This window comes from Amblyomma maculatum, chromosome 1 (assembly GCF_055883805.1).
Source record: "Amblyomma maculatum isolate TAMU_Amacu chromosome 1, ASM5588380v1, whole genome shotgun sequence".
NCBI lineage: Eukaryota > Metazoa > Arthropoda > Arachnida > Ixodida > Ixodidae > Amblyomma > Amblyomma maculatum.
In genome coordinates, this window is record NC_139344.1 from 32853021 (window position 1) to 32925109 (window position 72089).

The following is a 72089-nucleotide window of genomic DNA, read 5'->3' on the forward strand; positions in this document are numbered from 1 at the left end:
GATGTATAAAACTCAGGGCCGGTTTTGAAAACTGTCTCTACTGAGCCCTTCATGCTGGCCCTACTTATTAAAATGTTGCAGATGAAACTTTTTCTCTATATTATCCAGAACTACTTCTCTATTTCTGCAAAAATTGGAAGCTCTAGATATGTTTGTCCTTTCTCCATATTATTTTGAATTCGGCCAAAATTCAAAATTAAAAAAAAATATATTGCCCCGCCGGGGTGATGCAGTGGTAAGACGCCCGACTACTGTGCCGGAGGACCCGGGTTCGAACCCGACCTTGGCGGCTGCGTTTCGATGGAGGCGAAACGGAGAGGCGTCCGTGTGCTGTGCGGTGTCAGCGCACGTTAAAAATACCCATGTGGTCGAAACTACTCAGTAGCCCTCCTACGGCTCCTGTTTCCTCTTTAACTCCCACCTTCCTCCCTTTCCTTACGGTGCGGTTCAGGTGTCCACAGAAGCAAGTGTGACAGATACTGGCCTTTCCTTTCCTACGAACCAATAAAAAAAAAATGACAACCTTGACTTCAATTGAAAAACTACCGCATTTTCGATATTTATCGAATTCTCTCAAAACCAATCCCAAGTACTTTATAAACACCAGGTACTAAAATGCATTGCACCATGTAAACTGATCATATAAACATAAATATAAATCTGAACGCACGTTGTCATTATATAGAAGTGCTTATGGTTTCCCCTTAAGGAGTAGGAGTCAAAAGTTCGATTTAGTGTTTGCTGAATTCAATTACATTTTACCTTTTGCAATATCCAAACCTTTCTCAGTGCTTGTAAAGCCGTTTTCTGCTTGCTGGCAGTGTTGGCATTTGAAAACTTTATAAGCAATGAGAAGGCTTTGGATATTTGCATAAGTTAAAATCTAACTAATTTCAGAAAATTGTTGGGATTGTTTTTGAGAGAATTCGATAAATATCGAAAATGAGGCAGTGTTTTAATTTGAATCAAAGTTGTGCGGTTTCTTTTTTTGTTTTGTTTTTTATAATTTTGAATTTTGGCCGATTTCAAAATAATATGGAGAAAGAACAAACAAATCTAGAGCTTCAATATTTCGCAGAAATAGAGAAGTAGTCCTAGGTGACATAGAGGAAAAGTTTTAGCGGCATTTTATTAAATGGTACCAGCATGAAGGGCTGAATATCGACAATTTTCAAAACCAGCTCTTAGTTTTATACATCATTTTATAATTTTAAACAATATTGTCAGGCACGTCCCGTGGTCCTGTATTGGAGGAAGATGAGATGTTGCAGGAGAAACTGAAGAGGAAGCTGTTTTGGTTCGCTCTGGGTGGGCTAACGTCCAGCGCATCTAACACCCGCCGTGTAAATAAACCACGTAACAATATAATGCAGCACTTCTTCAGGCCGTAATATTTATGAGATAATAAGCATCCTTGAGAGTGACTTTGATAAAAATTGACTATGGCGGTTTTTATTTTCGTTTTTTTTTTTTTTTTTTGTTAATTGGAATCAAAGTTTCTTTTTTTTTTTTTTTTTGCTATTTTCAAATTTCGGGCGGATTTGGTGCATTGTGGAGAGCACACCTCTCAGTCTAGAGCTACCAATAATGCCTGAAATCATAATCGAAAAAGACTTAATGCTAAAAACATAACGCATCATGCCCGTATTTAAGGTTGAAAATGTACTTTTTCGTAGCGCGTTGCTTCTGGAGCAATGTTTGCGATCTTTTACTAAATCCACTACAACAAAATACTATGTTTTTAATAACTCCTATGAAAGCAAAAGTTGCATAGAATTAGTGGTTAAAAGAGAATAGATGACAAGGTTTTATTACGCCAGAAGCAGGTCTCCAAACTTACAACATTTTGAAATGGCAAAAATGGCGTTTTCTCCTTGTAGTGATATAATTTTCTTTTTTCCCGAGAAAACTACGCCGTATCTTTCAAAACTGAAGCCCATTTCTTTGTGTTTTTGTAGAGACGTTTGAACACCTCACATAAAAATTTAATTGAAAAAAATTAATTTGGTCATGGGAACTTGATTACCGTTCTTTTCTGAACACAGTCAAATAGGTGTCAAGCTAACTTGGACAATATATATATATTTTTTTAAATACGGTTTGCCCTAGCAGAGTGAAACAAATTCAGAGATGTTCAAAGTCGCCTATGCTAGCCTCCAGTATTTTTTCGTTCACTACAGCTGATTAATGAGTAAAGACTAATTAGCTATTTTTAATCATTGGCTGGAGAGAAAACGTGTCAATGCAAAAGTTGTGATATTCTTGAAAAACAGCTAGCTACTTCCATTACGCTACGACTTACGCCGCCCATTATATAGGCGTTCAAAAAATGCTGCCACGTGACCAGCTGTGATTTTAAACCATTCGCCAAGTGCGTCCAACCAGCTTCATCGTAGACAGCACGGCCCAGAAAAGCGAGTTTTGTTATCTAGGACGCGTCTCGAGGCTTTAATGTCACGCTGCAGTCACGAGAAAGTCCTTCTTTTTTTTTTTTTTTTTTTGAGCCAGGCGTCGTTTTCGGCTCCTAAAAATATCACTTTACCTAAACGCTTGTTTGATGGAAACAACGTAGCTAGCAGTTTTTCGAGAATGGCTCCCACCCCACCCCCTTCCTTACTATTTCTTTCACGGCCATCTCACCCATTCCTCCCACCCCATTCTGCTGCATACGACTTTGTCCACGGAAGCACAGACTTCCAGAGGCTTGCCGCGGCCATCGAGTCCCATTTCACCGCGAAGGCGTGCTTAGCTTTGTTAACAATGCTGCTTTTTTGTAAGTGGAGAAACTGACAGCCTCCTGCTACAATCTGATGGCTCCCGCGACGTAAGGACGTAAGCAAGCAGTGTTGAAAGTTGCCTCGGAGTGTCAGTGTAAAACAGCGCTTATCGACTGCACAAACCTGCGCAGCATGTTCGATGCGCCGCATTGGAAACTTCCGAAGTTATTGCTGTGAATGCGACTAAATCAAAGAGACACAGCGCAAATGTAGCCCGCTATCATGGCAAAACTTCGGCACCCATGTCTCTTATTACGCTCACGTAGGCTTTCAGTTGCATAAGCGCCCAGAGAGGCTGCATGTATACATCGAGTGCCTCTCCATCCTTGGCCCCGTACCAAGAGAAGTCCACTCGCTGAGGGCCCATGGAAGAACATCAGCATAGAGATCCTGCTCCTTTGTCGCATAAAATTACCAGCAATACGAGCGTGTTGAGACGCGTAGAAAATATATTTCCTAAGTTTCTTGCTTTGCTCGTTGGCATTAAATCTCTCGTCGCTTCCCTCTCTGAAGGGCCCGTTAAGATCCAGCCTGGTGACGTTCACAGTATACCTACCTGTTTCCTTACCAGCTGACCGAGTGAAGTCGTGTGGAAAACTCGAGACGCTGAAGGAGTGCGACGCAAATATATAATTTATTTTGACTCCATTTTGCACATGCACTTTGAACTCGCACACAACATGAAATGAATGATGCTGGCACTTGAGTCAGGCACGAACGTCCACAGGCATCTTTTGAGCTACAAACAATGCACACACAGTCACTAGATGTCGATACATGAAGCAACGCCACTCTCCCCGTGAACGGAACGATTGGACGCATGCAAGCAACCGCTCCGCGCGATTCGCCATTTGATCTGCGGCTGTGACATTCGCCACGCCGAATGGGGTGGATCACCGATTATTTTGAGACTGTCACCCTCCCTGCGAGTAGAATTTTGCTTGAGATTATTAACTCATCACCTAAGCCTGAAAGCTCGGCTCTAGATGCAGCCGTGAACTGCGTCTTCCTCTGATCCTCACATCTCGCGGATACGCGGTGGTACAGTGCAGCGCGTGATGACTTTTGATTGATGGCAAGAATCCATTCATTATCGAAAATAAATGGGACTCATTTTATGCCATCGACGAGCAAACAAAGAATAAAATAAAACCTTGGCTGTCCTCGGCCGTCAGTCATCTAAGCGACATTAATTTGATGAGAAACTCTGCCCGCGTAAAGTAAGGCATGGTGTGTGTCGATGTCTATACCGCAGAGCACCAGGCAATTTCTTCTAGTCGACTGAATGGAAAGACATGAAAGCGTTGGAAAGACTGTGCAGGCTCTCCCAACTTCGCGTGAACGGCTAGTGATAATGCCGGTTGGTCCGCGCAATCAAACGATACTTTAACCAGGGCCACTTTTGGTTGAACGCACGCCGTTACACTGTCAAATAAGAGTCACGCCACATTAATGAAAGCCATTTGTAAGGTGAAGTGATCTGTTTGTTTGAAACTCAATCTTTCCACTAGCTAAAACTGACTTAACTCTTTTGTGTTCGCATTTTCCGCCGCAGCGAGGACCTGGTAAGGACATAAGACATTCATGGAACTGGAGGCAACCTCGGCCTCTAGAGTAGAAGACAACATTTAAATGATAAATGGAGTACTAATGCCCTTCGCAGGACTGTTCATCGCAATTTTGCACCCAACGCAGAATCAAATGTGTAAGATAAAGCACTGAACGGTGTTCTTTTGTTTAGATAACGTATATTTCCTTTCTGTTTCTTCGGCGGTCACATAATGTAAATCTATAAAAGTGTTCCACAAGCAAGCAGACTCAGATTGCATCATCATCCGCAATAGATGAAACCCAGTGAGCAGCTGCGGATCCTGTTTTACAAGCCCAAGCATCTGCCAAGAGTGTGTGGCAGGTTGTACTGCCGGCAAAACTGCGACGACAATTGGATTTTCAGCCTAGAATCTCTTTTAGACTGTGTACACGTGGTCTTAATTGCACTTAGGCTCACAAAGCGGCGCCTTCTACTGCTGCGAAGCGTGTTTGTAAATATCATTCCGCGTAAACGTAGCCACTGTGCTCCTGCGCAGGAAAAGCAGAGGAAGTACACTCAACAGCTACATTCGTTGTCCTATATATTCACCAAAACTGCCAGCTGACGCGAACTCGTAATAAGCAGCTACGCTTATTTACCATAACTCATAATGAAAAAGGTGAGCGACATGAGGAAATAGCTACGAACACCATACGTTTCATCCAGCAAATTTGAGTCGATGACAGTGACTGCCGTGGTTAATGTAGACACAATGGTTCGAGCAAGTTATGCATGACGAATGACTGGTTTGGTTTATAGGGTTCAGCGTCCAAAGTGATGGCAACCTAGACTATGAGAGCCGTCGTAGCCGCGGACTGCGGATATTCCGACCATCAGGGGTTCTTTGATGTGCGTCACACAGCACGCTGACGTCTCGATTTTCGCCTCCACCGAAACGGACCAACAATATCCTCTGCATTCTTTATTTGGTGCGAAGGTAGTTCAATTTTCCACCCGACTCCAGCAATCATGTCTCGGCCCATTATTTATTTCCGACGAACCATTTCTACCTTTTATGATTGGTCTGCGGTTGCGCCTACGCTGGAGCTCGAAGAGAAGGAACAATAAATCTAATTAGTTCGCGAACAGCGAGCACGAGGATGGAGTGTAGCGTTTCCTGAAACATTCTAGCACCAACATCTGGCTACGGATTACAGACACGCAAGCTCACAGCGCTTCAACGTCGCTTCCCGCAAGTTCTGAATGCGGCAGTGACGTCCCAGCTACTTCACACTTATTGTAGGAGCTAGTTCCAAGGAAATTCATTTTTGCCTTACCGGCATTGAACCAGCAATCCGGTAACCGCATGCTGACAGCGAGAGCTGCAATAGCTCGCGACACTAGCAAGCGTAAGTGCTTAAACGCGTGAGACGGATGACAAGTTTGCGGCCGATGTGCTTCATGCTCGATAAAATGATGCCTTCGTTGCTGACGGTTTGTTGTAGTGACTGTTCATGTAGTGACCTCGGCTTTGTCAGAGAGGCCGCACTAGAAATATTCCCAACGTGCATGGCGGCGGCACCGCTCCGCGGGTGCCCACGTTGGCCACTTTGACAAGAAGCACCAGTCGAAGGAACGGCAGCGTCCTTCCAAAGTACCGAAGGACCCTGACAACGCTAAAGTCATAGTTTTCGGCCGGCGAATTGGCATCACGAAAACAGAAAACAAACAAGCAAACAACAACAATGGAAGAAGAAAAAAAAGCAACCGCGTACCACGAGAATCACCAACGAAATTCTAAAATTAACCAGTTCATATGCCTCCTTTCGGCGAAGAGGAATTCATAAATTAATCAGTTCTTATTCATCCTTTCGGCGACGAGGTGGTTATCACACGAGGGCAGAGGTCGGCAAGCAGCTCGCACCCCATGTGCGAGAGTCTCGTAGCGACGGAGCTGGGAAGCCACGCACCAAGGACACAGCGACTCGGGCGTACACGGCGACAACTGCCGAAGAAAGCTCGCTTGGTCGTGGGCTAGACGCAGTCGGCGGCGCTCACGGCGGAGACGAAGAGTGACTGGTCGCCGCCGCGCTGCGCTCCTCCTTGTGTCAGCTGGACAGCTCCAGGGAGTCCTGCGTAAGAAAATAACAACGCGTGTTCATGTCGTTGTTGTGCTTTCGCGTTACGCGCGTTGGATTCTATTGGACACGCACCCCAGATTCTACGGTAAGAGGCTAAGTTTCACGTTTACGAAGCACTTAGCACAAGGGCGAAAAACAAAGGGAAATGGTAACAAAACCCGCGCGTGCTTTACAACCCAAATGATTATATTCAACGATGATTTTGACAATTCTGTTCCAGAGTTCTCTACATGACTTTCGCCGTTTGCACATTGTCCCCCTCTATCGATCCTATGCCGAATACTGTTCAGAAAAAAAAAAAAAAAAGAGTACAGTGCACACGCAAGCGCACTCGACTGGTTCAGAAACTGGTCGTAGTCGTTCAATCTTGGCGGTAAGCCTGCAACAACTGCTTCAAGTTGCTTACATCAGTTTGCGTGACTAAACTCAGATACTGAAATTTTCGACCATTTTACGTCGCAAAATATCGTCCACTAGCGCATTGTTACTATCTGCAAGGCCAGTAAACCAACATCACTGGGTTCCAAATGAGTTCAGACCATGGTAGCTTAATACACGGTGAGGACCAGTTGCGAAGCGTGTTGACAACTGACGAGCGCTTTGTTTTTTCTTTTTCTTTTTGGAAATTTTGCATACAAAGTGACCGCGAGGCTGTACTCCTTGGCTCGTACGTTTTCGCCTGGCGCAGATTCAGCGCTATCGTGAACAAACAGCGTTTCCGGAGATTTAACGAGGTCCGAAACAGCCTTCGGCTCCAAGTATTCCATGCGAGGCGAAAATAGCGGACGAGCACTGCGCAGGCAGCACGATGGAGGGTCCTGGTGGTCGGCGCATTACAAACGCGGGCATATTGTACAGCGACAGCTGGAAGCACAAAGGCGGCTCACTGTGCTCGGGCGAGCGCAGAACCCCGGCCGAGGAGGGTGAGGGGAGGCGGAGTGCTAAGAGAAGAGCTCCGGGGGTAGGGAGGCGTATCTCGAAACGGCAATCAGTGCAGCACTCGGCCCAAGGCGCCGGCCGAAAAGGCGAAAATAAAAGGAAGCCCACCAGAACGGCAGCAATAAAAACAAGCCGACCAGAGCACAGCAAGCGATACTCGTCCATTTCAACGAGCTGCTGCAGCAAGTCGGGGCCACGCTGCTAGTCATTTCGTTCATTTCTGCCTCTTTTAGTGCATGCGCGCCATTCATTCTTTCGTGTTTTTGTTTTCCCCCGCCCTTCTTTCTCAGTTCCGTCTTCCGCAGCCTCTGGCGCATTCTCCGCCGTAGTGGGAGGGTGGGGGGCTCGCTCAGCTCGACCGCCGCGGGAAGAAGAGTCGCCGGAACAGGTGTGCGTGCGCTGCTCGGCAAGTGCACGCCGCGCCCTCCCCCTCCGTCCCGGCCCGATGCCTCCTCGCCGTCACGGCTCGCGACGCGGCTCTGGTCGTCGTCGGGCGTTCGCTTTGAACAGCTGGCTCGTTTGCACTCCGCCAACTGCGGACCGCGCACCGCCTCGATGCGAGGCCCGCCATCGCACCGACGCCAGGCATCTCATTGCACGGACCGAGCGGGCTCCTGTTTTTATTTTCTTGCTTTTGTTCGTCCCGCTTTCCGCCGTCACGCTCTCTTCTCCCTGTGATGCTCTTGCCGCCGATACCGCACGCAGAGCGCCATCGCGATACGGTTACGTTACGGCGCACATGTTTACTTCCAGGTTACCAGCCCTCAGTTAGCCGATTCCGTTCGTCGCGCTACGTTCTTTGTTAGTTTACGTCGGTTATTCTAACTCGTGAAAGAAAGGAAAAGCTGCAGGCCAACACGCCGAGTGGATCGAGTTCGCTTGCGATGACACTGTTCAGCAGCCGCGCTCCCACAAAGATCCGCGCGCCATATTTTATTCTTACGCCCGAGAAAGCTGTCATGCTGGAAAAACATACAGCCGCTGGCGCTTTCCTGGGCAGCGCTATTTACGGTGACTACGTTGGGCTGAAGATAAAGTGTGGCAAGTGCGCGCCAGTTGCAAGAAGTCATTTACAGAGCGTACGTATCCTGCCATCTTTTTCCTGCTGTTGTTTACTCACAAGAAAACACAAAAATAGGAAGAACGATGGAAGAAATTGATCTTTCTGATCGCAATCCCTCTGAATTGATTCACTCAGGGCATATGCCCGTCGCCAGCGCTGTGCGCCTTTCGAATCAGCAATTAGCGAGGGACAAAGCAGTGTAGCACGCGCACGCACACGCACACACACACACACACACACACACACACACACACACACACACACACACACACACACACACACACACACACACACACACACACACACACACACAGAGAAAGCTCACCCTAGCTAGTAGTATAAGTCCTAACCTGAAACTTTTTACTAATCAATAAGCGTAAACGTCAAAGCTCACGAAACGGCGCAAAAAAAAGTAAAAACGATGGCTAAACGGCGACGCCAGACGTCTGAAACTGTATTGCCTTAGCTGTGTCGTGTTCAGTAGCAGCTTACTCGAAAAAAAAATAATAAAAACTGGAGCAGATATAACTTGTGGAAATAAAGACGAAAATAGGTAATAATGAAAAAGGAGACTTTTTTAAATAAAAAGAAATTGCTCGCACGTGGCGTGATCTCGTCGTTTTTTCCCGTGCAGACGATGAGTCTACACTTAAGATATGATGAGGAGTTGTGAGCAACTTTCAGTGCCCTGATATTCACGCAGCACGGACTAGCTTTAAGGAACTGTGCACATCTGCATGCGAGCATATATCCCTGTGCGGTTTGGTGATGCTTGGCTGGGTTATATATCTGTGTTTTTCAATAAACTTCAGTTGTGAGTTCAGCGCCCGTCCTGTTTGTTCTTCACCTCCGTCCACGCCTGTTGCGCTGTTTTTCTATCATATCACCATACCAACTCACCCAGATGTCTCTTTTATTACATATATCCCTACTGGAAGAATTAAACTGCCGTCTGGGAACTTACTGTCTCAAAGATAGGCAGCTACCGGAAATTGTACAGAGACGCGCGGTCAGTTTTATTTTTAATAAGTATAGAAGCCCGAAGAAAAATAGCAAAAGAAATACTTTTTGTTTTTAATTTACATTATCCCATTTAGATTGTTGATAGTTTATTATAGTCTGTGCGGTTCAGCATCCCATAGTGACACATGCTATGGGAGATGGCGTAGTGGAGAGCTCGGGAAACTTCGCACGGGCGCCTTGCTTTCCGCGTCCATCGAAAGGCGGCTGCCGCGATTGAACCCGTACCTTTGGTTTCACCAGCCGAGCGCCTTACCACAGAGGCATCACCACGGCGGGGCCGACCTCATTTAGACTAAACCCTCAAATATGCACGCACTAAATCACTTCTACCTCGCTATACCACAAACCGTCGCACTCACAACTTTCTCATTTAACTGGTATCAATCGCGCACATGCCTTTATTAAACATTCATATTTTCCACGAACTATCACAGAATTAAGGCATTGCCTACTGCGCCTTTTACAGTTGAACCTGCAAAAAAAACATCGAAAAAGCATTACAAACACTTTAATTAACCATATGTCATAACATATCGGCTTACGAAGAATAATGTGCGATTTCTTTGTGTTTTTCTCGTCACAGTTTGAGCGGTTTTATTTGTTTGCTTGTTTGTTTATCTCCTTCAAGCTTGTGCTTCAGCTTGGCCTGGTTAATGGCATGTTAATGGCATGGTGTTAATGGCATGGTCATCCTTATTATCATCATCAGCAGCTTGACTATACCCACTGAAGGGCGAAGGCCTCTCCCATATTTCTCCAATTAACACGGTTCTGTGCTAGCTGCATCCACGTGACCCCTGCGAACTTCTTAACCTCATCCCCCCACCTAACTTTCTGCCGCCCCCTGCTACGCTTTCCTTCCCTTGGAATCCAGTTTGTTACCCTCAGCGACCATCGGTTATCCTCTCTTCGCACTACATGTCCTGCCCATGCCCATTTCTTCTTCTTAATTTCCACTAGAATGTCGATAACTTGAGTTATTTCACTGGCCCACTCTGCACGCTTCCTATCTCTTAATGTTACCCCCACCATTTTTCTTTGCATAGCCATCTGGGTTGTCCTCAACTTAAGTAGAGCTCTCTTGGTTAGCCTCCATGTTTCAGCCCCATAGGTGAGTACAGGTAAGATGCCTCTGTTGTATGCTCTCCTCTTCAGCGACACCGGTGAGCTGATAGTCATAATCAGCGAGTGCTTACCAAATGCACTCCATCCAAATCTTATTCTCCTTGTTATTTCCCTTTCATGGCCCGGATCTGCGTTTACTGCTTGTCCTAAGTAGACATATGCGTCTATTACTTCCAGTGCTTCATTACCTGACGTAAACTGCTGTTCCTTACCGAGGCTGTTGAACATAACCTTAGTATTCTGCATATTGATTTTCAAGCCTACCTTTCTACTTTTCCTGTCTAGGTCACCAATCATTATTTGCAGTTCATCTCCTGAGTTAGTTAGCAAGGCAATGTCATCACCAAATCGCAGATTACTGAGGTATTCTCCATCTACCCTTATCCCTAACTGCTCCCATTCCAAGTCTCTGAATACTTCCTCTAAGTAAGCTGTGAATAGTACTGGGGAGATCGTGTCTCCTTGCCTAACACCTTTCTTTACGGGAAGTTTGTTACTTTCTTTATGCAGAACTATGGTTGCTGTGCAGCCACTATATCTTCCAGCACTTGCACGTACAGCTCGTCTATCCCCTGATCCTCGTTAATTGCTTTGCAATACACTTCTTGTCTTATACTCTGCATTTGCCCACTTGTTTGTTCTCTCAACGCAGCAGTGTGGTTCTAAATAAAATCAAAATAAATCTAGAGGTTGGACCACCGCATCTTGCAAGACGTGCCCAGTAACTGCTGCCGACTTCCGTGTAACTGAACGGCAGCTTAAAATTGCCCGTTTTTAGGCCGTGCTCGCTCGGAACGGCACCGACGGCAAGACAATCCCTGTGTCGCGCCCATTTGCCGGACATCTCAAGCAATAAGCTTCCAGAGCAGCGGTGTCAGCGAGTTCCTCGCGCCTGATGTCGCTGCTTCGATCGAGCGGCCTCGTCGGCCCTGTGGATGCGGGCCACTGCGCGGAGCGCATCCTTCCGAATGGCGCTCGTGTTCATTAAGCGCCGAGACGTTCCACTCCGTTAACGCCGGCGCGCGCGTCCAGCGGCGCGTGCGTGCGTGCGCCTGCGCCACGGTCGCTCCGCTTCAGGGCGCTGCCGTGCGCTGGCGGCGGCACGCGCTTCCCAGCTGCCGCTGCCTTCGCGCCTCGCGAAGAAGCCCCGCGGCGTCGCACGTGACACCTGTGCGCGAAGAAGGCGCAGGTGAGCGCCCCTGACCACGGTGGTGGGCACTTTCGTTGTTGCGCCTTTCACCGGGGGCAGACCCTCCCCCCGTTCTCCCGAAGCCGCCCCGGGTACACAAGCGCGCGCTTGAGAAGTTGACGCCCCCGATCGCGAAGCTTTGGGTCTCGACTGTGGACACGCTTAGCGAAAAAAGAAAGAAAAAGAACGGTAAGGAAGAAAAATGAAAACAGGGCGCAGCGCAGACATTCTTTCCACGAGAACTTGCGCAGCGGGCCGAAGCGGCAGACTCCCCTTTTAAGAGATTTATTTCCATGTGTTTAACTTGAGGAAATTTCAAAAGCTGACATTAGCTACTGAGAGTGAGAATGACAAAAGGCGCCTTTTGCGTAAGTCATGCTTGACCGAAACGCAGAATGCGATCATGTTACGGGACCTGCTCGATCCCTGCTAGGGGCCGGTCATCGCCGCGAAATGCTAAAAAAAGCCAGCCAGCCAACGAGCCTCAGTCGCAGGTGCTTGCGGCACCTGAGGAGGCAATGGTCCCGTTCCCAGTAACGTTCCGGTCGTCCCCACACCTGGTCAGCCATTTTGCAGAGTATGCCCTGCAAAGTGGCGAACAAGTTCGCTGTGTGCGCGTTCCTTCGCGAATAGCGGTTTCTCGACCAAAGAAGTGGCGGACTGGGGAGCAACAACTAGACTCAATACCAGCATCTGTCAGAGCAGATCCGCACTTAGTCCCTGCATGGGCCGGTCCTAAGAGACGATGTTGCAAACCGCCTTTTATTCAGGGATTAAGCTCATTAAGGGAACTTACTGCGCGACAGGCATTCCTACAGATTGGTCACGTAGAATTCCTCTCGCTAGAGGTAGCCAGCTCAGCTCTGAAGCTAATTCCGAAAATTAGCCCAAGCGGCTATTGTGGATGCATTTACAATGGCCACTCCCTGTATCAGATCATTTTTCTCAAGGAAAATCTGTATTGGCGACCACTAGAGAGGAGTGCTATCGTAGCAGGGTCCATTATCTCAGTTCCAGGCAAAATCACTGCGCTTATTAGGATACAACGACCACCCTCCACACACTGAGCACTTCTGCCCCACCTTTCGCCCGGCTTAGTTCCCTGTCTCCTGTATGAAGGATGCAGGTTTCTTGGACAGCACTTTTAGTTCCAAGGTAATTGGGAAACATATTCAGATACTGCTATGGACATATTGACTGGAAAGGTCTAATCTTAGATGCGTAGTAAAAAAGAAAAATATCTCTCACTGAGAAGTTAGGTCTGTCCCATCTGCAGTGTGTTTTTCGCAATAATTTCGAAGTAGCTCCGGAATATTACGAGCATATTGATGGGAATTGTCTAATTTTACGATGCTTCACAAGAAATCTTGCGTTTGAAATCATTTCTGCGCTCGCGCCTAGAAGTTAGATCGCCTTAGCCAATAATGTGTCTTTGGCAATAAACAGCAGAAGACTACAGATGCCCTGAGGAGGCATTTTCGGATGTATTCGTTGCTATGGTGCGTCCTTGCCATACGGGAAAAAGAAAAAATGTGTTCATAAAATACTTCCCGCGGGGAGTTCGTCCAGAATTTCCGGGTGTGTTATCTTCGCGCAGTTCCTCAATAAAGCGCATTAAACCGCCGAACTATTGTCAACAATGCCAGTCTTCCCACAAAACCTTGCTGCCTCTTTTACAGTAGCACATTTTCTCCCATACACGCGCTGTTTGTTTTCTTTTTCCAAAATGTATTTCTGCGCCCCCTCTCTTTTTGTAGCGCTGCTACTGCTTGCACACAGTAAAGTGCGGCAGCTTTTTCGGGCAGTTAGACAATTCTGCAAATGTTTAACCAGGAGCCGAGCCCCCATCCCCCCATTCCCCCACACACACATTCTGGCGCCCGGCTTCGGCTCGTAGTTCTGCATGCTATTTTGGGAGAGGTTTGGTTAAACTAGGTAGCCTAACAAATGTGACAACGCTGAGCGTGCATGATGGGTCTGCAGACACGCCTTTTCATTGCCACTTCATTGACAAACCTCCACTTCTAATCGCTCCATCCCCTATATCCAAGGGTGCTTGGCAACTAGTCCGCGTAGCCTCACTTGAGATCTGCATGATTAAACCATATGTGCATTTGCGTGTGCTTGGAAGGCGTTAGCACTGCAACTTTCGTTTCTTTTTCCTTTTTTTTTTATATGCATAGGCATTGTATGGCTGTGTAGGCGGGTTTCGCATGGGCGTATCTTGTCGGAGCTGTAAAAGAGAAACTAGTTGGTATATCGAAAAAAGAATAGTACCATCAGATAGACAGTCAAGGAAAGGAGTGCAAGCGCAAAATGGTTGCTGTGGGTTAATTACGTTAATAATTAGAGTCAATTAAGTGTGTAATTGGCAGCCGAGATGGCTGCCAGCAAACGTTCAGTTTCTGTTCTCAGCAGCCGGTCAGGTGTCTCAGAGGAGAAATGAGAAAGCCTGAGAGTTGCTGCTGCACACGGTACATCGCGCGCCCCTTGTCGAACACAGTTCCGTTGAACGCATAAAAGTTCACCGACGTTCTCTAATAGGTTTACAGGAAAGGAAAGGTGCTGGCGCTCGGTCAGGCCATTCGTCTGAAGGTGGTAAGAAGTTGCGGTGCAGTGGACGATGCGGCATTCTTTCAGTAGGGCCTCAAGAGCTTCGGACAAGAAAACGCGTCCGCGGTCACTGAGCAGTTCCTTCAGAGTCCCGTGGCGAATAATCAAGTTGTTGAGAATGAACAATGCAACGCTAGCCCGAGCCCCTGCGATGCATGGAAGTGGCTAAGAAGACGAAGATTACCACACTACATATATATATATATATATATATATATATATATATATATATATATATATATATATATATATATATATATATATATATATATATATATATATATATATATATATATATATCACTCGCGGAATCCCGTTCACAAACCTCGCGGACGACACAGCAACGCTTAGGCTTACGCGTTTCTCCAATGCAGATTCTGTAGTACTCTCGGAAAATTTCGGTTGCCAATCTTTGACAGACATTGCAACAATACAGAAAACATGGTAATGTCTTAGCTCTGCAACTGATTATTGTCCCACAGACCGTCGCGTCATTGATTGAGAGAACACTTTTCGCGGCTTGCTAATGACGAGGATGATGTACGCGTGCGCGGAATGCTACTGAAGAAACGTCCAGAAGTGTGCAGGTGTAGGACAATTACGTGGTATCCTGATGACAAAGGGCACAACATTCATCAATTCGCATTGGAGTTCAATACTGCAAGTGAAGAGAGGCACGTTTTGTGAAAACGTACAACTTTTGTGAAGCCGTGCGCCTCTCAAAAGCTATAACTTAGTTGCGCACGCACGCACACGCACACACACACGGGCGCGCGCGCGAGCGAGCGCAACTAAAAAAAAAAAAAAACTGCGCCACAGTTGAAGGTGACAGAAGTTTCTAACAGAAGCACAACATTCAGAGGAACATGGGACTCAGGTTTTGAGGGCGGCGAGGAATAACGCGCCGCCTTCAAACCCTGTCAGCAACCATGCGGGCTATTTTCAAGCTGGCATGCCAGCAGTGCTGATGATGCTGTGCGCGATACGTAACTAGGACAAAATTTATTCGCATTTCCAAGCCGGTCTCGTTGGTCACCGGGACAAAAGCAGCACAAAACCGTAAAAGCCTTCGTCCCCGACCACCCTGCAAGAGCTTTTCGCGGAAGAATCTGTTAACTCCTTTTCTCGCGACGCGGCCCAGCCGGAGAGTACCATCACTGTCGTGATGGGCGACACGCACGTCGCTTGTGCATTCGGCCCAGCTGCGACGAAGGCCGGCCACAGCAGCCTGTCTCTTTGCGCTGCTCGCGGGTGGCAGAACTGCTTCGAACGGCGGCCGGACCCCGCTTGTGCGGAAGGCGAGGGGAGCCGCTGTAGCAGCAGGTGGCTGTGATCCCCGAGTTCGCCGAAGGGGCAGCTTCGGAGAACTGGGGGCTCGGCCCTGCACGTGCGCTCCGCCTGCGATGACCCCCTGTGCCTCCTTCCGGCCTGATCGATGCCGCTGCACCAGCACCCCTCGCCTCCCCCCCCCCCCCCCCCCCCCCCCGGGCGGCCGCTAACCACCTCGCTGTGCACTGGTGGGGGACCTCCCGTTTGTCTTGCGGGCTTTGCGTAGGGTGCCATCCTCCTGCTTCCCATTAGTGATCCACAGACGTCGATTCGCACCGCGAGTCAGTGATGAAAGCAAGACGCATGGAGTATGCAGTCTCTACGAAGTCGCCAAGGCTTTGAATTTGAGCCACGAGAGGCAGAGGTGACAAAATCGGACGAAGCAGGCGTTGCGGCATTCCAGACATGGCGCGGCCTCAGTTGCACAGTGTTTCAATTTTTTTTGTTTATTCTTCGACAATTCTGCAGAAGCAGCAGTACACTGCCTCCGGGATAGCCAGAAGTTACTAATAACGAAAGTAAGCGGGACTGAAATTCCAACCCATGCACATTGCTTGCTGAGAATTCAAACAAAGTAAAGCTCAGCAAATGGTTAGGCATCCACAGAGCGAAAGGCTTCTTAACACGTTGGGCATGAAGAAAAAAAGAAAACAACAACAACTTAATTTTCAAGGACTGAAGAGAATGAGGGAAAATATATTCAGGGAATACGCCATTAGCTAGACAGCGAAGAAAAACGTTAACGTTCTACATCGTGCCGGTGGACCGCGGTTGCAATATGTGACACGTTATTTAGTCAGTGATGAGTGGACATTTGGTGTGCCTAGTGATTGTGCATACGTTGGCCATGTGTTCGCATTGCCCCTCTGGAATCAGAATGCAAAAGAAGATCAATTAAAAGAAAAAACAGTAACAATGCTTCCAGCTTTCTCGTCATACGCACACTACGTGATACCGTATGAACTCTAGGCCTAAACCACCAACGAGGATAACTGATCACAACAGGCGACACAGCACCCGGGGCGCTCCAGAGCTTGAAGAAGCAAGGAAGCCGTGCCCAGTAAGACTGAGGATGCTATCCCGCACGGGTCAGCTGGGAATCCGAGGTCACGACTGGGCAGGCGCGGTTCCTTTTGCCCCGCCGAGGAAGAGCTCGGTGAGCCCCATTTGCCGGCCGATAGCGTAAGCGGTGAGTAAGTGCCTGGGCGCAATTGAATTGGTCGTGCAGCGGCCGTTCAATCACCGTTCTGTTCCGGCGCCTGGACGGCGGCACTCTCTCCTGCATGACGGGCACGGCTTCTCCCCCCAGCTCTACCCTCCCTAGCCGGCCGGGGCTTGTCGCGGTTGCCCGGGCTGCAGGTTCTGCCGCAGCGGCGGTTGTTGGCCCGGGGGGCAGCGCAGTGTCCGGTTCATGTGGATGGCCGGCGGCGGAGAGGGCAAGGACGCCAAGGCCGGCCAGGGCCCCCCCTCTGCGCCCCCAGATTCCCTCCGAGACCGTTGACGCACGGCCGCACCTTATTCGCCCCGACTGCTTCACCGCCCCCAGGCCAAAGGCTCACGCGAAGGGCTTTTCGGCGCGCACAGGTGCACCTCCGCTCTACTCACGAGGCGCCGTTAGCATGCGCACGTTAGACTAGGGCTCAAGTCACGGTGTCGCATACTCCCGATCGCTTCGAGCTAGCGAGACGGAATTCGAAGAATCGCGAGCGGTACAATTTAGAGCGTGATGGCTCCTGGCTTTGAAGGGCTTGCTCGCGAGTCGCGACACCGCTCAACTTTCGGTTGTAACATTCCTGACGAGCTTTTGGATCTGCCAGCAGCCCTCGGTGCCCCACGCGGCGAGCGAGCGGAAGCACTGAACCGGCTTCGAAGACTGCCTCCGGGCTATATATAGGACTCGAGCGCGAGCCTCGAGTTCGCTCACGCGCGCCCGGCTGCCACTCTGATCCGTTCACCGGCGGCGCTCCGACACCTTCACCTGACTGCCGCGGCCCCCGCGCCAGCCGTATACGCTGCATAAGTGGAGGTGCTCTGAGCTGCATCCCCATTATTGCTCCTAAGTCGGAATAACAAGACCCCCCCCCCCCCCCCCTCTCTTCAGACAGTATTGCGCGGCTTTGGCAATCACCTAACGTTGCGCAACCTGACGTTCGTCCTGGGCTCCAGGATGTTGGTACAGCCGCTCCGCGGCAGTGGCTCTGCGTAACCAAACAGTTAAACTAGCTCTAGGCCATGCTTACACAAATACGGCCCACGCTTTGTTCCTGTAATTATCAGCTTCAGGCGAGCCACTGTAAGCGCCTGATTCCATTGACGCGTTCCTCGGGCATTTTTTTTTTTTTTCCGACATCGATGTAATTTCCGGCCCCACAGAAGCTTACTGTCTTGCGCCTGATTCCTTTGGCGCGTTCCTCGGTTTATTATTATTTTTTTTCGACGTCCGTCTTCTTACGTCAGCGTCGCGGTCGGTCGTAGAACCAATACGCTCTATTTTCAGTCAAGCGTAAAATCAGACTGAACAAAAGGTCAACGACGGTCTTAAATTTAGTAAACGCAGAGGAAGCTGACAGGAGAACGCAGCCGCTTCATTTTCGGCGGAGTAGGAACACTCGACGTGAACTATCGAAGCACACGCTTAGCTATCAAACTTAAGATACACTCAGACGTCAAGGTTTCATTCACGCGTGCGCTTCGATTGTTCATCGATTGTTCCCCTAAAACGTGCAGCGACGAGACCACAAAGAATGAAAAGGACGAAAATAGCGCGCGCCTATAACCACATTATATGTAAGGGGAACAGAACATTTGATCTACTCAATCACCTTCTAGACTTTCCGCCTAACGCAGGCCAGTGAGATACACGACTCCGATGGGATGCAGACCTGTGTGGTGGGAGTGTCTTTTTTTTTTTTTTTTTGCTTTATGTTCGTTTATTTTACGTAGGCCTAATCCGAACTGAAGCCAATCACCCTCTGCAAAGCGAGGGTAACAAGTATCATCATCAGCAATGAAACCGAAGTAGTGGTAATGCAGCTTTCACTGGTTCGGAAGAACGGAATAAGCTGAGAGGATTCAACACTATACACGATATAACGCATTTGGGTCACCTCCCATCTAAAACAGTGAAGAACATTCACGCAGCGGTACAATGAGCAGACAAGGAAGCCGTTACATGTGCCACCTTACATCTGCAAGAGAGGACAACGTTATTTTGAAAGGTCGGATCCGACCACACAAGGAGAGGTGATTACTACATCTAGCCCAGCACGTCATCCGCGATCAACGGCGCTCTATCATCCCAAACTAGGCGTAGCATCGTCCACATCATCATCAGCCGGACTATACCCGCACTGGAGGGCGAAGGCGTCTTCCATTTTACTCCAAATTAACCCGTGCCTGTACTAGCTGCATCCACTTGACCTCATTCACCTAACTCATTTTCTGCCGCCCCTTGCTATGATTATCAGCCATTACTCGAAGAGAATCACTGAAAGCATTGTTAGGCAGTCGTTCGCCCTCTCGTCGCGCAAACTCTATATACATTTTTTTTTTCACATAATCGTCACAAGTTCAACCCCAAAACTTCATGTCATGGGTAACAATTACGCTGAATTTTCAACACATATTGTATTCACTAGAGCAGTGTGACGCGCGCTGGCACGCCGCCGTGTTTGTGGCGTCACTACGAAATCGCGTGTGTCTCTGGTGCTCGCAGAGGGCGCGACATGCCGAAAGCAATGGCGTCATATTCAGTCGACGTCGTGATGCACACCGACGAAAGAAATACGACCGAGATTGCATTAACCGATGGCAGCTTTCCTCTTAATCTGAGTTCTACTGCCCTGTTGATCCGTCTCTCATCTGTCGTACGCACGTTGTTTCTCCAGGTGTGTATGTTGCTCTCATGTCGAAGTCTGCTACGAGGGAACCATTTTAATGCTCCATGCATACGTAAAAAAAAAAAAAAAAAAAAAAAAAAAAAAAAAAAAAAAACATGGTCGGATGCCCAATCTCCCATATTTGCTACATGTATGAGCGACTTTTACGGAGCTCAACCTTTATCCCATTTTGCCGTTTCTGAAAATGTGTACACGGGCTTTTCATGGGAACCTTTCTTCTATTTTCACGTACGGTGCTATTGGGTGCCCCAAATAGTATCGGACGTGAAAAAAATAAAAAGAATAGGCTCCCTGGAACACGAGAAAGGTAACCAACCATACAGCTTTCTTATCGGCCAGCAGTTTCAGTGAGAGTTGTACTTGAGTTCTCTTATTTGTGCTACAGAAAGAAAGCAATTATTTGTTTCATCGCGCTTCTGGTCCAAAATTGCAAGACGCGCCTTCCAGAGACATTTGTCTCCAATGTCCCCTCTTAATATGGCTCGAGAAGAGTACCAGTTCTAAATGGCACGCTCTTAGAAGTGTTGCCTGAAGCTGCAACTATGTTGAAATATTTAGGTGAACATTCGCGCTGATGCGACCCGAAACTGCTCTCAGTCCCTTCCTAACATGCAGGGACGATAAGGAATGCGAACAAAGCGACGCCCGCGTGCTCCGATGTTCGAATATTTTGTCGCCGCCCTTGGACATGAGTGGCAACCAAAATGCCAGAGTCGCCAATGATTGTTTCATGAACGGCTGCCGCATGTTCTTACCACTTATGTAAAAGCGCAACGACAAGAAATTCGGCGACCTGAACACGTTGGTGCCGCTACGCATTTCATTTCATCGCCCCCTGTGCAAGTGTCAAAAGAAAGTGCCCCTATTCAGGCATGAAATAGGAACGTAATTAACTGACCTGAACCAAAAGAATAATCTAAGGCTTCTCTGCATGTTCCGCGCACCGTGAAGGTTAGCAGACAGAATCCAGAAAAAGAGCCCCGCCGGGGTGGCTCAGTGGTTACGGCGCTCGACTACTGTTCCCAAGGACGCGGGATCGAATCCCGGCCTCGGCGGCCGTTTTTCGATGGAGGCGAAAAGCAAGGCGCCCGTGTGCTGTACGATGTCAGTGCACGTTAAAGAACCCCACGTGGTCGAAATTTTCGGAGTCCACCACTACGGCGTCTCTCATAGCCTGAGTTGCTTTGGGACGTCAAACCCCACAAAACAACAAACAGAAAAAGAACATCCATCGACAGCACGCATGACGTCGCCGAAAAGGAGGTACTACGTGAATTCCGCTCCTCTTCATTCTGCCTGCGTTGAACGCAACTAATAATCCGCACGCTAATATATTAGGGGCGAAAGAAAATGGCACCGCTGCTTATGAGCTTTATCTGCTTAGGGCGCGCTTTGATCATAGCTTATCGATGCCTTCGCAAACGAAAGGCTTGTGTTTCTACAAACACTTCACGGGGCGGTTTCCTTTTGCCTTAGCGTAATTAAATAAAAAGTAAAAGCAGGTGCACAGTACAATGAGAAACGGACAAGAGAGGCATTTGTCTCATCCGTTTCAACATTGTACGCTGCACGCAGAGGGTTGCGCATTTGTAACTCATTGATTACTCGCTGATAAGCCGACATGCAGGGAGTAATAAGCGTCCCATGAAGACCATAGCCTGTGTTTGGAGGCCTGTCAATCGGGAAGCCGCGCGTAACGACAGGCCATTCATGCTCCGGAACGAGCGTAGACACCCCAAAAAAAGGCTCGGTGCGTACCTTGGCGGCGGCCGCGGACCCGGCGGCCGCAGGCGCCGAGCTCCTTCGCCTGGCCTTGCCCTCTGCCTGGATGGTGCGCGTGCACAGGTCGATGCACTCGGCGAACGACGGGGCCCTCTGGTCGTAGCTGTAGTCTTGCTCGTTGAGCCGCGCCAGGGCCACGATGTAGGCGGCCGCGATCCTGAGTATGGCCAGCTTGGAGAGCTTCTGGTTGTCCGCGTACGCCGGCACTGCCCGCCGCAGCGCCTCGAACGCCGCACTGATGGTGTGCACGCGAGAGCGCTCGCGCGCGTTCGCTTCGATGCGCCGCTGCCTGGTCATGCCCTTGTAGTTGCGCTGTGCGCTGCGGCCACCAACGGGGTCCAGGCACGGAGATGTGTTACTAGTCCTCGGAATCAGTTCCACGTCACTGGCATCGAAAGTTTCGCGCGTCCGCGACGCGCTGCCACTGGGGAAAGATGTGCTCGCGCCGTCGAACAGGGCGATGCGTTTGCTTTGTAAGGAGCTTTCCGGGTCTTCGGTGGGGGGCCTCTTGCAACTGGGAGCCCACGGCCTTGGCAGGGTGGTCAGAGCTCCGCGCGATGAATGGTCCCTATAGAGCGCCATGTGGCCCCCGAACAGCACCACGCCGGCCTCGCGTGACTCGAAGACCGGCGCGTGGCTCGACCGCAAGTCGAGGCACTCGTCGTCGCCCTCGGTGCCGCCGGCGGTGTTGGACGTGGCCGATGTGGCCGGCGAGTTGGATGTCGTGGTCAGGTCCAGTCCCAGGTCTTCTTCCGGAGCAGGCCTGCGCGGCGGGCCCTCGCGGATGACGGACTCGCGGCCGGCCGGCAGAGCGGGCGCTGGGCCGCGCTCCTCGGCCGAGTCGTCCTCGGTGGTGTCCGCATCCTGGCAGGGGCGGGGCCGACCGTTCAGCAGGCGCCGGCGCCGCGGTTCACTCGACTTGCGCTTGTTGCGCCGCTTGTGCAGCTCCACGCCGCTGTCGTCGCTCGACGCGGCGCTCATGGCCGCACGCGTCGTCCGGACCCGGCCGGCCGAGCAAGCGCGAGCAGCGCGCCGTTGACGTCACGCACGGGAGCTCGACCTGCTTCTACGATACGTGCCCGACGGTTGCGCGCACCCGACTGGCGGGGTGCGCCAGCGCGCCGGCGATGCCTGGAGGAGGATGCAGGGACGGTTGCTAGGCGACGTGGCTACAGCTGCCCGAGAGCGCAAACACAGCTGGTTGCTCTGCCCTCTCCTGGCATCCCCGGAGGAGGAGGGGCCGGCGCGGCAAGTGCGGCCCTTCCTCGTCGCCTTCCTTGTGGCGCGGGCAGCCGCGGGCGCAAAGAGGCGGCGCTGTTGCCCGCGCGGCCCATTACGCAACGCTTTGTTCCTCGCTGGGTGAGAACGCCTCATTCAGAATGCGGAAGATGCCGGCCGCCTCTTAAGCGCTGCATGGACTCGAGGTTTACGACTGCTGAGGGTTACCAGCAAAAAAAAATTAAGACATGCACATTTTATTAAGTGCGCACTGTTTCGTTTTTTTGTTTGTTATTTCATCGTCAATTCACATTATGCGCCGAAATGTTTGCTTTGCTACACATGCAAAGCACCTTGGAGGAAAGCACCCGGCGATGCTGGCGCAGCAAGTGCATGCTCTGACGGGACCAACCAGATGCGGCGCTGCTATGGCTAAAACATAAAACAAATTTAAGGCAAAACATTATCATATAACGTTGCTGCGTTATCAGTATTGCGCTGCTTTAGCTAAAAAGCCGCTGTCTGTGTGCCTGTTGGCAGCCTCCACCTTTCCATGAATCCGGCTAATTCCGGACACCCATCGGTAAACATACGCTTTTCAATCAAACATCCACCTCAGCACGCACAGAATAAAATATCAACATAAAGAATTTCCCTAGACGTGGAAAACATCACTCGAAAACATTTCACCCCAGGAACTGTAAAGCCTTAGCATTTCTACAAGCAGGCAATCTGTAGTAGGTCTGCCAACTTTTTCTTTTGCTTTTTCTTTTCCCAAAGAGCCAGTACAAATAATAAGCGAGCACCTTTGCTCTATTTGAGGAAGCAGCGTCTGACAATGGGCACACATCGTGAGGCAAACGGAAACGAAAACTGTATGGAGATGACACTTCTGAACGTTTAGTGGTCTCTTGTTTACCATGCAGAGAAGGAAATGTTGGTACGGACTCTGTCCGTGGGTAAGTGAGCGATGGTCGTGCTCAAGTGTCGCTCAGACTTCTTTCTTGGTTGACTGTGTGAGGGTATACTTCATATGCAATGATTTGAGAAGTGGGCGAATTGAAGTGATTTCTACCAAGAAATAAAAGTAGGCGACGCAGCATACCGAAGTAAGTGCTCAACAGAAGTATGCTTCTATTGAATGGTCTCGGCTTTTTGCGGCATTTTGATATCGCATACGCTAAGCTCAATATTTGCGCAGAAAGTGTCGTTCAGTAAAATAAATATCGAATAATGTTGTTTTTTTTTAAGTCAAGGACAGGAGATGGTAATAAAAACCCTAAAGTGGATCACAGTGAACTGTCAACTCGGTTCCGCCCTAAGTTCCGTCCGAAGTAGCCCGATATCTTTAATGTCAACGTCATCGGAAACTACCTATGTAAAACTAGAAACAAAGGAAGGCGTAGCTCATCTACTAATGGAATATTACAATCACTGTCAATGTCAGCTTGCAAAACGCTCACAGGACGAAGTAATGAAAGAGTGGGAGGAAGTGGAAGGGAGGAGTCGCAAGGATAGGGGCAGTTCTGATTTATAAGGTTTCAAGTTCCAAGGCGACAGCGAGTTTTATGGACTATATATAGTGCAGATATTCCCTTTCACTAATGTGCAGGGTTCCAGGAATTTCGACTTCCTTGCAGTACACGGTGTCTTGCGTTTCGCCTCGATCGTGAAGCGGCCGCCGCGGTCGGAATCGACCATGTAAAGAAAAAATTGGTGAAAATGACGGAAACTACTTGGCAGCTTGCTTGCAAGCATTATCTGTCATTTCAATTGATGGTGCTTTTAGTCATTTTGATGTTTATTGGTCAACCTGGAATACATATAAGCCGTCAATATGACATTTGACTATCATTTCCAAATGACAGTGCATTTGATCATTTTGATATAATGTACTTAAGTTGTAAATATGGTAGTTGATTGTCATTCCTAAATGACGGTTCATTTCATTATATGGTATAATACACTTAGGCCATCAGTATGACGGCTGGCTGTCATTTTCACATGATGGTGTGTTAACCATTTTGATGTACTGTTTGTGAACCAGGAATACAACGAAGTCATCAATATGCCTTTGTACAATGTGCCGTCATATTGACGGTTGTTGTGTCAGTTTGAAATACATTTAAAGCGTCATTATGACAACTTGACTTGTTTTCACTTCACGGTCCAATGGCATTAAGCACTTGTTTTGTACAGTACCGCATCACTTAAACATTTTTTATCATTCAACATAAAGCATATTTAGGCCATCAATACAATGCTATATGAATCCATCAATACCATATAAGCTATGTGAATCTGAAATGCATTTATTTAGAATTTAATACAGCCACGATTGTAAGACGCTGAGAAAAGCTGAATTTAAGTTAAACTTTGTGCTACTTGGAAATTGAGCCTCAGGAGCAAAGTTCAACTGGCTCTCTTTGTGATTTGGATCTGTTTTTTTTTTTTTTTTTTTTAATCAGACTTCCACTACTGCTGTTGTCAAGCTGCAGTCTGACTCGCAGAATATCATTAAAGAAGTCACAAAAATTAGCACTTTTAAAAGGGCCTTTATTGTTATAAATGCTCTAAAATGTAATGAAAAAATACACTTTGAACTTGCTGCTTGAAGATTCTTCCCAAAATCATGCATAGTGTACCTAGAAAACAGAATATGACGTATACTAATATTATATATACAAGATCATATTAAGGGTATTTAAGCACAGAACAATATGGGACCGTAAGAAAAGCTTCCGACTTAGGCTGGAACTAACCTCAGATGTAAAAAATACAAACATTCAAAACGTGGGCAAATTCTGTTACTATCATTTCATACCATTAATTTCTATAAAATGTGAGAACAGAAATCCCTCTAACTCGTATTTATGAACTTTGAGTCATTCTGTCCAGCCTTTTCTCTAGCTCTGCAAGAGACAGGAAATTGGTCAAGCTAGCCTGACATTACAGTTTCCAAGTCCACTTTTTCCAGCTGTTATCTCCCAAAGCATTATAAAATAAACAATTTGAACAGAGATGAACCACAAAAGTTGAGATGACAGTCAAATTCTTCATATATAAAGTACCGTAGCTCAGGTAAAAACTTTACAATGTCGGAAGAAATGGCATCATTTCCTCCCTTCATTACCTTTTCATCTGCAAACCATTCAGATTATATCCATACAGTTATCTTTATGTTTCCCATGTGAAGGCAAATATATTGGTCAGTTTAGTTCTTTTGCTTGATAATTTCAGTTAAAGAACACAAATGCTGGTCGTCTTCACATCCTAATAATACGAATTCCTAAACTTTCATTTTTTGGGGCACTCCATATGCTGTAATTTAGGCACAGTCTGAGTTGAACGAATCAGGACCATCTCACTCCACTGGCAAGCTCCGGAAAAGAAATTGTTCCTCCCGCAAGGCACATTTGCAACCGCCACAAGACCGACAACCAACTTTTCAGATGCACTAGGGCTGCAAGAAGGTTAGAAAAATCAAATTTTGTAGAAAAACACCACTTTACATAAACTTCCTATTGCCACCATGGTGGAGGAAGAGATTTGCAGCTTTGTTTCCATTCTGATGCTTGACTGTCTCAGTCCACTCTTTACATAGACGACAAGCAGTAATCGATGGCAATGGCTGTAGTAGTTCTGCATGCCATAGGCAAACACGGGCTTAGACGAAGGGTAGACTCAAAATGAACCTGCCCCTGTGAGTTCACTGAAGGGTAGATGATTGGGCTTGTTGGTTCATGGTATAAAAGGAAAGAAGCATAGCACAAAAACACATGGACACAGTGTCTGTTTTTATACCTTCATATCACAGTGGACTTATCAGGCATGCACTAGCAAAGCGTATCTGACAGATACACACGTTCCCTTGACAAAAGTGCGACCGAAGGGCTGCTGTCATAATTTTCTTTGAATAGGGACAATCGACTTTGCTTCAATTATTTTACTTGTTAACCTGCTTTTATGCACTTTTAAAACCACCCGCTTTATGAGATGGGGAATACATTCACATACATGGCTATGGGTCGACAAACCTTTCCCACACATGTTCTTAACGCCCAGCCCATGTTCCCAAAGCTTATCATTCAATCATGTGCCCACTTGTCCTACATGTTGTTTGCCACAGTGGAGAGAAATTTGATAGGCAACAGTTTCAGTGCAATAAACGAATTTTCCCCCAAACTTCCTTGTGCAGCCAACCGCCTTATCGAGTTCTGAAAAAGTTCTTGTGCACAGACGACTCAACTTATTAGAAGGCGAAAAAAACACTGCTGCTAGATCACTGGGCTATTTTCTTTTGAGCCCAGCAACCCAGCGGCAGAGTGCTTTTTTCGGCTCCTAATAAATTGAGTCATCTGTGCACGAAAACGTTTTCAAAACTCAATAAGGCAGTTAGCTGCCGTGATGAATAAACAACGCTAAAGACTAGGAGGAAGAGCAAGAAGCAACCAAGACGGGCGCTGTCTTGTTTACAGTGCCCGTCCTGTTTGCTTCTTGCTCGTCGTCCTAGTCTTTAGCGCTGTTTATTCATCATGTCACTGTACGAACTTGCCCAGATGTCTCTTCTTTTACAGTTAGCTGCACAAAGAAGCTTGGAGAAAAATTCATTTATTGCACTGAAAATATTGCCTATCCAATTTCTCTCCCCTGTGGCAAACAATATGTAGGACAAGTGGGCAGATGCTTGAGTGATAAGCTTTGGGACCATGGGCTAAGCGTTAGGAGCACGTGTGGAAAAGGTTTGTCGACCCACTTCCATGTGTGTGAATGCATTCCTCATCTCAGAAAGCGTGTGGTTTTAAAAGTTCATAAAAGCAAGTTAACATGTGAAATAATAGAAGCCCAGTGGATTGTCCCTTTTGAAAGAAAATTATGCAAGCAGCCCTTCGGTCTCACTGTTGTCAAGGGAACTTGTGTATCTGTCAGATACGCTTTGCTAGTGCATGCCTGATGGTCCACTGTGATATGAAGATATAAAAACCGTTCTTTACTAAAATAAACATTTGTTGTATTGTGTGTCTCTCCTCTCTGTGTCCATGTCTTTTCTGCGCTACATATTTTTCCTTTGAGCTCATTGAACTGCCACATTTTGTGGGACACTTCCCTGCATAGTCGTTTAGTTAAGTTCACGTGACGGACCACTTTCAAAATGCGGCAGTTTTAGCTCTGAAAAGGCACCACTGCTACTGCGTTGCACTGCAGAAAGTTGTGCGGAGGCATTCAAAATTCCGGATCATTTCTTGAACAATTCCAAGAACGTGTGCAAAAGCAGAACACTAGATGAAAGGGAAAAAATTATCCTTGACGCATGGTTTTGATAAAATATTCCGAGCGTTCATTAGACAAAAGTACTGTGATGCTGTATGTTCTCGGCAGTTTCTAAGGGTCATTCAAAAATTCTAAATATTTACCTGACGTCTTTATAATGACGAATTAATCAGGATTGTCGTATTTGCGAAGAAAGCAAGCACACGTGAGCTCTGCAAACTGTAAACGGTGGAAGCTTTAGCAGTGAACGATGTCTCAAGTCATTAAGAGCTCGCAGCCATTCGTATGCACTGAATGGACCCACTGATGATATCAGACTTGCTTTTATTAGGCTCTCTTCTGGATTAAATTGTCTGTCTGATCGCATTTTCGGCCCCCTTGAATTTTGAATTAATGACTTTCCACTGCGCATATTATACAGTGGTTCGGCTATTTGCAGCAGCACTGCGGCGAATGTGAAAGGTTTGAAAAAACTGAGAACGTTGGTTCTATGACTACTGCTGTGGTTCCATGAAAATGTCCAAATAATCGAGAGCCGGAAAACTCACAGGACCGAAATTTCGCGTTTGACTACTACATAGTTGGTCCTTTTGCACATTGCCTGATTCAAGTCTCAGCAACTACAGATACTGAAATTTTTGGAGCTGCAAGAAATTATTATAGTAAAGGGTTTTTTGCAATGTAATTTAACTACCACAGCAACTGCCAGCTGCCACCAAATATTTCCTTGCCTTATTCTCAGACGAAATTATAATACAAATGAATTCTTTCTTAATGCATTGCAAAATTTGCAGCTAAGCCTTGCATGTCTAATGATGCATCAATCAAGGCACACTGAACAACATTTTCTTTAAACAGCCTTTCTGTAGCAATGAGGTTCCTTGAATTCAAGAGGAATGAAGAAAATCCTAATGCGTTGTGTAGGTGTACATTAACTCTAGCCACTGCTATAAGCTATCATAGTAGCATAAGCCACATAACCGTGATGTGATGAATTCAAAGGTCAACTCGTCAATCTAAAAGCACCCGAAGCAGGCTCAACAACCTCGGGGAAGCGCCGCTGGCTGGCCCTTTTTCTCGGCCCTTGAAATGATTTATTTGTCCAAAGTACCTGTAAAATATGAATAGTAAAATAAAGTCGATTGATTTGGTGATCGACGCTGCTAACAATGGTGCATTAGAAAGCAGGGGGGTGGGGAAAACAAGAAAGTAAAGATATGCATGAAGTAGTTACAGCATATACTGAATAATTTGTCTAAAAATGGCAAGGCTAGTGACGGAGATATTTGAGGTAACAGGCTATCATAATCAAAGCTAATGCATGGTATAAATAAATCAAAATATTTTTGTTGAGCAGCATAGTGTTTAAAGTTTGATTACGTCATAGATACAGGCTACTAAAAAGACGTGGGAAAGGTGAAAAAAGATTAATAGGAATTTGGCTCAGTTTATAACAGTATATGGAAGATGTGCCCATGAGATAACTGCAAAATAATGGCAAGCTAGGTTAATAATTATTTCATTTATGCAACACTAACAAAGCAAGAGTAATTAGAAAGGAGGAGACAATCAAAATAATTTTCGACATGCTCAAAATTAATTTCCATGTCATATACTGTGACTCACATATTTTGGCATAGTTGCCTTGAATGCCTTGAATGTTTATATTGCATAACCTTCTGTGAGGCTGAGTATACTCAAGTGGTGAAGAGAAACATGTTTGAGATATCCTGATGACAGACAAGTTCACACTTATTGTGCTCAAATATACACAGTCATTTCCTACTATACATGCTTCAAGAGGAAAAGAGGAAAAGAGGAATCTTCAACAGTAGTAGGTTTCAGTTAGGGCAAAAGACTAAACATACATAGATGCAGCCAAAGAAATCGAAGCAGCCTCTACATATGACAATTAGTGACAGCAATGAAACAACCTTTTCACATTAGTAGCGTGCAAGCTTTAAATATCAGCCCATCTCCTGCTTGGACCATGTTTGGTCCGCAGTATGTGATAAATAAAATAAAATAAAAACACAGGATGCAAACTCAAAACCTCCAGGTAGTTACGGGGACTTGACCTAGAGTTCAGTAATGGAGGTTAATAGATTTCGTTAGCGAATTGGGTGCTGCCTATTGAATAAAGTAAATAGAATGTACTGTCGCGCTCAACATGAGTTGCAACGCATCCCGAGTAAATCAATTCTGTCATCCACACAATAATAAATCAATTACCATTTAGAGAGAGCATGCAACTTGTAAAAACATAAATGAATTCGGTTCTATGTTTCTTCAACTGAATGAATAAATTGCGAACAAGGTCAGTCAATGTGTGCCAAGAACTTAGCTATTACCGCATATTTTGCGTTGTTGTCGAGATTGAGTGCGACAGTGCATTTTCAGAATTTTTTATGCAAGTCAGAAATGTATTATAAGCCATTTCTCATATCCCTGCTATATGCTAATGTAAATTGTTTAGGACTGCCATCTTGCCATGCTAATTACCTGCTAAATTATTTGTTTACGCACTATAATCAGGTACAACTAAAGAATGAACCAGCAGTTGCTCTTCAAATCTCTTTAGCAAATGCCTTCAAACAGTTTCATGATGCCATGATTAATTCAAGTGCACAGTATTCAATGACCTTTCCTAATCATCAAAATAAAGGATTTCAGTATTTCAGTTATTCAAGTTGTCAAGTTGTTCTCGGAACCCAATATATACAAAGCCCCAGCAATGATTAAATTGCTTAAAAACTAGAGATGAAATTCTATTTGTTTCCTAGCAGCCAAGGTGCTTTATCTTTAGTAACGCTTAAGCCTTAAATAGGTAAGCTGTACAAAAATTAAAACCCCCTAATGAAGAGATTTTTTCCATCATTTGAACTTATTTACCTCTGCGAAAACACCATAGTAAGAGGGCGCCAGGTGAGCAGGCGATATTGAACACGATGAAGACGTCAAGCAGTAGTGTCATTGCTTTCTCCATGTTTGCAGCGCTAATGCACTCCTCTCCATCTACTGGCCGCACAACCCGATGGATGTCACCCATGCGTGAGCCTGCATGCGAAAACCAAATCACTTCACATAAAACATCATTACGGGTACGTAAAACAATTATGAGTTGCAACATACTCTGCATAAGTACACTGACAAATATGAAAGAATCTGGTGGAACATTATGCTACTTACTTGTGTTGCTGTGCAATAATAACAAACACGACTATTGTTTCTGTGTTAATACAAACAGTCCAGCTCACGAATGCTACATACCATATCATAGGTTATAGAGTGTAAGCTGTAAGGTGAGCAAAAGCTCTCAGCATGGTGCAACCTGCCTTTCTTGATTTCGAACAAGACTTTCTGGCAAAAGCACTACTTTAACAACATGAGGCTATCTATTCAAAACAAAATATAATAATATATGTACACCAAGAAAATAGACTCGAGCTGGAAAATGATTACTGACAGACCATAAGGATTATAGCTACAACTTTACCAATCTTAATAACGAAAAAAAGAAATGTTCGCAATATATATTCCAATTCCAGAAACAAAATTATTTAAAAGTAATGGCCTTGCAAACTCGTACCATATTTACCTTGGTTTTGGCTCAAGAGAAGGTGCCCCTCCCACCGAAGAAAGACGAAATCTTGTTATCGAACACATTTCTCTGCGCAGTGAAAGCGACCATGGTGGCGGGGCGGCCACGCGGACGGCTCTCTCGTGTTCAAAAGGGAAAAGTCGAGCAGCGGGCAGCTCTACTAGTTGCGATGTTGACGGGAGTCGTGTAACGCTTCGCACACGGATTTTTCCGCGCGTACATTCGCCTACCAAAGCCCAGAGTAAAGCTGGATGAAGCTTTCAGCGATCATCTTCCCAGCAAAAGGCGTGGCACATTATGTGTGTCACCGCTTTATGTCACCGCTTGGGGTATGAAAACATTGAAAGCCTCATACAAGTCACTGAGAAAAACAACAATCGATCGCTGGACGAGGGGCAGTCTGTTTACAAGGATGTTTTCAAACTCTCCATGACGCCTAAGCCGCGTCCGCGAGCTACGGCCATCTGCTGACACTACCACGGTCGAATTGCTCGTGCGCAAAGGGGCGGAAGGGAGGAGGCATGCGAGCATTGAATAACTACACCTGCATTATGCAGAATCACTAGGGAACTAGCAAGCTAGCGATCTGAACACGTGCTGACCTTGGCGGCGGGGCTCTCGCGCGCCGCATGGCGACCATGCCATCGGTGATCCTTCTACCGTGGTCGCCTCCAGTGCACAGATGAAGGTGTTGCTACCGCCGAAGATGTAGACGGGAAGTATTGATATCAAACACCTTTTTTTTTTTTGCGTACAGCAGGCGGCCATGGTAGACGAAAGACAAGCTGGGGTGACGTGGTCGCTCTGTGGCCCGCAGCGGCGAGTTATATGATAGCTCACAAAAGCAGCGCCGAAGGACGTCACGTGTTTAGGAGGGCGCTAGGCCCCGCCGCTTGAGCAATGCGACCCTATGAGCGTCAACAAGACGCGATCTTCGAAACAAAACGCACCGCGCACGCCACATACCCTGCCCTGGTGGCTTAGGCGTCAGAGAGAAAACAGACGGCAGCATCGCCTCACATCGGAAGTTAATCCTCCCAGTGTCTGCAGTCACCAACGGTAACAAAACACTCAACAGATGCGCCGTGGCTTTTGATACAAACAAGAAACAAAACAGCCAGCGTTGTCCTGTGCTTAGTAGGCGAATGCACACGTTGAAAATATAAGCCGCGTGAGAGGCTTTAAATTACTCAACACCACAATATTTCAGCCCGCTGCTGGGTTTGTGCTTTTGAACACGCGATAGCCCTCTGTGACTGCTGCTCGTCAATCATCGAGAACAACCATTTAACTTATGTGCCTGTATCGCCCAACGTACGGCTCATACGCGCTTCAAACGTTACTTTCACAATGCGCCGTGAGTGACGCTGATCGACTCAATATACGGCTGAGATCATGACTAAACTACAGCGCTCATCCAGAAACAGCAACAAATTTATAAAGATTATGTTCTTGGGGATTACGGACACAGGACGCCTCAGACTGTGAGGGACGCCGCAGCAGAGATCTGACAATTTTGACCACCTATAAGCTAACGTTGACCACCTATAAGCTAACCTATAAGCTATAAGCACCTATAAGCAGCCGTGACACCGCAAAGTACACGGCTGCAATTTTTGTTTTTCCCCTCTTGGTCGCCGCCACCAGGATCAAACCCGTGTACCACCTTAGCAGGTAATCCCCCGCGGCGGGGTAATAAATGATAAACAAGTCAATAAAACAACCTTTCTCAACACGCACTGGGCTCGCATTTCATCCTCGTCGCTGCTGCATTGTATTTAACTTCACTGCAGTGAATGAAAAGCCGGACATCTGCCCTCTTTTATGCGTGCCCCAGCAAGACGGCGCGCCCAGATCGTGCAGAGCAACGGGTGTCTTTTGCGGTTCGCTTCTACAACATTCGCACAATTATTCAGCAACCCCATCCTCACAGCAACTCCTTCCTAATCATCTCTTCAAATCGTAACACAAGCCGGCGCGGCCGTGCTCGAATCGGCGAGTACTCCGGCTCGACGCTCCGAGTATTAACAGCGCAACACACCCGATGCCACAGGAGCTGCAGCGACGGACGCTCCACACTTCGGTGGAGGCAAAACGCGCAAGGGCCTTGTGTACTGTACAATGCCAGTGCACGCATTAATGAACAGCGGGTGCTCAATATTATTCCGAGCCCTCTTTGTGACGTCAAGCCGTACGGCAGCTCCTGAATCCCAAGTCGCTTTGTGACGTCAAGCCGCACAAACCAAACCAGACAAACTTTGGACAAACGCGCGAAAAATGCACATTCTCTGTACAAATACCTCGTGCCTACAACTTTCCCTAACGAAAGCTAGCGGACAACCTTCTGTCGTCATGTGGAGCACGATACGAGCGCACGCCGGTTGCCTTCAGATGCATGTTTCGCATAAGCTCGGCGCACGCGCTTGTATCCTGCACCAGAAGCTCCACAAAGTCTTCCTCAAGTAAATAAAAAACACGCAGTACACATACCGTAATCAGGCGGACTTGGTCGGAGACCGCAGCTTCGTGCGCGGGGCCGACTCCGAACCTCGCCATCCTTGTGCAAAGCGCAACACAAAATGGCGCGACACACGCACAAAGGAACCCTGAAAGCCGACGAAAACAGTGTAGGAGACGTCGAGAAAGCTCTGCCACGGCTGACTTCGCATTCAGCAGCACTCTGGTTCTCGCCCGACGCGGCGCAAAACGCAACTATATAATTGCGATAGGTCGAGGGCGGATCACGGGTTGTGTGACGTAACCCAAATAGCAGCGAATGAACACACCATATCGCTGAGAGCATTGTGTTTGTCAGTTCTCCTGCCAGTTCTCCTTCTCCCGCCACTTGACACCGAGACACCGTTTATTCTGTTGGCATCGACGCTCCATGAAAAGTGAGAAGAGCATGGCCGTTAAAATGACGGTTATTTTTTACAGTGGCGTGTCCTCGGGAGGGGCATTATGGGCAGGACTCACGTGTTAGATGTCTGACCAATTCTCTTAAACTTGGAAATCCTATTCTCGGAATTTGGGAAACGTTGGGTGCAAATGTTCTGTACGTGGCTTTCTGTGGGGCTTCATCTAAGCGCTCTACATTTTCAAGAATGCGCCCATGTTGCTGCCGTCCGTCGCAATGACAGGCTTTCCCTGCTGAAAAAGGAGGACAGGACGGCGTAGCCATTTTGAGTGTTTGTACAAAAACCCTTCTGAGTGTGCGAGGTCCACCCGTGGACACACTCGTCGCAGTACTTATAATTGGCTGTAAAAAGCCAGATGAGGGAGTGCTAAGTTGGCGATGGAACGAACTGGATTTGGTTAGGGCAGCTCTAGTTGTATACAAGCCAAGAAAAAAGCGGCATCCAGCTATCAGAGGACCAACCTCCACCAATAGCTGCCGAGCTATACCATGACGTCACGACCGACCGCCTTGCACCTACGAGTAGCACTTGCCTAAGGTAAATTGAAGCGCAAACGAAAGGCGATCCACAAAGAAGAGGCAAACACTCTTCCTTGTGGATCGCCTTTCGTTTGCGCTTCAATTTACCTTAGGAATAATGCACCAACTAGCCCCAACCGAAATTTTATTGGAGTAGCGCTTGGAACGTGTTTCTTCGAGTGAGTTCATGCTGTCAAATAGTTTCTAAATGCTTCGTGAGTTCCAGCAAAAATACGTACCTCAACTCAATTCAATCGATAGTCGTTCGCTCATCACAGTACAACAGGTAAAACGACGAATTCTGATAATGAATTTCAGCACTGTCAAGTTTTCGCGAAACCGCTTCGTTGCTCTGCGCTTCACTTCATCTCTTTTCCGCTGTGGAGCCCTACGAGGTGACACCATTGGCGACACCGACGGACGGAAGCGACAACCAGAGGCGGCCATTTTGGTAAAAATCGGCGTGACCATGAGCGCGGAAGAACACTTTTTTTCTGTTTCTTTTTTCTTTTCCCGTGTGTGCAGCGAGGTAACACATTTGGTGCAATGTCACTGACTGGAGGGTGGTCTTTGAGGGCGGTTTGCTGCTTTTTTTCTTGACCTGTATCGGACTGTAAGACCACATGCAGAATTCCGGAAATCAGCATGACATATTGAGGGATATGACACGGGGAAGAAGCAAATTGTGGGACCTTCACTGATTGCTCACACAATTTAATTGTTGAAGTTGAGTTTGCACGCATGCCACATAAAACATGCACACTCTATAGACCTTTGCAACGAGGGCCTCCTAGGCGTCACCATATTGCTCGCTGGGCTGTTGTGTGCGCGTGACGTCAACATGGTGGAGGCGGCAGCAGAACCGGTTTGCAACAGTCCAGAGAGGAGGCGTTTCGACAACCTCCTCGCCTGATGCAAAGGTCTATAGACCTCACGACCCTCGACGAAACCGGTTTGACTGGGCTCTGGGGTGGGTTGGAGGGGGCGTTTTTGTGCTAGGAGGCTAAGAGTATAGCCCAGTATGCAGTATGGCAGCGCCCATGCAAGACGGTGACTGAAGCTTTTCCCCACAGTGAATGTAACTCGTCGTATGTTAGCAGAAACAGAACAAATATTTTTTATTTTCTTTACACACAATTAGAAAAAAAACCTCAAGAGCACAGGCTCAAAAATGCATGTTCGGAAAGTCAGTGATTATCCCGCGATCGGCATGCTCCCATCTTATTAAATTTCCATCGTTTGCTACCGCCATATCCTTGTTTTTCGTGACTCGATTTCTGCAAGTGAAGCCATCGGCTGTTCGGAAACATACGCTACGTATTTGGCTTTCACTTGGTGGGATAGTTTCATACGGAATTAACTAAACTTCGTGGGTCTTTATTAAGACAACCTAATATGCATTACTCTGATGCTGCGGTCAATTTTCTGGATGAAGGTGTTCAATATTGTTGCTGAACGGGAAGTAGCCTGTCGGCCACCAGTGTCTCAACCTCGGGTGTAGGTATATGTAAAAGCGTCCCCGGCAAAAAACGTACCAGGAAGAAAAGGCCCTGAGGAAGTGGCTCCTATTAGAAACCATCATCAAGGCAAAATTTTGCCACAGAATATAATTACCTCCAAAAACGTATTTAGCCCCCCCCCCCCCCCCCCCCCCCAAAAAAAAAAAAATGTGCCCGAATATCCGGGTTCGAACCCGACCTCGGCGGCTGCATTTCGATGGAGGCGAAACGAAGAGGCGTCCGTGTTCTGTGCGATGTCAGCGCACGATAAAAATCCCCAGGTGGTCGAAATTTCTCCGTAGCCCTCCACTACGTCTCCTCTTTCTCTCTTTTCACTTTAACTCCCACCTTCCTCCCTTCCCTTACGGCGCGGTTCAGGTGCCCACAGAATCAAGTGTGACAGATACTGCGCCTTTCCCTTCCTGTTAACCAATTATATAAGATAAAATATATTAAAATAACGTTTTATTGCATTCTGTGCTGACTTTGATAATAGATGTAACCATTCTATAGAGTTTGGGTCCTTTGGATCCCTGATGAGTAGCCTTGAGTAACCGCTTAAAAGAGAGAGCGCTGCTGAAACACCCTCGCACACCTTTTATTGACGAGGTTCAACCGTTTAGGTGGCCATGGTGCAGAATTCTAGCGGCATTACCGGTAGTAGTGATGCTGGGGTGTAGGTAAAAACATCCCCGGAAAAAACGTCCCCTGAAGAAACGGCCCCTGAATAAGCGACAACTAAGTAAAAACGTCCCCAAGGAGAAAACTGGCCCTAAAAATGATTTTTTCCGGAACTCACATGAAAAAAAAATAATAATAAAATACGCATTTTATGCCATTCTTTCTTGGCTTTGAGGTAAATGTAATCATCATTTGGAACCTGCGTCCTCTGGACTCCCGAGAAGTTTACAAGAACTGCGTAAAAGCATGGTGAAAGAGTCATCTGGCTCTTTATATATGTTCTGTGGTTCCGAGCTTCGTAGCTCGTTATGCAATCATAAGGTCTAATCAGTTTGGTAATACTGCCCAGTGAGAAACTACAAGCGGATCGGCATGTAGTAGTCTCGGGGAACCGCCCAAAGCAGAAGATGTCTCTAGAATTACCTCCCAGACCTTCTGGTGACGAAACTCAATCGCTCTTCTGATGATGATGTAGAATGGTGATAAGGGTGATGATAGTGTAAGCAGGACGAGGTTTAAACCGGCCGTGCACCATGGCCACCCTAAAACATCGCTCCTACCTTCTAGTCCGGTAAAGCCGATGGTCATCTTGCTTTTTCCCCGCATAGCGAAGACGAGGCGCTGTCACTGTATTACTGCTGCCATCATTTTTTTATGAATTCCCACATCAGTTCGATGTTTGTGGTCAATTTCAAGCCGACAGATGAAACCATTGTAATGAAGTTAAAATACATAATTCATCACTGCAGCTCGCCACGGGGAGCGCAGTCTACGTCCTATAGTGGAAGACTTCAGTCCCCGTTTGAGAACATTTCTTGCTACTTCGCAAACAGACATTTTTTTCCGGTGACGTTTCTTCCGGGGCCATTTTTTTTTCGGGGACATCTACTCCGGGGGCTTTTTTTCCGGGGACGTTTTTACCATATCCCGATGATGCTGTAATAGGGAAATCAGGATGGCCACCCTGAAGATTCACTCCCAGCGTCCGCCGCCAAAGCGGGTGGTCAGCGCGCAAACAAGAGAAAGACGAGGCCATGGCTGAGTACCACATCATGCCAAGATAATGCAGTGCAGGTCAAGCCATGAAAAACTACACTATCACTACAAGTAGGACGAGAGGAAGAAGATGGGTAGACTGTATCAAAAAGAGCACTGAACAAAGGTAGAAAGGGAGGCCTCAGTTCGCAGGTCGAGCCAAAGCTTCGACAAGTGGACTTGTCTTCGAAGACAAGTCCACTTGTCGAAACGTTGGCTCGACCTGCGAACTGAGGCCTCCTCTTCTACCCTTGTTCAGTGCTCTTTTTGACTAACTACAAGACACTTCGATCAGTGACGTCGTTTAAGCGCAGAATGATCCAGATAGAATTGTCCTCAGTCACTCTTCTATAGGCTGCCATCATCTTTTTCGTTGTTGTGAACCCGCCGTTATTCGTCTTCGGGTTTTATATTTGGTCAAACTCGCTGGGTAAAAATCGGGCGTTATTTTTCGACTTGAAAATAAGGAAGAAATCGGGTTTTTTCTGTAAATACTCCGAAAATTCGGGTTTTATCGGGTTAAGTTTAGAAACTACTGATTTATTCGATTTCTCCTAATCAATGCATAACGATTATGGCGCTGTTTTGGCTTGCTTCAAGAAAGTATTTCATATTTCGGCGTTTCTGCCGTATTTATTACTCTCAGTGATGTGCAACGGTCAGTATTTGGACACAAAAACATTTTATTCACATGAGCTGGTAATCGACGTTTTACACGTCCTTATTAACATACATAATCATTTGCATGTACAACATTTCGGTTTTCATCCAAGAGCTGTCTGGTCTCTGGAGGTATCTTAGTTGAGAGAATGTTCGCTCAACGTCACAGCTGCCATTAGCTAGACACAACAATGTCAACATTGCATTTGCTAGCCAGGGGTAGCACACAATTGCGTCGTTCCAATAGCATATCAGTCCAACGCTTTCATTTGTGGGGCCTACTTCAAGCAAGTACCGGTTGCGACGGGGGCTAGCCTGCCACTGAATTTTTATCTGTTGTAGGCCGTCATTGCACTAGCCACCGCTTCGGTGGTGGACGACGGTTGTTGCGACGCGTGTCTTTCTCTCCCTCTTCTTTTTCTTTCTTCTCTACTTTCTCTTCTGTCGGCACGAGGCAGCGGAGGTGGCTCAGCAACAGAGCCAGTAGCAGACCAGTGGATTTTCTTTTCCTTCTTCCTACAGTCGCAACAACAACGCCGGCGCCGTCATCGATGCGACCACATTGCTGACGCGCGGAAACATCTCGACCGGAAGCGTTACCTTGTCGCGATGATGCCAAGCTTCTGTTGTGATTTGAGCGCAACAATCCAGGAAGTGGGGAGAAATAATTTTGCATAGTTCCTGCCGAAAATCAAAACAACGCTGCTCGTCGCCGCAGGATTGGCCGGGCAGACTAACAAATTTCGGAATCCGCGCCTCTGTGAGGTAAGCGCGGCCCTTCAGTTCTCAAACGTGTTTTTTTGAAAAGATTTTGTGCGAAGCGTGATCGACGGCAGACGTTGTACAGTAGATGACGTTGAACTGTAGCTAGAATCGGTCATTCGCGGGCTATGCTTTCTTTTATCGCGGCTTCGTCTGAATGTTTATGTCTTTAAGCTGCACCGTTCACGCAGCTCGCCGTGGCAGCCCAGTTTCTACATTGTATACGCATTGCCTGGTGTGCAGTTATATGGTTGTTCGATCGTAGGCTCAACTGAAAGCTGTACTTCGTGTGTTTTCGTAGTTAACGCTCCATCATTCACGCCGCCCACTCTGTCCATCCAGATAAGCACTGCCGGGCGCGTAATCATTTGGTTGTTCGGTGGTACGTGGGCTCGACATAGAGAAAGAGATTGGTAAAGAGCGGTCACTCGGTGAAAACTGGCCCCAGGAAATGACGCGCGACTTTTGCGCTGCCGCCGATTGATGGATGGCGGCACCAACGTGCGCATGCGCGGACGCGCGCGCGACAGCACTCGCTGCTGTGGTAGCCCCGCCGGAGCACCATATACCTTGGGAGCACTAGAAGACAAGAAGTTGTCGAAGGGAGCGGTTGTGTGCTCGTGCCTCGCCGCGCTTGTGCGGCACAGACCTCTTGTGGGCTGCTGCGCGGAACGACAGCGGTTTGGAACGACGGCAAGGTGAGCAACGCTTTTTGCTTAACTACGCTGCATTTCAAGCAGTTTACGCTGACCATGCCGGCCGGTGCCAATAAGTTTCGCCGCTCGTGAACAGGCGCGCCGGCTGTTCAGGCGCAGTTCGTTGCGCCGTAACTCTGGCGGTTCCCAACCACGGCAAGGTGTAATATGTTGTGTTCCCGGGAAACAGCTTCATTTCGAACAGTTTAGCTCGTCACGCTTGACAAAGTGGCATGTGAAAGCACCAAGGCAGGCCGTTGCGCCAAAATGGCGTGTTCGCCGGCCGGTGCGGCCATGCTGACGCAGTTTGCCGAACGGCTAGTTTTGCTAAGTGTTGCGTTTAGCAGAGCAACGGTAAAGTGAGAAACGTTTCATTCTTGACTTTCTTGTCAAACTGTGCAGTATTTCAGGCAGTTTAGCTCAGTACGGCGACGACTGCGCTTCACAAAGTCGAACGTGAAGGCCAAGCTAACAGGCATGACAAGGCGTGCTGACCGCCGCGGTGACATGACATGGCGATTTTGCGAACGGCTAGTTTTGCGTGGTGTCGCGTTTAACAGGGCAACCGCAAGGTGTGAAACGTTTCATTCTTGTCAAACTGCGAGGCATTTCGGGCAGTTTAGCTCAGCACGGTGGTCTGCGCTTCACAAAGTCGCGTATGAAGGGCTAGCCAACATGGCGTGCCCGCCGGCCGCGGTTTTGCGAACGGCTAGTTTTGCGTGGTGTCGCGTTGCATGTAACGGGACAACGTTAAAGTGAGAAAAGTTTTATTATGCAGCAAGCTTCATTGCTTCAGCTGTTCAGTGCTTTTGAGGAATATTGTTAGTTTAGTAGCTGTTATTTCACTCACTGTAGAAATGCATTTTCAGATAGGTTCGGTTAGCCTGCATTTCCTGACCTCTACGTTGCAACAGTAGCTTTTGTATCAATTTTACGAATCACAGCTTTTCTGTTCTGGACCATAACTGCTGCTCACCAAGTCTTCAGTACGCACCCACATGCACAGTTGTGTGCGCCGTGCAGTGGCCTTACATTTCATTGCAACCTTCTGCATCTTGTTCATTCCTTTTCCAACAGCACTGAATGGACCCACGGACTGCAGCCGAAGCGCTGCAGATGCGACGAGTGAACGGAGTGGCCTTCCCCCCAAGTGTCAGTACTTCTCTCTGCCCTGAACAATACAAGTTACCCTTTCTAAGGTAGCCGGGACTGAGACTGTGTAGTTTATGTATAATGCCTGTTTTGTTACATATCATTTGCCATATTTTGGAAATAAACGTTATGCTATTTTTTGTCGCTACCGAAGTGCTGTTTCTCGCCTTGTGTATTTTTATTTTTCTGTATTTTGCATATCGCCTTATGTGTGCAAAGTTTTGTCAATGCATCCGTCTACATCTGTTGCGTCTCTTGTGTGTTTTATATGCAGCAAAATAAATGTTCATTTCACAAAGCACTTGGCGTCTTTTCTGCAATACTGTTTTGCAAAGGCTGTGGCGCAGCTGCGTTGATGGCCAATTTAGAGAACTGGGAATCTATTTTTCATGTTATGCATGCTGAACATAAATAGAAACACTAGCAGACCGTGTAAAACCAAAAGGGCAGGGAAGGACGCAGCGCATGCTAGCATTCAAATAACGCGCCTTTCAGCAAGACCGGAAGTAGTTGCCCCCGGCCGCTTGGTGCACTACAGTCAAATGGGCCGCTGGGCCCTATGAGAGCGTCCGCTCTTTACCAATCTCTTTCTCTATGGGCTCTATTCGGAAGTTGCGCTTCGTGTAAGTTTACGTTGCTTACGCTCCGCCGCTCATGCCTCACGCTTGCACATTCAGCTTTGGCGTTGTAAGCATTGCGCTATGTATTCGTTTTATTTGGATTGCGTCCATTCGCGACAAAAAAGTTGTACTTCAGGTTTCTTGAGCTACGCCGTTCAAGGCGTTCGCTGCGTATGCATGTCGATTTGGGGTAGCGCGTATGCAGGACACGTTCGTTTTGTTGCAGTGAGATTGCTTTGCTTATGAACTCGTACAAAAGCGACGATTCCCGTTACTATTGTCACGTAGTGAAAACAATGCCGTTGGCGACGAATGAGGAGGCTTGAAATTCACTGGAACAAATTCTTTATTTGGGCTGACTTGCGCCCGCAAAAGAATTAAGCAATCGGCAGCGGCGATAGCAACAAACGTGCTCGGCGGTCGTCCATTTGCGAATGCCCGCTTCGCGCGTCAGTGCTCGTTTTAAAGGCTGCGAAGAAAGATCGAGATAAAACTGCAACGACTAGTAAACCCTAGAATATTGTAGAAATATGCGAACGGATGGAATCTTCGAGATATATCTTGGGGCATCATTCACGACAAATAAACGAACAAAACAAAGAATACATGATCGATGTGTGCGCTGGAATCACTGTGATAAGGCCGCATGCCGGCGGCTGTAGGAAAAAGAATAAAGTTTTGGATGGTTGGCGGCACTATATATGCAGAAATTGCACTATTCATGCATGCTCCTTGTGGTACAGGTCAAATTTCATCTTTGTCATATTTGTTCTGGCTGAGTAAGTAGGCCGTGCGGATTAACGGCAGCTATCCTGAATATGCCATAACTTTGCACATATTGTTCGAGAATTCAACCGAGGACCTCCGCTAAATATAGTCGCAATGGTTTCAATGTCGTCGTCACTGCAGCCGATTATACTTTAAAATCTGGCAGATTGACACTTCTGTTAAGTTACGCGGTGTTACATTTGGTGTTCGCGTGCTCATCCCACCGCTGACGCCAGTTGTTAGGTTTGGGTCGCGAGCGCCGGGGTAGCGTACCGCTGCGGCGCGCGGCCTCTCGGTAGCGTTGGCCTGGCGGCTCCGTGGACGGCGGACGGCATCAAAGGTGCCAGCAAAGACGAGGCGTCTGTTAACGAAACAACCTTTACTGTAACATCATGAAGAAACGGGCAGTGAAGCTGACCCGGAGAGATTACAGACACTCTCACACAGCTGGTGTCTAACGTCGTAACAACGGCGCGTCAAAGTAGTCTCTCTCTCAGCGGAGTTGGCCGCTGCTTTTTATAGTTTTTCCAGTTCACAGGGAAAGGGTAAACCCTCACAGGAAAGGGAGAGCCAAACATGTTGGTTCACGACGAATGACTCAATCGCAGGTGTTCCGACCTCATCTCCTCCACTTCCTGCAGACAGGAGAGGGCGACGCACTTTCCCTCGATCTCCAGGCTTGGCCAGCTTGTGCACACACACGCACGCACAGGAACACGCTGAGACTTGTCGGCGGGAGGAAGCGTTGCGCGGCCGATGAACGGCGTCGAAATGGCCGATCCGCTCGCGGTTCTGCCTGTTGCTATGCGGTGGCCGCGTCAGCTGTCCCACTTCTCGGTGGAGAAACGTAACAGACTGCCCCGCCGGGGGAGGGAGATCCCGAAGGGCAGGGGACTGCATCCGCTGTCCGGAGGGATCGGGATGTTGCTGCTAGCCGGGATCGTCCGACTCAGCTTCTCTTGAGCCAGTCAGCCTGAAGAATTCCTTGGCAAGTCCGGGTTTCCAAGGCACTCTGCAACTTGTCTTCAGGAGAGATTTCTGACAACCTACAGCATCACAACCACGCTAAAGACTCAACCGGTCAGCCAGCAAGCACGGCACAAACTTCACTAAGTTTTGCCAGATTATTTCCCTCTTATGCCCCTATCAATCTTAAAGGGCAGCTTAGCAGCACTTGGAACGCGTCCACAAATTTGAAAATCGCGCTTTCAAAAACGTCATTCTCAAACAAAAATAATACAATGCAATCTGTTTAAAATCCTAGGCCAGGAAGAAAAACACCAACTAGTGAATAAAGGCTTCTTCTCAAGTTATGGGCTTCGACTTAAGCCATCGGCATTACCGTTGAGATCACCCTTTTCACTAAAGCTTCGGCTGTCCGTTTCACGGAGCAACCGTACCTTCCTGTTTCTGTGCAAAGAAACGCATGAGCATAAGTCACTAGCTTTGCTAAACAACCTATCCCTCTCCTTACGCTTGGCGCACCAGTCACGCATTTTCTGGGCACGGGCGCATTTCTGCCTTTGGGATAGTCGCTTTCTCTTTCGCGATAGCTTCAACTTGTTCCATTCTTTCTCGCGCCTGCCTTTCCGCTTTTTTCTGCGGCAGTACTGGAACACATGCTTTCTGCTTTCTTTTTGCAGTCTTTGGAGTTTGCTCTCCTTACGATGGTAGCATTCTTCCTCGCGCCTGCCTTTCCGCGTTTTTCGTCGGCAGCACTGGAATACTAGCCTTCTGCTTTCTTTCTGCAATCGTTTGAGTTTGCTCTCCTTACGATGGCAGCATTCTTTCTCGCGCCTGCCTTTCCGCGTTTTTCGGTGGCAGGACTTGAATACTCTAGTCCTACTTTCTTTCGGCGCGAGCTCTGGCAAGCTAGCGGTAACCGTTCTAGCGGTAACCGGAGCTAGTAGGGTACCGGTGTCGTCAAAGTGGTCAAAGTGCGGCGCCGCGTCTGATTCGCGGCCAGCAGCGCATGACTCACTTTCTGTCAAGTTCGAACAACAACCGCTAATGCCAGTCCCCAAGCTAGGCATTTCCTCTGGCGGCGCCGCGGCTGCATCGCTTGACTCACTTTCATTCAAATCCGAACAACCGCTCATGCCAGCCCTCAAGCTAGGCATTTCCTCTGGCGGCTCGCCACTCACGTTACACGGGTCCTCCGATGAGCCGCATCGCTCAGCGTTAACCGGCGCACGATCAAGCTCCTTCGACAGCTGGGGCGCTTCGGATTGCGTGAGGGTCATGTATGCCACGTCCGCGTTCGCACTGGGGTTGCTTTCGCGAATACAACCTAGCGTGGTATCAGGGCACGAACGATTCTGACTCTGCTCTGGTCGCTCGCTGTCGCCTTCGCAAGTCTCGCTCTCTACAGCGGACGCACACTCCTCGTCGGTCTGCCCTGGCTGATCACAACTCGCGGGCTGCGCAGTTTCCCTGATCGGCACTTCGTTTTTCTGCGTGCCCTGCTCTACGATGAAGCTGATTTCGGAAACCGAAATTCTGTCATTTCCTAGCTGGTTTCCTTCTCCGCCACGCTCTACACAAGCTTCTGCACTGAGAGGCGGTTCAGCTATTACCAGTTCCCCACTCTCATGTGATGGAACTGTATCTCCTACAGCTACTTGGGTCGGCATGCAGTTCACCTCGCTTAACGGCGTCACTTCGGACTTCTCGCCGATTAAGCCTGTGCTAACCGTCTCAGCTAGTGGCTCGACCAAGGTAACACGATGCTCTTCTGTTACAGCCTCGGTCGGCTCGCTACTGCGGTCACATTGCTCGGCCGCTTCCCCAAGCTGTTTCTCACAGTCCGATGCAAGTTCGATTTGCTCCGGAACTTCCGCACTGTCTAGCCATTCGCTTACAGCGGCTTTCAACTGATAGGCCAAATCAAAGTATGCCTCGTTACAATGTTTCTCGCTCTCATATCTCTTCCGAAGATCCTGAGGCGTTATCTGATATCGTATCAGCAATGACTCTTTTAGTTCATCGTAATTTTTCAAGCGGTCGCCAACCAATCGCTTGATTTCTTCCGACGCTTCAGCGGAGAGAAGAGCTACCAACATCTGCGCCCAACTATCTCGCTCGAAACGTTTACTTCTGCAGACATTCTCGAAGTCTGCCAAATACTCGGCCACATCCTCAGCAATGAGGAACGGTGGCGGACCACCTCGCGGTATTGAACCGTTACACTGAATGGCATTGCAAGCTTTAATCCTTTCCACGCTCATTCTATGTGCTGATATCTCCAGCTGCATCAGTTTCCTTACGCGGGCGTCCTCTTTCTCGAAACGTTCCCTACGTTCACGCATCTCTTTCTCGTGACGTTCTCCACGTTCACGCATCTCTTTCTCGTGACGTTCTCTACGTTCACGTTCCTCTTTCTCGTGACGTTCACGTTCATCTTTCTCGTGACGTTTTCTACGTTCACGTTCCTCTTGACGTTCGTCAATGATCTCAAGGCATTCCAAAAGCTCGTCATCTTCAGCTTCCAACGCAAGAATAGCCTTTAACACTTCTGGTTTTTTGAGTTTGTCTGACAAATTCAGACCCAACTCCTCCGCAAGCTCCAGCAATTTCGGTTTGCGCAACGACTTCAAATCCAAACCCATGGCTGTTCCGAGTGCTGCCTTCTCTACTGCCCACTATTGCCTTGCTGCAATTAACCCAGCAACAACGACAACACAATTACCAGCTCTGTTCTCTACTTAACAAAAGCCTGGCAAAACTCAGTAGAAGAAAGTCCCGCACTCACCAAACCTCGCAGCCAAGAATCCAACGCAGTCGTTCCGCTGCAGGCAACCAGTCATCACACAGGGCTCGTTGCACTGCTCCCGCCTTTTCCGCTGAGCTGCTTTGATTCACGAGTCACGCCTCGGACATCTCCGCTCTTCCCACCAGATGTTGCACTTCGGTCAGGCCTGGCTCGTTTCACCGACCACGGTCACTGCTTGGTCGTCCTCGTCTCTCCGCTGTTCACCAGTTGTTGGACGACGGTATCGCCTGGCTCGTCCCTCCAACCACGGTTACGGCTTGGTCGTCCCACCGATGCCTACCAGTTGTTACATTTGGTGTTCGCGTGCTCATCCCACCGCTGACGCCAGTTGTTAGGTTTGGGTCGCGAGCGCCGGGGTAGCGTACCGCTGCGGCGCGCGGCCTCTCGGTAGCGTTGGCCTGGCGGCTCCGTGGACGGCGGACGGCATCAAAGGTGCCAGCAAAGACGAGGCGTCTGTTAACGAAACAACCTTTACTGTAACATCATGAAGAAACGGGCAGTGAAGCTGACCCGGAGAGATTACAGACACTCTCACACAGCTGGTGTCTAACGTCGTAACAACGGCGCGTCAAAGTAGTCTCTCTCTCAGCGGAGTTGGCCGCTGCTTTTTATAGTTTTTCCAGTTCACAGGGAAAGGGTAAACCCTCACAGGAAAGGGAGAGCCAAACATGTTGGTTCACGACGAATGACTCAATCGCAGGTGTTCCGACCTCATCTCCTCCACTTCCTGCAGACAGGAGAGGGCGACGCACTTTCCCTCGATCTCCAGGCTTGGCCAGCTTGTGCACACACACGCACGCACAGGAACACGCTGAGACTTGTCGGCGGGAGGAAGCGTTGCGCGGCCGATGAACGGCGTCGAAATGGCCGATCCGCTCGCGGTTCTGCCTGTTGCTATGCGGTGGCCGCGTCAGCTGTCCCACTTCTCGGTGGAGAAACGTAACAGCGGTAAGGTAGTTGTAAACAGATTCACTAAAGAGGGATCACGCTCATTGACCGATACCACTTTGAACTATAGTCAGTTAAATACTTCATGGCAATGCTTGTGGCGCGCTGACGTTATAATATTTGTGCATTATTTATGAAACATCATGGTTTATATTTTTGTTCCTCGCCCTGTATTAAATGATGTCATACCAAATCTTTTATGTCACTTAGGATCACTTCACTGAAGTCTCCGAATCACTCCAGCCACTTCCTAAAAAAAGCAACGTGTTTGCTTTGATAATCCTCAATAAACGAAATGTTTCGTTTTACAGCTCTTGAATTTATTGTGCATGCAACTGTCATCAAGAGCGATTAAGTTACTTCACCAGAAAACGCTTCTGTACGTTACGCACAATAATTGAAGGGGCTGTCCTCTTATGAGCCATTATTGCATGTGTTGATAAAATCATTTAGCCCGAAGAGACGGTTTCGATCCCAGCCACGGCAGCAGCATTCCAATGCATCAAAACGCAAGGCGCCCGTGTACTGTTCGGTGTCAGGTGGCCGACATAACCGCAAATATCTACAAGTGAAAATTATTCTACTGTTAATTCATTCTGCATATTTTTATCACAACTTTGCAGAACAGTGGGCAACGAGCACACACGCGCACGCACACACACACACACACACACACAGAGTAAACAACTGCAGCCGTTCTCAACCTCTTATCATTAGAGAGATTTAGCACACCGCGATCCGCTACCGTGATCCGCCACCGCGCGTTCCATTGCGCATGCCCAGATCAACTTTGATGCTGATAGATGGCGCCACACACTTGATGCCGGCACATTGGCCTTGCGCATCGCAACCAATCAGCTTGTGCGCCCCGCCCACGAGCGGTAGAGGGTCGCGGTGGCGGATCGCGGATCACGATATGCTAAATCTCTCTATTAACTTATGACGCACCAAAACAAATCTCCAAGAGTCTCCACAATAGTGAAACAAAAAAGACGAATGCGCAACTATGCACTAAATACCATAACAGACGGAATGAGCAAATGCGTCATTGAAAGACTCAAATTTGGAAGAGTTAAACAGCAACCGCTTCATAAAACCAAATTTCATGTGTGCTATATCCACGCTCAAGCGTATTTAGAGCCGCATCTTATTGGCAGCATTGAATTTCCAATGATACTGCAAAAAGGCGCGGATAAAACAAAAACACCGCGAGCTTGGTCGTATCCCCCAATCTAACGTGTACACCGTAACCAGTGCGACCTCAGCGCTAAATGATTCAATAAAAAGTCCAACGCAGATTGGGGCGGACACTGAAGCAACCGATTTTTCGAACTTCCACTCTATAATCTGCGTTCAGTGAAAACTAAGGCAAGAAATGTTATGAACAACTCATTCGACCGCGAGGCCTGTACTGCGCGTCAAAGTGCGTGCGCTGGCACGGCCGGTCTCGACGGGCTCGCTCCACTTCGAGACCGGCCGCGGCGCTTGGAGCGTCGTTTGCTACTCTCACAAAGGTGGCGCCACCGTCGACGCCCGGGACGCGCCGAGAGGAGGAGCACCGCCGTAGGAGGAGGAGAGAGATGTCCTTGCTTTTAGTTTATTCAGGGGTTTTAGCTTGTGCTAGGTAAAGTCCCTAGGTACGTTTTGTCAAGCAATCTAGGGACTTTAGTGGTAGGGCGCCTTGATGCCTTCGCCTCCGCTTGCTGGCCGTCCAGGCTTCTTAGCTTGGGGCATTTTTTTTTTTTTTTCAGCACGGCCTTTGCAGGCCATGGTTGTTCGAAACTAAGCCCCCGAGGGGGCACAGCAGGGTTAGCAGAGCCTCTTCCAAACGCACACCCCTAAAAGAGCCGGGCGCCGGGCCGGGGGACGCTTGTACCCAATTTTACCGGTGGGTGTCCGGCGGCGGGTTTCGAACTGACCACCTCCCGCAGCCGAGACGGGCGCCCAAACCACTCGGCCGTGGCCTAATGGTTAGAGCGCCCGTCTCGGCTGCGGGAGGTGGTTAGTTCGAAACCCACCGCCGGACACCCACCGGTAAAAATGGGTACAAGCGTCCCCCGGCCTGGCGCTCGACTTTTCCAGGGGTGTGCGTTTGGGAGAAGCTCCGTAAACCCCGCTGCGCGCCCCTCCTCCGCAGCGGGCCCAAACCCAGTTTCGAACCTCGCAGCCTGCAAGGGTGGTTCTGTTTGTCTTTCAAAGGTACTCCCTTTGACCCTCACCTGAAGTGCTCCCCTAGAGCCTCAGCTGCAGCAGTCCTAAAAAAAAAAAGGGCCACATAATGGGCTGTTGCCGCGCAAGGCGGACTTATTGTTGTCCGATGGCGGAACGAATCACTGCCACATCGGCGCAACTATTTGGGCCGTGACCCCTTTTCCCAAGCATTTCACCCCAGAAGAGCCGAGCACCAGGCCGGGGGAAAGCTTGTACCCATTTAAAAACCGGTGGGTAACCGGCGGCACCAGGGATCGAACCCGGTACCTCCCGAATGCGAGGCGGATGCCCGAAACCCTTTTGACAGCTGCCCACACCCAGTTTGTTTCCTTTTAGCCCTGTGAGAACCCGACCTTTGCAGGCCATTAATTGTTCGAAACTTTAAGCCCTCTAAGGAGCACAGCAGGGCTAGCAGAGCCTTTCTGGACATAAGTGTTGCCTAGACGACAGCGTAAATAGGGGAACTTACTCGAATTTGAATGCATCGGTCAAGAAGTAATTGAATAACTACAGGAAATGTACAGAGATAATAAAGTTGAGAGAGGGACCTTTAAGAAGTACGTCTACTTTCGAGGTACGCAAAGGACTAAGGCAAGGATGTCCGCTATCACCGCTGATGTTCATGATTTATATGAAAAACATGAAAAAGAGTACAAGAAAGCAACCTTGGTTTTAATCTTTCGTATAAGCTATAGGTGAGCGGACGTAGAACAGAGGCTTCCAGGATTAAATGTACGCGGATGACATTGTTCTATTAGCCAATAGCCACGAAGAGTTCGAAGCATTGGTTAATATATGGGGATACGAGGGAGATGCAGTCGGCTTTGCCTTCAGCGCCCTCAATTCAGGTCTGATGGCACTCAACGAAGTCACTGATAAAATCTTACAATGCAAGGGAGTGAGACAGCAAGAGCAAGAGAATATATCGGGGTATGGATAAAAGGACAGGTATGCATGGAAAAACATGAACAAGCCACCAGGGCGAAGGGACGAAGGGACGCCGCAATAATGAAGCACAGAGCATTATGGGGGTACAACAGATATGAAATACTTAAAGGTATATTTAGAAAGGAATAATGGTACTAGGGCTTACCTTCGGGAACGCGGTTTTGTCCTCAAGGGAAAACGTCAAGTCGCGGTTAGAAATAAATCAGAGCTCGATGGGAATTGGTTAGCACTTGGAGCACACGGCAAAACTACGAACGCACCATTACAAGGAGACACGGGCTGGGCGCCTTTCGATGCACGAGAGGCAAAGACGAAGAACGCCTCAGGAAAATTGACAATATGGGGGCAGCTAAAGCATTTAAATACTTATATCGAATGGGCATCGACTCACAGTGGCGGAAAAGGACCAGAAAACAAACCCGTAAGTACGTAGGAAGGCAGGACAAAGGAATAAAGAACATTGAGCGACAGGTAAAGAACACAGAGGCTAAAAACTCAAAAAATTAAGTGGAAAAGAAGCCTACCCTAGACGTATACAGAAAATGGAAAATCGGATTAAGCAGCAAACCTATGACAACTCAAGAGGCAGCAGCCTCCTCAATGAAGCTAGATCAGGATGTCTTAGAACCCGAAGCTACAAAATGCAGTTTAATCAAGAAAGTGGAACATGTGCGATGTGCGACAGATGCGCAGAAGCAATTGAACATGTGCTACTGGAGTGTGGCAGTATCCATTAAGACGTCGGTGCGGATATAGTCACTCTAGCCGAGGCCCTGGGTTTTAAACGTAACAAAGGAAACGTGAATTAATCGGAGGTAGAGGTTAGCAACAGGCGTTTGGAAGATTGGTGAACAACAAATAGCAGGACAGGGATGCATGGAAGCTAAATCGAAATTAAACAACGGTATTTAAAGATAACCCGGAGCTAAAAGTGAAGTCGTTAAAGCTGAATAGTTATCTAAATAAAAAAAAGCATAAAAAAGAATGGTTGATCATGACGATGACTATTACCACCCCATTTCAAAGAGTATGTTATTAGCATCCATCCACATCCCTCCATCCGGCGGCGCTGCATCGAGGCGCCCTAGCTTAGGGCAATCGCAAAGTGACCCGCAAAAATTTCGGTTACTTAATTGAGTCAATTATTTTTTAAAGGGGAAATTCAACCCGACGACTTATCTGCCTTGAAGGGCTACATGGTTGACGCTATAATAAAATATTAAAGCAATTTCACCTACTTGGGATTCAACCTATGTCCCACGCGGGAAAAGTAAGTTTTCTATTCACTGAGCAGTGAACCCCCGCTCCTTCTCATAAAGTGTACGTAAGGAAGGCTAACCGAAATGACCTTTTTGGCTTCAATTTCAGGCTCCCGTATGATGCACTCTCTTCTTCTAGTAGCCGTGTAGGCCACAGGGCACTAGGGCACAGGGCCCTAGGGCATCACGTGACACTAGGACATAAGGCCTAGAATATATTCTATGCACTGCCGCTAGGGTACGTTTTTCGCATATGAAGACAGCTCGTGCAGAAGCAGAGGCAGCTATAGAAAAAAAAAAATCGTTCACATTCTGTTAATGCCCTTTTTTTTTAAACCTCTACACTGTGCTGTACTCGCACCGAATGTGGCCAGTTGGGACTAAATGGGGCTAAAATGCAAATGAAGTTTCATTTCTTGTAGCAATACCAAGCGCTCCTACTGAGTACAGCACAGAACGTACTAAGCTGCCACTTACAGCAACTTAGCCTAATCACAAACAATGGCGCCAAATTGTGTGACTCTAATTGAGTACTTGTAATTTGATTCTCTGCATGATTGCAGCAAAATTATTGTCTAAGTGCGTGGTGCAAGTCTTAGGCGCCCCCGAGCTTGGTAGCAGATGACACGAGCGGCAATATCTTTTCATTCCATTTTAAACTATATAAAGACAAAAACCTTCCTTGGCTCATGTGCGCCGTGTACAGAAAGTGTAATCCCCCGCCTCGATGGTGCAGTGGATAGGGTGCTCGACCGCAGTGCTCAAGAATGAGGGATCGAATCCCGGCTGCGGCTGCTACCTTTCGATAGAGGGGAAGAGCAAGCTAGGCGCCCGTGTGCTGTGCGATGTCAGTGCTCGTTAAAGAACACCAGCTGGTCATAATTTTCGTAGCCCTCCACTACGGCGTCTCTCATAGCATTTGTCGCTTCGGGACGTTAAACCCCACTAACCAAACAAGAAGGTGTGATTATAAATCTTACTCTTCACTGGCACTTATAGAAAAAGAACTGTCTTCACCGGGAATCGAACCACTATCCATCCGAAGCAGACCACTGTGCCACGCAGGGCTCGTGAGAAGTATAGATCGTAATTCTTGCCTAGCGACAAGCCTGCCGTCTCCGCCACTGGGCCTCGGAGGCAACCACGGACGGTCTCGAAAGGTTCGAAAAGGAATCATTCTTTCTAACTGCGCCGGGAAGAGACTTCCACTAGACGTTTTCTGTACAAACTATTACGTCTAAACGTTTATGAACTACACAACATGAAAACTTTGTAAGGGAACTTTTCCAGCACACACATTTGAATAACAAGTTTAACAAATTATACGTTGTCAATCTGTTGTTAGTCATTTTTTTTTTTTGCCAAAAACATTTTACCAAAAATTGAATCAAACTTATAAGGATATCTTTGTATCTTCAAGCAAGAAATTGTTACAATTTTTGTTAATATGTGAATTGTTTGGCATGATATTAACCACTTTCTGTTAAAAAAAAAGAAAAAGAAAAACAGTTCTATCTTCTAACTACAACCAGCCGTAGTTCTGAAGCGACGCTTGTGAAACTTGAGTTTCTTAACTATTTCCAGGATCCTCGGACCGACACCACTATGCTTCACTCTTATCAGCTGATAAAATGCTCTTCATCAAATACAACACTGCGACGCGCTCGTATGCTTATGTAGAGAGGCTTTTCTCATTTGCCTCGCTTATATCACGCCCACATCGGCGGCTGTTTTGGAACTAACATGAGCGTTCCGCCATTTTATTTTTCTTGTTTTCCTTTTTATGCTTTTAACAAACAATGCACAGCTTCAAAAGTCTCTTATCGCACTAATAACAAAACTTCCACAACCGCACGAAGGTTGCACCTTTTAGCACACAGAAAACGCAGGGGCCACCGCGTAAGTAATGTTTATGAAAAGCAACAGAAAAGTTTCCGATTTATTTGTATGTAAACAAGTGTTCCCAGATCGGTTCGTATAAAGAACATGAGAAATTTTTCGCTAGGCTGCCTCTGGAAGCGATCGCTTCATTGTGACCATGGCTTCAATCCATAGTGGAGTCCTAACTTAAGGCCAGCGGCCCAGACAGTGGTCAATACATCCGTGCAGTCCGATTCGTTTAAACCCCTTAAAAAAAAAAGACAAAAAAAAACTGCTTTAAAAATTCCAGAAAGCACGGTAGAAATTACAAACTTTGATAAATATATTACTAATATACATTACATTGGAATTTCAGTGGCGTAAACATCCCTAATAAGCCAGCAGACCAACCAACTGCACGCTCCTTACGCCTTGTTGGAACTCTATTCGACAGGCCGATGCGATGATGGCGGTGTCTTCTGAAACGAATAGCGCATTTCTAGCCGCATCAACGTGTCCGGCCTCTCACAGCACTCGGCGAGAAACAAGCGCACGGGTTAACCACCACCTTACCACATGCACCGATGCAGAACGGCGTCGCTGAATTTGATTCCGTGGTCGGACCAATGGTTTTCATCACCCAATGCACAATATAAGCAAAAATGCCCGAATGCCCATTGCCTATAGATAGACGGCAACTCTTCAGTAAGAACTGAGTTAGTCGGCCACTTATCGGGCTGCCACTGAAACGAGGAAGGTGAGAAATAATTACTCTCCGCTTTTATCACATTTTCTGTGCAGAGTTTACTATAGTGCTTGCTAAGAAAATTGGTGCTTTGATTTGGCGCGTCTAGTGTCACGCTAAGAGTATGGCAAAAAAATAAAACATATCGGCACTTTCAGAGCTTAAATGAGCGCTAGTTCAAGTGAAGGCTAATGGACTGAACAATTAGACGATAATATTCCGCTCTCTATTAAATATGCCGACCGCAATAGGCAAAATGAATTAAGTCAAGTAACTTCTACCAATGGAAGTAAATTAGCAATGAACGCCGTAGCATGTTGTTGAAAGTGTTATTAGCATAGAAACAGAAAAAAACAAGGCTTGGGGAGGCGGGCTAAGCCATAGTACGAAACGTATCTATGTGATTTGATTATATTATTTCTTGGTGCCACATATGGCACCTGCATGCTACCAAATGTACCGAACCACTGCAAATACGCCCAGTACCACAATAATTGCCGTAAACAAAGCAAAAATCTTGCACAAATAATGCACGCATGTACACATGCAAGGGCGCCTTCAAAAATCAAATCAGATTTATTTTCCAACAAGTGGATGGTCGCCTGGGCTAAAAGCTGTACATTGCACATTGCAAGCGCAGCCTAAGGCTTACTAAGGAAGTAAGCATGGACAGTACCACTAGACGGGTCGAACACTCGACAAACCAACGCTAGTCATGTGAGTGCAAGGTGTATACTCGGAATAATCCGCAAAGCAGAAGAATGCCCTCATTACGATCTATTGCCACTGCTCACGAAAAAGTACAACGGCAGACCTCTCATTAGTAAATTGGTGTCAGCGACACGAGCGTAGGAGCACTGTTATGCAATGCATGCTATTATGAGTGCTCTAGATCACCCTCCAAGCTCAATAAACGGACTTCCACTCGGGGCAGAAAACAGAAAAGCATATGTACGTGTTGGTCAAAAGTTCTGAAGCCAAATTATTTTTGTTTCAGACGCAAAATGGAGTCGTCATGCCATCATTGAAGGCCAAACGGCATTTAAACGGCAGGAAATGATTTCTCATTACAACAAGAGAATGTCTCAATATTTTGACGGCCCTTCAATCTTTAATTGCATCGTGAAGGGTTCATTTTGCTGCTGAGACGAAAATCCTTTGGCTTCAAGACTTTTGACCAAGACTGTACTTCTCGTTTCGAGGCTAAGAACCAAAAGAAGCTTTCAGTTTGCAAGCTGCAAACGGAATGCAACAAAAGGCACGTAGAAAAGACGTGGAATTCGTTTGCCATGTGCTATAACAGAACACATAGCTGCACTTTTCACTAGGCGTGAGGTGCTAACACTTCACACTAGGTTAGATAAGAAATCCGAGGCAATAGTGCAACTGTCTGCCAATTATTGTAATGAGAAATTGTTTCATACCTCTTCTCATCACATCGTCATTCATCACGACCCTCCTGTTTGCCCCTTTTTTACTTCGCCGGTGCAGAGTAGCAGGCCACATACTCAAGTTTCAGGCCCCGTCTACTTTTGCAACCACAACGCCAACACCAGCTTTTCTGCGACACGAGGCCCTTTAAATCTATCGCGTTAAAGTAAACTTGCTTCTGATTTTTTTTTAGCTCTGGGAATGTATGGGTGCTTACGGCAGACCGTATAGGTAAGATGGAGCCTTGCTTTAGTTTGTTCGCTTAATAAATAAATACGCTAATCAACTTTTTCATTTCAGTTTTTGAACGCATGAGGTATTTCTAGCATTGCAGCTCCTATGCACAGTCCAGCAAAAAAAAAAAAAAAAATAAAATCCATTAGAAAGTTGGCTGCTCGCGTTACGAGGCGCACGAATGTCAGCCTGACAGGCGATTTCACGCCGTGACAGGGTGGCAGGGAGCGCCTCATCTGTAAACAATCCGAAACAATAGATAAAGCATTTTTGCACTGTTGAGAAGAGATTTATTTTTGGGACGTGCTACAAGGGACTATTAAAGAAATAGTTACTGCACACCTCGTACGAAGTAGATTTTTTCCCACAGAAAATGAAGATGGTTGTCCTTTTCATTTAGTTATGTTCGTGGGCCTGCATTGTATATGGCGCTCCCAAAATGGCCGGGTATCACTATGATATGAAGGCACTGCCTGCACACACGTACTTTCGTGAAAGTGCACACAAGTTTATTGAGGTATGGAAATCTCAAATGTGTGCCCCAGGCTGGTTACCAAAGTTAGAGCCCTTGGTTGTGCTTAAGGAATTTTAGTGTGTCAAAGCCATACTCGTACTAGTTGGCGGGTTTTATATTTTTTTCTGTAACATGATTTTGATGTATATTAAAGCCTGGCAATAAACAAAAAAAAACGAATAATATATTAGGCTATGGCTAATGAGATGTATCAAATAACAGAGGCTCTAATAGAGGGATAATTTATTGAGTGAATAGCATTTAAAGTACGCGAATGAGAATGCGGGAAACCGGGAGACCGAAGTCATTAACGCTGTGGCGTTGTACCGGAGATTAAGTGCCCCCAAAGTTTTGTTAACTTCAGCGCCAAAATTTTTTGTATATACCCTTCTCCTTTGCCATAAACCTCGGCCACCCAGTAACGCAGCTTCATCCTGTATGACAGCTCTGATTTATTTGCACGTACCGGTTTAAATAAACCGCTTTTTATAAATTTCCTAACAGATTTTTAGTAGCGAAGGCTGTCTCGCCGGAAATCTCGAGTGTCAAACTTCTTTTTCTTCTTGTTCCTTGGCTCATGGCACATACCTACGAAGTTCAGTGAGGGCAGCAAAAAGTACTGCATATACTGGATTAGTTTAATAAATCAATGATAGACTAAAGAAAAAGCTTATTATTCAAGATGATAACTTGTTTCTTGAAATCGTGTTCCACACAGAGGAAGGTAACTTTAAATCTTTGCCGGCTTTCGGAAGCGCTTCGGTAGCTCTCACGCGCATCCGACCACCGCCACGAGCATAGCGCGGACCCGAAAACCGCATTCGAACAGAACGGCAGAGTATTTCCCCATACTGCCGAATCTCCAAGGATCTCCTTTGAACCCGCGACGCCGGCCAACCGAGTGCCAGGAGGCAATCCCAGAGACGTGAGCCGGCGCAGGGATCGTCCGTGCAGGCCAACCAGGAGCGACTGGTTCCAGTGGTGCCACAATTGCGTCATCAGCAGCTCGGCCGCCGCAGCGGAAGGAACTTTCGGCTGCCAGGTGGAAAGCACAGCCGGTGGCTACGAGATCTGCAGCGGAGCTTCGTCCGATGGGGCACTGAATGAGGGCGCCTTCTCATCGACGGCCTCGGTCGTCCAGGACAGCGACGAGAAGTTCTCCGCTAATGTTTTGGAACAGACCTTAAAGCTACTGAAAGCGTGGGGCGCTGATGAAAAGCATGACTGATCCCATCGAGGCTTCAGAAGCGTATTTGCAAGATCGAATGGACTCGGACACAGATGAAGGTGACCATCCTCGTCTGCAGTTGTGTGGTGTGTGTGTGTGTGCAGGGGGGGGGGGGGGGGGGACCATATGCTCGCAAGCAAGCGCGAAGGCTAAAAAAATCAAGGAGAGAAGGAAAAAGAGTTGGTTTCCACATCTTAGCCAGAAAGCAGAAAATTGCCCCTTCGAAGGGGTGGTCGGGTTATTTCAATAAATGCCTTTCACTGCCTTTCTCTGTGTTCTTGATGCGCACCGCGTGTGCAGGTCTCCGGCTTCGTTGGTGACAAGAGCGTGGTCTTGCCATAACTGGCATCCGTAGCATGTGACATCGAAAAAAAATTCCGAAGATGATTACGATATTCCCTAATGCAAAATTTGAGCACGTCTTTTCAGCTTCGGCTGGGCTTTTTCGGCGGCGCGAGCAGCCATTGGTTACTAAAGTTGATTGAGCAATTGGTTACTACAAGCAATCGGAGTATGAAGAATCGTCAGGACGGCGGCGATTATCTGCTTCGGCCGCGCAAACTGCAGGGTCCTCTTGTAAGTGGCGCCTACAGCTTATGCTTCGGCGATGCGCACATCTGGGTTGTGGCGCCGGCGGCGCTGAGCCTCTGCTCGGGCGGCTCGTTCAGCGGCAGCGACAGAAGATGCATTTCCATCGGTTGCGTCGCTCATTCTTTCTCTCCTTCGAAGGCAATGCTGTGGCGGTGGCTGTGGCTGGCGTGACCGGTGATGACAACCTGTCGTGCAAACTATGGCATGCTGCCGATGAGCGAGCGGCGCAGTGCTCGTGGTTCGTCTTTCCCTTCTGAGAAATTCTCTTTGACTAGTGACTTTCTCGCGGCTAGTGGGAATGCCAGGACAAACCTGACCCAACGTTAATAGTGCCATGCCCGACACACGAGCAGTGGGAGGCGGCCCTGACCAGCGACAACCTGGACCAGCAAGCCTGGATTACCCAGCTAGTCCGCAAGTCAGCTGCTGCCAGCGGAGCCCTGGACTAGGGGCACCGACCACCCAGCTCCTGCGAATTTTTACTGATTATATGCTCATTAAAAGTTTTCTCTCTCTCTCTCTCTCTCTCGCGGCTAGTGGCTCTCCCTCGGTTACACCGGAACGTATACGGTGGAACGACTCAACCCACCGAAAGGACACAAGAGCTGCGCTCTAAAAGAAGGTCGTGAACGGGCAGCTACGAGAGGTGGCAGGAATGTAGTGGTCTGCTTGCTCTCGCTTTGCATGGCGTGGGCATGTGCAGGTTCGCGCCAGCATGGCAGGTTGGCTGTCAAAGCTGCTGTGTTGCATTCCTTCACCGGGCGACAAAGACGAGGGCAGATTCAAATCGCTTTAGGCTTCGTGAGCTGCCACTTTGGAGAGGACATGTCGCGTGAAAACCTGCATGGTGAAGTGGGCGCTGACAGCGTGGGAGCCGTACATGGTCTGCCTCACATCTGGCACTGAAAAAAAATTAAAGAGCACTGCAGAATCTGCATTGGAGTAATGCGAAAGCACGGATGCTGCTGTTGGTTGCTTCTAGATGCTTAATTCACTTCTTCTTTACCCATTTCAGTCAGTGGTACTTTCAAATTGCGCGCCAAACCCTTCCTATGCCCTTTTTCGGCTCTACTTCCGGTTGCGTGACATCACATCCTCTACGCCACATAATTCACTTCTTGTTTACCCATTTTAGTCTTCGGTACTTTTAAATGGCACGCCAATTCCTTCCTATGCCCTTTTTCGGCTCCACTTCCGGTTGCGTGACGTCACATCCTTGACGTTCAACTCACTTCTTGTTTACCAATTTTAGACTTCGGCACTTTCAAATTGCGCGCCAATCTGTTCCTATGCCCTTTTGCGGCTCTAGTTACGGCTGCGCGTGACGTCACATCCTTGACGTCACCCTAAATGACTGCCTTAATTAACTACTTTTGTCATTGGTACTTTCAAATGGCGCGCCAATCCCTTAATATGCCCTTTTTTGGCGGCTAGACTTCAGGTTGCGTGGCGTCACAGCCTTGACATCACCTTGTTTGAGTGATTTAATGATTTAATTAACTGTTTTAGTATTTGATACATTCAAATGCGGCGCCAAGCCATTGGCTAATAAAACCATTTTCGCCTTTACCTCTACATTTTTTGTCTCTAATTATTTACCTATTTAACTTATCGGCCTAAGTATCTTTTCGGACACAACATTACGTCACCCTTATCAATTGACACTACTCATCAACCTCTACCACTTCTCAATTACAGCTGCTACGGACACGATTTTGCGTGTTTTGTCTCTAATTAATTACCTAATTAACTTATTGACCTAATTATTTTTGGACACAACGTTGCGTCACCCTCCATCGATTGACACAACTCATTAACCTCTACCTCTTATGAATTACTCACAACTGCTGCGGACACGATTTTGCTGACGCGGTCTGCGGACGCGGTCTGCGAACAGAAATCTGTGAACATAGCGAAGTAATGCTTTCGCATTAATAAGGCGCGTGTCTATAAAACAATTCTATACTGTCGTGTCATGGGTGTAATAATGTCACTACTTTTATAAGAGTTTCGTCATGAATACGCCAAAATAATAAATGTATTTTCATCGTCGACCTGGAAAGCCGTATTTGGATATGACAATTCAGGGTGGCGTGCAGAGTCGTGCACAAGATTGCAGAATAGATGTAAGCAAGTGCGATTACTGCTTTTTTCTATAGAAAGGCGCGCTTGACGAAAGTGTTCAGGCAAGCAGGCAAGCAAATAAGGTGGAATATCCGATGCATATCTCGAAAACAGCCGCTGCGACATCAGAAAACGCTTGCACACTGTTCTGTCAAATTGCGTGGCCTCTACACTTTTGAGCACGACTGTACATTGCGTGGGCATTGCGTTTTCTAATATGCCTGTTATTTGTTATAGGCACATGCGACTTGTAATGTGCACAGAATTAGCAAACAGTTGTACACAATTACTTTCCTCCTGGCTGCGAAGGCAGCTCTCAATCACTTTGCATTTTTTTTATTAAGTTATCTTCTGAAGAAAATGCCTTTTGTAATAATTTCGGGATGAAAGAGCGAAAAACTTGTTAGACTGCGCATTCAATATGCTTGTGTCACTTTAAATTGACGCGTTTAGACTCATCGCTTACTAGAAATGTGTGGCCACTGTTTATAATGCTTTGAGCCATGATTTATTTCTGAGTGCCCCAATATCTGAAGTCATTGGTGTGGCTGTAAAATTAATTAAGCAATACAATACCACTTCAAAAATGTCACTTTTGTGTTTTGCACGCTGAGGTTTCTTTTTCTGTAATGGGGTCTGGTTACACATAGAAAAGAAAGGCCCGTAAGAGTACCTGCTCTTGGTAAAAAGAAGGGAGGTAAGGCACATTGTCGTGAATAGGAAGGAAGTGAAAGGACGAAAAGCAACTGGAATCTGATTATTTTACTAGGCTAGAAAGTATCAATTTACTGAAAGAAGAAAAATCAATACGCCACCCACGATCATCGCATGCCGTTTCCACTGCTCAAACGACTGTGATACATCGCGGCTGTAATATCTAAATAATTACCAAGCAAGCATAATTACTCATTACTGTCCACCCAAGCGAATCCATAATGATATAAACGGCAATTAATGAGTATACTTCTGAAATGGAATACTGTTCTTGAGAATTCCAAAGACAGTTTGATTAGCGATAAGCCGAGGGACTGCCCATATATGAAATAGAGATTAAAATTACCTTGGATTCTTAATCTCCGCATTCAAGGGTATGACGCGATATCCTAAGCTACCAGCCTACATATAAAGCCCCGCCAAGTCGTATTAATTTTCCTGCGTAGCCTAGGGTATGCAATGGTCCTGAGAGGCTGATTCTTATGTTACCTCCCATACGGAAGCCCGAGTTGGCAGCCCCTGTCAAACGTAACATCAGGCAACCCTACTTCCAGTTACTGCTCGGCCATGTCAACTGGCAGTTGCCGCCTGCCAGCGCCATGATCGTGATTTTTCACTTACAAAGCCAACGCCGGCGGACGGCTGCCGACGCCGGATTTTCGGTAAACGGGGTCTTTTACGCCATCGCATTAAAAAGGAGGACTCGCCGAAAGGCGCACGTCAAACTTAATTCCCGCGCACTGTCAGCTACGCGAGTGACATGCCTCACGCGCTCTCGAACCAACTGTACCGTTATAAATGTCTCAAAGTGTCCGCTGCACTTGCATGTTGCAAGGTGGGCTGTGAAACCCACTATACTTTATAAATGGCAAAGGAAGCCACCGCCCAAAACATCGTCCGTACACAGTGAATATGATCGCGATGCTGACAGATCAGAAATCATTTAGGGCGAGGTGCAAACGAGCGCGGTGGCTAGTGACGCTGATTAGCCCGGGTGAAGCAGGCTTCCCCATGTGCGGGTTTCCGCGTGTCGGAGACAATGGGCCATTTCCCCGCAGTGCCGAAATCCCGTGAAGCGCCACGCATGTGTTTCTCCGTGTGTCGGCTCTCTCTGCTCACAATCCCCTTTCACCCCACTCTTCTTGTGGGCAGTTGAAAAAGCCGGGGAGCGGGGTCGGCGCCCTACCGAGCGGGCGTCTTGGCGACGAGCTTGTGCGCGTTTCCTTCTTTCTTTTTTGTTACTAGAGGTGAAGGGCGACTGGGTAACTAACAGGTGTCTAATAAGCCTCCCGGCGTGTCAAAGTTCAACACGCTTTGTTTTTTTTTTTTGATTTTTTTTTAATAGATTGCGAATGGATAAAAAAGAAAATAGCAAAGCCCGAGGTTTGTGTCTAATATTCGCTGCACTGTCCACAGCAATGAATAGAAGCTAATCTTGAGAGGTTTCTCTTTTTGTTTCGAAAAGAGCCAAATCCACATTGGCAGAAACAAAGCAAAAGGCAGTTTTTTTATTCTACAGCAGCACATTGGAAGGTTATAAATAAAGGTTACCAACCTTGGTGCGATGCGACGCGCTAGCTGTCGCATTCATGTAAACACGGCTACTGTCTTGTTTCGTGCACACCCCGATTAGCCCCGAGCCACAGATTATTTCGTGCGCCTCGTATTGTATGTTGCTAGTATGGCGCAGCAAAACTAGAGTATGGTACAGCAAAACGTGTTTTGGGGTATTCGTTGCCGATATCGAGCTGCTGGCCTGAGGACGCGAAACAATAGGCACTAGTATTCAATCAAGTGGGACTCGCATAGGGCTCGACTTTGTGGAGGCGTTCACTGACCTCGACTTAACCGGAAGGTGCTACTAGGTGTTGTAGAGGGCGTGTGCACGAAACAAGGCAGTATCAAAAGCGTGCTACACCCTTGTAGAGAGCTAGCGCCCCCGTAGCAAAGCGCGGAGCCTCAAAGGATGGCTGAATAGCTCTGCAGCTCCTGGCCTCCTGGCGCAACATATGTAGGCTCCCTAAGCATAGACGGACGGACGGGACGGGACGGGACGGACGGACGGACGGACGGACGGACGGACGGACGGACGGACGGACGGACGGACGGACGGACGGACGGACGGACGGACGGACGGACGGACAGACGGACAGACGGATGTATGGATGGATGGATGGATGGATGGATGGATGGATGGATGGATGGATGGATGGATGGATGGATGGATGGATGGATGGATGGATGGATGGATGGACGGACGGACGGACGGACGGATGGATGGATGGATGGATGGATGGATGGATGGATGGATGGATGGATGGATGGATGGATGGATGGATGGATGGATGGATGGATGGATGGATGGATGGATCGATCGATCGATCGATCGATGGACGGATGGGTGGATGGATGGATGGATGGATGGATGGATGGATGGATGGATGGATGGATGGATGGATGGACGGACGGACGGACGGACGGACGGACGGACGGACGGACGGACGGACGGACGGACGGATGGATGGATGGATGGATCGATGGATGGACGGATCGATGGATGGATGGAATAAAAGCGTCGGTGGGGACAATTGTCACCATGCTCGGCTTTCTTTTTTACATTTCTTTATTCTTGTTATAAATCAGTATTTAATCATTCCCTTTACTAAATTTTCATTCCTATACATTCCTAACTTTTTGTTACATTCCTGCTTTCAGCCACCAGTCGTGTTTTGCTGACTTCGATCGCATATTCATTTACCTCATCACTGTTATTAGGGCGAAAGCCATTCTGTCTCGTGCTTCGTGTGACCAGAAAGTGTGAACAGAAATTCTTCAGACACTGCAACCATGAATATGACTATGACGAACTATCACTATGACTAACTATGGCTTACCATAATCATGACTATGACTGACTACATAGACTTTGACTACGGCTCATTACAACTATGACTAACCATGACATGCATGGTATCCACGTCGATGCAAGCATAGCCACTAGTCTTCCTGTGGCTCTATGGGTTTTAAAAAATTGCGGGGTGGCAGTGTGAAAGCATTTATCTCTTGTTGCTGCTCTGGTTCTGTGCCTGCATCTGCACTTGTAATACAGTTAAAGCTCGATTTAACAAAGTTGAGGTGAGCTGCGTATTATTTCGTTAAATCGTTAAAGCGAGGGAGACGTTCCTCGGTCATTTAGTCCGATAAAATCGATTATTATACGTTGTAGCGCCGTCAAAGAAGTTCTCTGACAATGAATAACCAACTCGCCCAATAAAATACCCTGTTCAAGTACCACAGCATCATAATTTCGACGCGTAAACTCGATGAAAATGAAAATGCCTTCTGAAAGGATGCAAAACGTCTTCCGAAATGTAATAGCAGCAAGTTCCCATTATGCTATGTTGCTACATTGAAATTGCGGCCTGTGTAGATGACCGACACTGATAGCTAGCGCGTATGAAAAGAAGCAACGAAAATTGTATGTTGGCAAGAATGGTGCAAAGGGACTACACACTTCTTTCCTAGCAAAGAAGTAGCTGATCTTCGCTTGCTTGTAATTTGTAAGCAAGGACTGCACCTTTTTTTCGGGTCTTCCTCTGGCAAACTGTCGTAACAGATCAACGGCATCCATAACCTGACCCGGTGTCGGCAGTGGTGTCGCATGCTGACACCGGGTCGACGGGCAGGTTTTTTTAAAAAACCGTTTGCAGAATCCCCTGAATTCAGATCAATCAATCTACCGTTTTGCGCTGCGCAGATGGGCAAAGGCGGGACGAAGTTTCTACACGATGTTACTTTTGGCTCGCAGTCAATAGATTTTTGGGCGTTTTAAACAAAATAGACCACAAATATAATTTTTGGCCTTTATTTTTCGACAGAAAGTTCGTTAAATCGGGACAGATAGTGAAATTTGTTTCGTTATTGCGAGTTTCTCAAATCATTGGACCGTATGAGCGTCTGTCGGAGGATCGAATTATCTTCATTAAATTGAGACTTTCGTTAAATCGGTAAATCGAGTTTTGACTGTACACGTTGTTGACACGAAGTTCCGCCAATTGTTCAGACATGCCTGCGCATGGAGTGGCGCCATCGACATATTGAGCCATTATGACGTCAGACATTGTAACCACGACCATGACTAATCTAATAATAATTATTATTAATTGTTCATAGTCATGGTTAGTTATAATCATAGGCAGTCATAGGTTTAGGTTTAGGTTTATGGGGTTTAACGTCCCAAAGCAACTCAGGCTATGAGAGACGCCGTAGTGGAGGACTCCGGAAATTTCGACCTCCTGGGGTTCTTTAACGTGCACTGACATCGCACAGCACACGGGCGCCTAACTTTTCGCCACCATCGAAAAGCTGCCGCCGAGGCCGGGATTCGATCCCGCGTCCCTGGGAACAGTAGTCGAGCGCCGTAACCACTGTGCCACCCCGGCGGGGTATAGGCAGTCATAGTCGTAGTCATGGTTACATTGTCTGACTTCATAAAAACTGGATGTCGATGACGCCACTGCATGCCCAGACATGTCTGAACATGCCAGGCGTTGGCCGAACTCCGTGTACATCTTAGTCTTAGAAGTATGGACAAAGGCGCACAACCAGAACAACCCTAGGTCCTCAGGGAGAGTGGCTGTGCCTGAATCGACGTCCGGATGGATACCAGCATATTCGAGTAATAAGATGTCGTAAGAGAGTAGATATACAGAGCCATCTGTGGTAGTGGTAGAAAACTAAAATACAAACTGCGGCGCAGATGGGGGCTGACTGCTCCTCTTGTTGCTCTCGTAGCGTGCGCCGCGCGCTTTCGTGTACATTGGCATGCACTCATCCTGGCGCGTCGCGATGTACCGCCTGCCTTCAAGCTCGGCCAGACTGCCACACAGAAAAGGAATACCTATTTGCAGAAAGAAACCGTCAGCCTAGGCGGACAAATTTAGGTCAAGACTCGTCTAATTACATAAAGAACTGATATTTTAATTAACGCAACCCTGCTGTTAGTGTCAATGGGGAGTTTGAAGCCGTGCACAAAACAGTGTTATATAAGTTTTTAAAACGGCGGAAACGTTTTCTAAAGCTCTGTACTGCGATGAATTCCGGCGCTTTTTTCGCGCGAAACCACCATTGAGCGCATTAGGTACGTAGGCAGCTTGACGCAGAAGCGACGTCCGCTCATGAGGCGTTGCAGTCCCTGCGGCGCCCACTTCGAACTGCAAGTGGTGCTGGGCCACGTCATATCGTTTTCGTTTTCCAGCTTGCTGCAAAGAAAAGCATCGTCATTGCCAACTGCGTGGTCGTCATTATTTCTTGAAAGCACCGGGAGTTTTTCGACGTTTTAAAAAATTACGATTACGATACTCCCAAGAGAAATTCGAGCGCAGATTTTTTGCGATAAATTGAGAAAAAAAAATTCGAGAGATGATTATGCAGTTACAAAGCTCTCAATTTTTCTCACAAGCCAAAGAGAATTTGTCACAAGAAGAGAAAAGAGCTCGTGGCTCTTCTTCTTTCTCTTCTTCCGAGAAATTATTTTTGACTCGTGACTTTCTCGTGGCTCGTGGGTCTTTTTCGCTCGGGTACACTGGCAACGGTACCAAACGGCAAAGCGCTCAACCACCGAACGGACGCATAAAGGCCGAGCTCTAAGCTGTGTGTCTTCGTCTTCCATGGCTTCTATCTCCCCATTTGTACCAACAACCGGGCTGCGGTAGCTAAATAGGTAATTAACTAGTGTAAGTTAACTAGCTGCATTATGAAGAGTTCTGCAGCAAACTGTATTCGCCGAGGCTGAGAGTTTGTTCCTGCAAATACGTTTACTCTATTTTAGCTCCTTATCGTTAGGAATCTTTGAAACTGCTCGCGGAGGCACCTTGGCGTTACAAGGCTATAGGGAGCTTGCGTGAAGCGATGCTTGCTGGGTAATCCGCCATGATGATGTCGCTGGCAGCTGACGGTGGGGAGCGCAGCCAGGCTACCATTCACTCTAGCCAGGCTGAATTGAGCAAGTGCCTTGTCGTTTTCGACGGTCCACCGAGCAAACACGCGGCTTTTTGTGCGCTGCCCTTACGTGCGTGCAATTGTCGGCAGATTCCTGAGGAACGTACGCGTCGACGCTGTGCCCGAAAAATCGGGCGCTTTTTGAGAAATGCTAAGCCGTGCGTCGCGGACCTGTTCAAGCTACACCACTTCAAGCGCGAAAGACTGAGTGCACTATGCGTCTGTACCTGGCCGCTCGTTGACATCGCCGACATTCATGATTTCAGTTCCGGCGAGTAGTTTGATTCTTGCCCGGATTGACGTCGGTCTCGCGTGTGTTGGCCCGTGCGAGCCATTCGCGTCGGCGTCGCTAGAGAAATCATTTGCCTTCTCGCACTCATGCAGACGTATTTTTGGAATCGTGAAGAACCCTCAGTCGGCCTGTTCGATCGCGCCAGCATCGTCTGCGCTGTTACGACCAAGCATCCGCATTTGCGCGCTCTATTGTTCGCCTGTGGGCATGGAAAAGTATTGTGAATATGTGGTGATGGTCCAATGGCTCTAAGTGAGCCTGTTTCCAGGAATCCTGTTTTGTAAGCCTGTTTTGCTTTGTGGACAACCTGCAAATGCCAAACTGACCCTGTCAAGAGAACGTCTGGAAAAACACAAAGAAACGTCCCCCTGCGGGAAATAGCAGGAAGTGCTTTCTTTCTTTTGTTCACCCTTCCAGTCGAGAAGTGCTATCCTCCAGTGATGAATGCCTCCTATCCAAAGGAGACGACAGAGTGACATGTCCGCTGACGTGCAGGACAAGAAAGGAGCATGACTCATACGGCCATTAAGTGATTTCCCGGGAATGCAGGAAAGATTTGCAATTGTCGAAAAGGGACCATGTTGGGAGCCCTATGCGGCGCCACGTGCACTCGGGTTTCTGAGAAGTAAAACCCCTTGTCAGAACCAGCCTGTGGTTTCTTTGCTGAAGAATAGAAATGTACCTCCTCTCCTCGCCGTTCCCAAGCTTTTCCCGCCAACAAGTGATCACGCCCAACGAATGAATGCCGGACCAGTCAGTGCTTCAGACCATCAGTGCAGTGATGTGTTCGATTGGATGCCGATACCTGAGGGGCGTGCCCTGGATTTGGTTGGTCAGCATCTTCAGAGAGGGGCTGGACATAGGGGGTTTTAAGGACGCTGCAGAGCACGAAATGTCGCTCTGGGCCCTGGGTAAACGGCTCATCCAGTCGCTTCTCGCTATGAACTCTTAACGCTTGTCATTTTGCTGATGTACCCTTCTTTTTCATGTAAATATTCTTGTAAATACGTTTTCTCAAAGTGCCAGTAAACCTGCTTGTACATATTTTACCAACTTCGAAGATTCAGTCCTTCTTCAACCCCGAGTCTCTGCACGCTACCAAGTGAAGGCCGGGTCGACATAGCCCCGGCGTTACAACAACTGGTGATCAGCGGTAGGATCTGAATCTACAAGCCCCAACACTGGTGCCCAGCGTTGGGATCTGAATCTACAAGCCACAACATCTGGTGATTGGAGGTGGATCTGAAGCTACAAGCCACAACACCTTGTGATCGGAGGTGGCATCTCAAGCAACAAGCAGGAGCAACAATCGGCCAAGAGGGCAGCTCGGAACATCGATCGCATGTGTGGGTGAGTGCTTGGCTTTTCTTCTGATGTGGACCAGGTTCTAGAACAGGGTTAGATTTTAGAACTGGTAAAGAGAGTGTGGAAACGCCTTTAGGTTGGTAGTTTTCACAGTTGTTTTGGAAGTAGCCGACACTCGGAGCGATCATGGACCTACAAAAGCTGCAGAAACCGGACCTGTTGCTATTGTGTGAGGAATTGGGAATTGATACAAGTGGTTTGGCACGAAAACCCTTGATTTTAAAGGCAATCACTGATTTGGGAGCCGATGATGAGGAGCTCAGTGAAGCATGGAACCTCATCGCCCAAAACAAGGAGGAACAACTCAGACAGGAAAAGAGGCGTGAGCGCGAACGTCAGAGGGAAAAAGAGGAAAGGGAGCGCGAACGTCAGAGGGAAAAAGAGGAAAGGGAGCGTGAACTTGAGAGAGAAAAAGAGGAAAGGGAGCACGAACGTGAGAAGCTTGAGAGAGAAGCAAAAAAGCTGGACCAAGAAATTGAGCTCCGGAAATTAGAACTAGAGTTGAGCAAGAGGTCGGGCGATTGTCCCCAGCTAGCGGTACCTCGTCTCAACAAGGAGGCAGATTTCAAGATGTCAAAGTACATGCAGCCATATGTGATATCAGGGGATATCGGTCTGTATCTGGCTAACTTTGAGCGAACCTGCGAAAAACTGTCCTTCCAGCGAGACACTTGGTCTCAGAGATTATTGACGGTTCTGCCCAGCGAGGCAGCGGAGGTTGTCGCGCGGCTAAGCAAGGAGGACGCGGACAACTACGAGAAGGTCAAAGCTTGCCTTCTGAGAAAGTATAGGCTTAGCGCCGAGGCGTTCAGACAACGTTTTCGGAACGCTACTAAGTCCAGGGACGAGAGTTACCCTGAATTCCTGTACAATTTAAGAGTAAATTTGGGCGAGTGGCTAAAGAGCACAGATTCCTACAGTGAGAGGGATGCTGAAGTCGAGCGAATTCTTTTGGAGCAGTTTTATAACTGCCTCCCAGAAAAAGAAAGAAATTGGTTACAGGACCGAGGCGACATTAAGTCGGCAACTGAAGCTGCCGAAGTCATTGAGGAGTACGCTTCGCGCCGACAATTCAGCAACCCAGCAGTGGATAGGCTCCGCAATCCCAAGTTGAGTGTAAATAACCGTCAGAAAAGGCACTTTGCTAGATTTGCAAACGAAGAAAGGAAGGCTTCTTCAGGCAAACGCCCTAGAAAGGACGGCAGTGAGAAAAGTGGGGAAGTGACCAACGCGCAGAACACAAAGAACAAGCTTGGGGCTAGGAAGCCGCTCACATGCTTTAGGTGTAATGAGCAGGGTCACATTGCCGTCAACTGCCGGAAAGAAAAGTTTGTTTTCTCGTATGTCAGTGACTGCGATGAAAATATGCAGCTTTTGGAACCTTACATGCATGACCTAGTAGTCAACGGGAAGCCTTGCAAGGTACTGCGCGATTCGGCCGCAACGATGGATGTTGTCCATCCGGCGTATGTATCGCCTTCCGACTATACAGGACAGTGTGCGTGGATCCGCCAGGTAGTGGAGGAACAGAGTGTGTGCTTGCCGATCGCGAACGTGGTCATCGAGGGCCCTTTCGGCGAATTAACAACCGAGGCTGCCGTTTCAGGAAAGCTTCCTAAGTGCTATCCGTATTTGTTTTCCAACAAATCGGACATGCTACTGCGAAAGAGGGGCATCCTTTTCGGAGACAGTGTTGTGCAAGCATTAACACGTTCAAAGGCGCGAGAACTAGCTACACTGCTCATACCAGAAAATTCCACAGCGGAGGAAACGGCAGTTAAAACAGTGGTCTATGTGGAAAATAGCGGGTCAGAAAAGTTTGAGAGCGAGGCATCTCAGATAAGTCAACTTGAAAGTGAGCTTGATGAGACGCGGAATGAGGACGTTCTTGAGAGTAACATCTTGCCGCCAGTGTCTAGTAATCTCACGAGACTTTTAAGTGGAACCCGAGAGGACTTAACTATGGAGCAAGCCAATGATCCCAAGAATAAGCTCGAAGTACAGTGGGAAGGACCTGCTGAAGTCGTTGCAAAGCTTTCTGACACTAACTACGCAGTGAAAATCCCCGATAGGCGTAAAGCAGTGCGCATTTATCATTGCAATCTTATGAAGCCTTATGAGCAGAGGGAAGCCGTGGTAAATCTAACGTTAAACCTTCCCGAGGAGATGGGGGACAACTTGATTTGTCTCAGCGGAAAAGGAAGCAACGCTCAGGAGCTTCTCAAAAAGACGGAGCAGAGAGGAGAACTAAAGAAGTCCCAGCTGTCCGATCTGGGCGAGATAATAACAGAGTTTGAGGCCTGCTTCGTGGACAGGCCAGGCAGAACTGATTTGACTGAGCACGATATTGAGCTGACTTCAGACGTGCCAGTGCGATCAAGGTGCTACCGATTCTCTCCAAGGCAAAGAGAAATTCTGGATAGGGAAGTAACTCGCATGCTGGAATTGGGAGTAATAAAACCCTCGGAAAGCGATTATGCTTCGCCTATGATCTTAGTAGAAGCTCCAGGTAAAGACCCTAGGCCTGTGGTAGACTACCGAAAGCTAAATTCTCTCACCAGGGATCAAGTGTATCCTATTCCGAATATTGAGGAGAGAGTAGAACAGGTCAGTAGAGCGGCATATGTGACTACGCTGGACCTTACTCGAGGATACTGGCAAGTACCGCTCACTGAACGCGCCAGCAGATACGCGGCTTTCGTCACTCCGACGGGCAGCTACCAGCCAACAATGATGAGTTTCGGGCTCAAAAATGCTCCATTTTGTTTTTCCCGACTCATGGATAGGGTTTTAAATGGGTGTGAAACATTCGCGGTGCCTTATTTAGATGACATTGCGGTTTTTTCCGACTCATGGGCGGACCATATGGTACATCTAAGAGCTGTACTGAGCCTTTTGCGTCAAGCTGGACTAACCGTAAAGGCCGAGAAATGTTGCCTGGCAAGGGCGACCGTGGACTACTTGGGTCACAATGTAGGTCAAGGTTTCAGGAAACCCAGCGAGATTAAGATTTCTGCGGTAGCAGACTACCCGCGGCCGAGCAC

General features: G+C 47.6%; 1 protein-coding gene across 1 annotated transcript; it reads right to left on the reverse strand.

The window, feature by feature from the left end:
- Positions 1–3397: 3397 nt before the first annotated feature.
- net (atonal bHLH transcription factor 8-like protein net) lies at positions 3398–22496 on the reverse strand. Its single transcript, XM_084587935.1, has 2 exons — positions 21388–22496; positions 3398–6440 (listed from the first exon to the last, which is right to left on the reverse strand). Exons 1-2 carry the CDS (start codon positions 22390–22392, stop codon positions 6417–6419), a joined length of 1029 nt encoding a protein of 342 aa, XP_084444061.1. The 5' UTR covers positions 22393–22496; the 3' UTR covers positions 3398–6416.
- Positions 22497–72089: the final 49593 nt, after the last annotated feature.

Excerpts from the sequence above, each read along its gene's own strand:
- net (XM_084587935.1), bottom strand. The coding sequence starts at position 22,392 with ATGAGCGCCGCGTCGAGCGACGACAGCGGCGTGGAGCTGCACAAGCGG. Across the intron at positions 6,441-21,387 it reads GGTCCGCGGCCGCCGCCAAG|GACTCCCTGGAGCTGTCCAG; the intron begins GTACGCACCGAG and ends TTTCTTACGCAG.